This window comes from Ranitomeya imitator, chromosome 6, assembly GCF_032444005.1.
Source record: "Ranitomeya imitator isolate aRanImi1 chromosome 6, aRanImi1.pri, whole genome shotgun sequence".
NCBI classification, from domain to species: domain Eukaryota; kingdom Metazoa; phylum Chordata; class Amphibia; order Anura; family Dendrobatidae; genus Ranitomeya; species Ranitomeya imitator.
The window spans coordinates 226,273,794-226,341,033 of record NC_091287.1 but is presented as its reverse complement, the minus strand read 5'-3'; positions in this window follow the sequence as shown (position 1 = coordinate 226,341,033).

Below are 67,240 nucleotides of genomic sequence, written 5' to 3'. Positions count from 1 at the left end.
AGTGCGGGCTAGGCTTAAGGCCGGGGCACAAGTGCGGGCTAGGCTTAAGGCCGGGGCACAAGTGCGGGCTAGGCTTAAGGCCTGGGCACAAGTGCGGGCTAGGCTTAAGGCCGGGGCACAAGTGCGGGCTGGGCTTAAGGCCTGGGCACAAGTGCGGGCTAGGCTTAAGGCCGGGGCACAAGTGCGGGCTAGGCTTAAGGCCTGGGCACAAGTGCGGGCTAGGCTTAAGGCCGGGGCACAAGTGCGGGCTAGGCTTAAGGCCGGGGGCACAAGTGCGGGCTACGCTTAAGGCCGGGGGCACAAGTGCGGGCTAGGCTTAAGGCCGGGGGCACAAGTGCGGGCTAGGCATAAGGCCTGGGCACAAGTGCGGGCTAGGCTTAAGGCCGGGGGCACAAGTGCGGGCTAGGCTTAAGGCCTGGGCACAAGTGCGGGCTAGGCTTAAGGCCTGGGCACAAGTGCGGGCTAGGCTTAAGGCCTGGGCACAAATGCGGGCTAGGCTTAAGGCCGATGCACAAGTGCGGGCTAGGCTTAAGGCCGGGGCACAAGTGCGGGCTAGGCTTAAGGCCTGGGCACAAGTGCGGGCTAGGCTTAAGGCCTGGGCACAAGTGCGGGCTAGGCTTAAGGCCTGGCCACAAGTGCGGGCTAGGCTTAAGGCCTGGGCACAAGTGCGGGCTAGGCTTAAGGCCTGGTCACAAGTGCGGGCTAGGCTTAAGGCCTGGGCACAAGTGCGGGCTACGCTTAAGGCCGGGGGCACAAGTGCGGGCTAGGCTTAAGGCCGGGGGCACAAGTGCGGGCTAGGCATAAGGCCTGGGCACAAGTGCGGGCTAGGCTTAAGGCCGGGGGCACAAGTGCGGGCTAGGCTTAAGGCCTGGGCACAAGTGCGGGCTAGGCTTAAGGCCTGGGCACAAGTGCGGGCTAGGCTTAAGGCCTGGGCACAAGTGCGGGCTAGGCTTAAGGCCTGGGCACAAGTGCGGGCTAGGCTTAAGGCCGATGCACAAGTGCGGGCTAGGCTTAAGGCCGGGGCACAAGTGCGGGCTAGGCTTAAGGCCTGGGCACAAGTGCGGGCTAGGCTTAAGGCCTGGGCACAAGTGCGGGCTAGGCTTAAGGCCGGGGCACAAGTGCGGGCTAGGCTTAAGGCCGGGGCACAAGTGCGGGCTAGGCTTAAGGCCGGGGCACAAGTGCGGGCTAGGCTTAAGGCCTGGGCACAAGTGCGGGCTAGGCTTAAGGCCTGGGCACAAGTGCGGGCTAGGCTTAAGGCCTGAGCACAAGTGCGGGCTAGGCTTAAGGCCGAGGCACAAGTGCGGGCTAGGCTTAAGGCCGGGGCACAAGTGCGGGCTAGGCTTAAGTCCGTGGCACAAGTGCGGGCTAGGCTTAAGGCCGGGGCACAAGTGCGGGCTAGGCTTAAGGCCGGGGCACAAGTTTGGGCTAGGCTTAAGGCCGGGGCACAAGTGCGGGCTAGGCTTAAGGCCGGGGCACAAGTGCGGGCTAGGCTTAAGGCCGGGGCACAAGTGTGGGCTAGGCTTAAGGCCGGGGCACAAGTGCGGGTTGGGCTTAAGGCCGGGGCACAAGTGCGGGCTGGGCTTAAGGCCTGGGCACAAGTGCGGGCTGGGCTTAAGGCCTGGGCACAAGTGCGGGCTGGGCTTAAGGCCTGGGCACAAGTGCGGGCTGGGCTTAAGGCCGGGGCACAAGTGCGGGCTAGGCTAAAGGCCTGGGCACAAGTGCGGGCTAGGCTTAAGGCCGGGGCACTAGTGCGGGCTAGGCTTAAGGCCGGGGCACTAGTGCGGGCTAGGCTTAAGGCCGGGGCACTAGTGCGGGCTAGGCTTAAGGCCGGGGCACTAGTGCGGGCTAGGCTTAAGGCCGGGGCACTAGTGCGGGCTAGGCTTAAGGCCGGGGCACTAGTGCGGGCTAGGCTTAAGGCCGGGGCACAAGTGCGGGCTAGGCTTAATGCCGGGGCACAAGTGCGGGCTAGGCTTAATGCCGGGGCACAAGTGCGGGCTAGGCTTAAGGCCGGGGCACAAGTGCTGGCTAGGCTTAAGGCCGGAGCACAAGTGCTGGCTAGGCTTAATGCCGGGACACAAGTGCTGGCTAGGCTTAAGCCCGGGGCACAAGTGCTGGCTAAGCTTAAGGCCGGGGCACAAGTGCTGGCTAGGCTTAAGGCCGGGGCACAAGTGCTGGCTAGGCTTAAGCCCGGGGCACAAGTGCTGGCTAGGCTTAAGGCCGGGGCACAAGTGCTGGCTAGGCTTAAGGCAGGGGCACAAGTGCTGGCTAGGCTTAAGGCTAACTCTTTGCATTTTTTGCATAAAGGGTTAGGCACCCATAGGGGTGAAGAGCTAGCTTTCACCCCTCAACTCTGTACTTGGACATTTATGACTAGATCCTTTGTTGTACAGTGCGGAGCCACTCCATAACCCCTTGCTCCAAGCGACCAGGCACTTCTTGTCTGTCCTCCATAAATGGGTAATGCCTTCTTCCCCAATTACAGTCGTGCATGCGCATTCAGACGGGACAAAAGAGAAGAGCATAAAGCCTGCCCTGTGTGCATAGCCGACATGAAAACAAAGACATAAACAAAAATACAAGAAGGGCACAAGTGCTGGCTAGGCTTAAGGCCGGGGCACAAGTGCTGGCTAGGCTTAAGGCCGGGGCACAAGTGCTGGCTAGGCTTAAGGCCGGGGCACAAGTGCTGGCTAGGCTTAAGGCCGGGGCACAAGTGCTGGCTAGGCTTAAGGCCGGGGCACAAGTGCTGGCTAGGCTTAAGGCCGGGGCACAAGTGCTGGCTAGGCTTAAGGCCGGGGCACAAGTGCTGGCTAGGCTTAAGGCCGGGGCACAAGTGCTGGCTAGGCTTAAGGCCGGGGCACAAGTGCTGGCTAGGCTTAAGGCCGGGGCACAAGTGCTGGCTAGGCTTAAGGCCGGGGCACAAGTGCGGGCTAGGCTTAAGGCCTGGGCACAAGTGCAGTGCTGGCTAGGATCAAGGCAAGGGGGCACAAGTGCTGGCTAGGCTTAAGGCATGGGCACAAGTGCTGGCTAGGCTTAAGGCATACAGCTAACTGTTTGCACTCTTTGCATAAAGGGTTAGGCACCCATAGGGGTGAAGAGCTAGCTTTCACCCCTCTACTCTGTACTTGGACATTTAGGACTAGATCCTTTGTTGTACAGTGCGGAGCCTCTCCATAACCCCATGCTCCAAGCGACCAGGCACTTCTTGTCTGTCCTCCGTAAATGGGTAATGCCTTCTTCTTCAATTACAGTCGTGCATGCGCATTCAGACGGGACAAGAGCGAAGAGCGTAAAGCTGGCCCTATGTGCATAACCAACATGAAGCTGAAGACAAAAACAAACAAACAAGCATACAAGGGGCTCAAAAGTGCGGGCTAGGCTTAAGGCTTGGGCACAAGTGCGGGCTAGGCTTAAGGCTTGGGCACAAGTGCGGGCTGGGCTTAAGGCCTGGGCACAAGTGCGGGCTAGGCTAAAGGCCTGGGCACAAGTGCGGGCTAGGCTTAAGGCCGGGGCACAAGTGCGGGCTAGGCTTAAGGCCGGGGCACAAGTGCGGGCTAGGCTTAAGGCCGGGGCACAAGTGCGGGCTAGGCTTAAGGCCGGGGCACAAGTGCGGGCTAGGCTTAAGGCCGGGGCACAAGTGCGGGCTAGGCTTAAGGCCGGGGCACAAGTGCGGGCTAGGCTTAAGGCCGGGGCACAAGTGCGTGCTACGCTTAAGGCCGGGGCACAAGTGCGGGCTAGGCTTAAGGCCGGGGCACAAGTGCGGGCTAGGCTTAAGGCCTGGGCACAAGTGCGGGCTAGGCTTAAGGCCTGGGCACAAGTGCGGGCTAGGCTTAAGGCTTGGGCACAAGTGCGGGCTAGGCTTAAGGCCTGAGCACAAGTGCGGGCTTGGCTTAAGTCCGTGGCACAAGTGCGGGCTAGGCTTAAGGCCGGGGGCACAAGTGCGGGCTAGGCTTAAGGTCGGGGCACAAGTGCGGGCTAGGTTTAAGGACGGGGCACAAGTGCGGGCTAGGTTTAAGGCCGGGGCACAAGTGCGGGCTAGGCTTAAGGCCTGGGCACAAGTGCGGGCTAGGCTTAAGGCCTGGCCACAAGTGCGGGCTAGGCTTAAGGCCTGGGCACAAGTGCGGGCTAGGCTTAAGGCCTGGGCACAAGTGCGGGCTAGGCTTAAGGCCTGGGCACAAGTGCGGGCTAGGCTTAAGGCCTGGGCACAAGTGCGGGCTAGGCTTATGGCCGGGGCACAAGTGCGGGCTAGGCTTAAGGCCTGGCCACAAGTGCGGGCTAGGCTTAAGGCCTGGGCACAAGTGCGGGCTAGGCTTAAGGCCGGGGCACAAGTGCGGGCTAGGCTTAAGGCCTGGGCACAAGTGCGGGCTAGGCTTAAGGCCGGGGGCACAAGTGCGGGCTAGGCTTATGGCATGGGCACAAGTGCGGGCTAGGCTTAAGGCCGGGGCACAAGTGCGGGCTAGGCTTAAGTCCATGGCACAAGTGCGGGCTAGGCTTAAGGCCGGGGCACAAGTGCGGGCTAGGCTTAAGGCCGGGGCACAAGTGCGGGCTAGGCTTAAGGCCGGGGCACAAGTGCGGGCTAGGCTTAAGGCCGGGGCACAAGTGCGGGCTAGGCTTAAGGCCGGGGCACAAGTGCGGGCTAGGCTTAAGGCCTGGGCACAAGTGCGGGCTAGGCTTAAGGCCGGGGCACAAGTGCGGGCTAGGCTTAAGGCCGGGGCACAAGTGCGGGCTAGGCTTAAGGCCGGGGCACAAGTGCGGGCTAGGCTTAAGGCCGGGGCACAAGTGCGGGCTAGGCTTAAGGCCGGGGCACAAGTGCGGGCTAGGCTTAAGGCCGGGGCACAAGTGCGGGCTAGGCTTAAGGCCGGGGCACAAGTGCGGGCTAGGCTTAAGGCCGGGGCACAAGTGCGGGCTAGGCTTAAGGCCGGGGCACAAGTGCGGGCTAGGCTTAAGGCCGGGGCACAAGTGCGGGCTAGGCTTAAGGCCGGGGCACAAGTGCGGGCTAGGCTTAAGGCCGGGGCACAAGTGCGGGCTAGGCTTAAGGCCGGGGCACAAGTGCGGGCTAGGCTTAAGGCCGGGGCACAAGTGCGGGCTAGGCTTAAGGCCGGGGCACAAGTGCGGGCTAGGCTTAAGGCCGGGGCACAAGTGCGGGCTAGGCTTAAGGCCTGGGCACAAGTGCGGGCTAGGCTTAAGGCCGGGGCACTAGTGCGGGCTAGGCTTAAGGCCTGGGCACAAGTGCGGGCTAGGCTTAAGGCCTGGGCACAAGTGCGGGCTAGGCTTAAGGCCTGGTCACAAGTGCGGGCTAGGCTTAAGGCCTGGGCACAAGTGCGGGCTACGCTTAAGGCCGGGGGCACAAGTGCGGGCTAGGCTTAAGGCCGGGGGCACAAGTGCGGGCTAGGCATAAGGCCTGGGCACAAGTGCGGGCTAGGCTTAAGGCCGGGGGCACAAGTGCGGGCTAGGCTTAAGGCCTGGGCACAAGTGCGGGCTAGGCTTAAGGCCTGGGCACAAGTGCGGGCTAGGCTTAAGGCCTGGGCACAAGTGCGGGCTAGGCTTAAGGCCTGGGCACAAGTGCGGGCTAGGCTTAAGGCCGATGCACAAGTGCGGGCTAGGCTTAAGGCCGGGGCACAAGTGCGGGCTAGGCTTAAGGCCTGGGCACAAGTGCGGGCTAGGCTTAAGGCCTGGCCACAAGTGCGGGCTAGGCTTAAGGCCTGGCCACAAGTGCGGGCTAGGCTTAAGGCCGGGGCACAAGTGCGGGCTAGGCTTAAGGCCTGGGCACAAGTGCGGGCTAGGCTTAAGGCCTGGGCACAAGTGCGGGCTAGGCTTATGGCCGGGGCACAAGTGCGGGCTAGGCTTAAGGCCGGGGCACAAGTGCGGGCTAGGCTTAAGTCCATGGCACAAGTGCGGGCTAGGCTTAAGGCCGGGGCACAAGTGCGGGCTAGGCTTAAGTCCATGGCACAAGTGCGGGCTAGGCTTAAGGCCGGGGCACAAGTGCGGGCTAGGCTTAAGGCCGGGGCACAAGTGCGGGCTAGGCTTAAGGCCGGGGCACAAGTGCGGGCTAGGCTTAAGGCCTGGGCACAAGTGCGGGCTAGGCTTAAGGCCGGGGCACAAGTGCGGGCTGGGCTTAAGGCCTGGGCACAAGTGCGGGCTAGGCTTAAGGCCGGGGCACAAGTGCGGGCTAGGCTTAAGGCCTGGGCACAAGTGCGGGCTAGGCTTAAGGCCGGGGCACAAGTGCGGGCTAGGCTTAAGGCCGGGGGCACAAGTGCGGGCTACGCTTAAGGCCGGGGGCACAAGTGCGGGCTAGGCTTAAGGCCGGGGGCACAAGTGCGGGCTAGGCATAAGGCCTGGGCACAAGTGCGGGCTAGGCTTAAGGCCGGGGGCACAAGTGCGGGCTAGGCTTAAGGCCTGGGCACAAGTGCGGGCTAGGCTTAAGGCCTGGGCACAAGTGCGGGCTAGGCTTAAGGCCTGGGCACAAATGCGGGCTAGGCTTAAGGCCGATGCACAAGTGCGGGCTAGGCTTAAGGCCGGGGCACAAGTGCGGGCTAGGCTTAAGGCCTGGGCACAAGTGCGGGCTAGGCTTAAGGCCTGGGCACAAGTGCGGGCTAGGCTTAAGGCCTGGCCACAAGTGCGGGCTAGGCTTAAGGCCTGGGCACAAGTGCGGGCTAGGCTTAAGGCCTGGTCACAAGTGCGGGCTAGGCTTAAGGCCTGGGCACAAGTGCGGGCTACGCTTAAGGCCGGGGGCACAAGTGCGGGCTAGGCTTAAGGCCGGGGGCACAAGTGCGGGCTAGGCATAAGGCCTGGGCACAAGTGCGGGCTAGGCTTAAGGCCGGGGGCACAAGTGCGGGCTAGGCTTAAGGCCTGGGCACAAGTGCGGGCTAGGCTTAAGGCCTGGGCACAAGTGCGGGCTAGGCTTAAGGCCTGGGCACAAGTGCGGGCTAGGCTTAAGGCCTGGGCACAAGTGCGGGCTAGGCTTAAGGCCGATGCACAAGTGCGGGCTAGGCTTAAGGCCGGGGCACAAGTGCGGGCTAGGCTTAAGGCCTGGGCACAAGTGCGGGCTAGGCTTAAGGCCTGGGCACAAGTGCGGGCTAGGCTTAAGGCCGGGGCACAAGTGCGGGCTAGGCTTAAGGCCGGGGCACAAGTGCGGGCTAGGCTTAAGGCCGGGGCACAAGTGCGGGCTAGGCTTAAGGCCTGGGCACAAGTGCGGGCTAGGCTTAAGGCCTGGGCACAAGTGCGGGCTAGGCTTAAGGCCTGAGCACAAGTGCGGGCTAGGCTTAAGGCCGAGGCACAAGTGCGGGCTAGGCTTAAGGCCGGGGCACAAGTGCGGGCTAGGCTTAAGTCCGTGGCACAAGTGCGGGCTAGGCTTAAGGCCGGGGCACAAGTGCGGGCTAGGCTTAAGGCCGGGGCACAAGTTCGGGCTAGGCTTAAGGCCGGGGCACAAGTGCGGGCTAGGCTTAAGGCCGGGGCACAAGTGCGGGCTAGGCTTAAGGCCGGGGCACAAGTGTGGGCTAGGCTTAAGGCCGGGGCACAAGTGCGGGTTGGGCTTAAGGCCGGGGCACAAGTGCGGGCTGGGCTTAAGGCCTGGGCACAAGTGCGGGCTGGGCTTAAGGCCTGGGCACAAGTGCGGGCTGGGCTTAAGGCCTGGGCACAAGTGCGGGCTGGGCTTAAGGCCGGGGCACAAGTGCGGGCTAGGCTAAAGGCCTGGGCACAAGTGCGGGCTAGGCTTAAGGCCGGGGCACTAGTGCGGGCTAGGCTTAAGGCCGGGGCACTAGTGCGGGCTAGGCTTAAGGCCGGGGCACTAGTGCGGGCTAGGCTTAAGGCCGGGGCACTAGTGCGGGCTAGGCTTAAGGCCGGGGCACTAGTGCGGGCTAGGCTTAAGGCCGGGGCACTAGTGCGGGCTAGGCTTAAGGCCGGGGCACAAGTGCGGGCTAGGCTTAATGCCGGGGCACAAGTGCGGGCTAGGCTTAATGCCGGGGCACAAGTGCGGGCTAGGCTTAAGGCCGGGGCACAAGTGCTGGCTAGGCTTAAGGCCGGAGCACAAGTGCTGGCTAGGCTTAATGCCGGGACACAAGTGCTGGCTAGGCTTAAGCCCGGGGCACAAGTGCTGGCTAAGCTTAAGGCCGGGGCACAAGTGCTGGCTAGGCTTAAGGCCGGGGCACAAGTGCTGGCTAGGCTTAAGCCCGGGGCACAAGTGCTGGCTAGGCTTAAGGCCGGGGCACAAGTGCTGGCTAGGCTTAAGGCCGGGGCACAAGTGCTGGCTAGGCTTAAGGCAGGGGCACAAGTGCTGGCTAGGCTTAAGGCTAACTCTTTGCATTTTTTGCATAAAGGGTTAGGCACCCATAGGGGTGAAGAGCTAGCTTTCACCCCTCAACTCTGTACTTGGACATTTATGACTAGATCCTTTGTTGTACAGTGCGGAGCCACTCCATAACCCCTTGCTCCAAGCGACCAGGCACTTCTTGTCTGTCCTCCATAAATGGGTAATGCCTTCTTCCCCAATTACAGTCGTGCATGCGCATTCAGACGGGACAAAAGAGAAGAGCATAAAGCCTGCCCTGTGTGCATAGCCGACATGAAAACAAAGACATAAACAAAAATACAAGAAGGGCACAAGTGCTGGCTAGGCTTAAGGCCGGGGCACAAGTGCTGGCTAGGCTTAAGGCCGGGGCACAAGTGCTGGCTAGGCTTAAGGCCGGGGCACAAGTGCTGGCTAGGCTTAAGGCCGGGGCACAAGTGCTGGCTAGGCTTAAGGCCGGGGCACAAGTGCTGGCTAGGCTTAAGGCCGGGGCACAAGTGCTGGCTAGGCTTAAGGCCGGGGCACAAGTGCTGGCTAGGCTTAAGGCCGGGGCACAAGTGCTGGCTAGGCTTAAGGCCGGGGCACAAGTGCTGGCTAGGCTTAAGGCCGGGGCACAAGTGCTGGCTAGGCTTAAGGCCGGGGCACAAGTGCGGGCTAGGCTTAAGGCCGGGGCACAAGTGCAGTGCTGGCTAGGATCAAGGCAGGGGGCACAAGTGCTGGCTAGGCTTAAGGCATGGGCACAAGTGCCAGCTAGGCTTAAGGCCTGGGCACAAGTGCAAGCTAGGCTTAAGGCCTGGGCACAAGTGCAGGCTAGGCTTAAGGCCTGGGCACAAGTGCAGTGCTGGCTAGGATCAAGGCAAGGGGGCACAAGTGCTGGCTAGGCTTAAGGCATGGGCACAAGTGCTGGCTAGGCTTAAGGCATACAGCTAACTCTTTGCAATCTTTGCATAAAGGGTTAGGCACCCATAGGGGTGAAGAGCTAGCTTTCACCCCTCTACTCTGTACTTGGACATTTAGGACTAGATCCTTTGTTGTACAGTGCGGAGCCTCTCCATAACCCCATGCTCCAAGCGACCAGGCACTTCTTGTCTGTCCTCCGTAAATGGGTAATGCCTTCTTCCCCAATTACAGTCGTGCATGTGCATTCAGATGGGACAAGAGCGAAGAGCATAAAGCTGGCCCTATGTGCATAACCAACATGAAGCTGAAGACAAAAACAAACAAACAAGCATACAAGGGGCTCAAAAGTGCGGGCTGGGCTTAAGGCCTGGGCACAAGTGCGGGCTGGGCTTAAGGCCTGGGCACAAGTGCGGGCTGGGCTTAAGGCCTGGGCACAAGTGCGGGCTGGGCTTAAGGCCTGGGCACAAGTGCGGGCTGGGCTTAAGGCCTGGGCACAAGTGCGGGCTAGGCTTAAGGCCTGGGCAAAAGTGCGGGCTAGGCTTAAGGCCTGGGCACAAGTGCGGGCTAGGCTTAAGGCTTGGGCACAAGTGCGGGCTAGGCTTAAGGCCTGAGCACAAGTGCGGGCTTGGCTTAAGTCCGTGGCACAAGTGCGGGCTAGGCTTAAGGCCGGGGGCACAAGTGCGGGCTAGGCTTAAGGCCGGGGCACAAGTGCGGGCTAGGCTTAAGGCCGGGGCACAAGTGCGAGCTAGGCTTAAGGCCGGGGCACAAGTGCGGGCTGGGCTTAAGGCCTGGGCACAAGTGCGGGCTAGGCTTAAGGCCGGGGCACAAGTGCGGGCTAGGCTTAAGGCCTGGGCACAAGTGCGGGCTAGGCTTAAGGCCGGGGCACTAGTGCGGGCTAGGCTTAAGGCCTGGGCACAAGTGCGGGCTAGGCTTAAGGCCTGGGCACAAGTGCGGGCTAGGCTTAAGGCCTGGTCACAAGTGCGGGCTAGGCTTAAGGCCTGGGCACAAGTGCGGGCTACGCTTAAGGCCGGGGGCACAAGTGCGGGCTAGGCTTAAGGCCGGGGGCACAAGTGCGGGCTAGGCATAAGGCCTGGGCACAAGTGCGGGCTAGGCTTAAGGCCGGGGGCACAAGTGCGGGCTAGGCTTAAGGCCTGGGCACAAGTGCGGGCTAGGCTTAAGGCCTGGGCACAAGTGCGGGCTAGGCTTAAGGCCTGGGCACAAGTGCGGGTTAGGCTTAAGGCCTGGGCACAAGTGCGGGCTAGGCTTAAGGCCGATGCACAAGTGCGGGCTAGGCTTAAGGCCGGGGCACAAGTGCGGGCTAGGCTTAAGGCCTGGGCACAAGTGCGGGCTAGGCTTAAGGCCTGGCCACAAGTGCGGGCTAGGCTTAAGTCCATGGCACAAGTGCGGGCTAGGCTTAAGGCCGGGGCACAAGTGCGGGCTAGGCTTAAGGCCGGGGCACAAGTGCGGGCTGGGCTTAAGGCCTGGGCACAAGTGCGGGCTAGGCTTAAGGCCGGGGCACAAGTGCGGGCTAGGCTTAAGGCCTGGGCACAAGTGCGGGCTAGGCTTAAGGCCGGGGCACTAGTGCGGGCTAGGCTTAAGGCCTGGGCACAAGTGCGGGCTAGGCTTAAGGCCTGGGCACAAGTGCGGGCAAGGCTTAAGGCCGGGGGCACAAGTGCGGGCTACGCTTAAGGCCGGGGGCACAAGTGCGGGCTAGGCTTAAGGCCGGGGGCACAAGTGCGGGCTAGGCATAAGGCCTGGGCACAAGTGCGGGCTAGGCTTAAGGCCGGGGGCACAAGTGCGGGCTAGGCTTAAGGCCTGGGCACAAGTGCGGGCTAGGCTTAAGGCCTGGGCACAAGTGCGGGCTAGGCTTAAGGCCTGGGCACAAATGCGGGCTAGGCTTAAGGCCGATGCACAAGTGCGGGCTAGGCTTAAGGCCGGGGCACAAGTGCGGGCTAGGCTTAAGGCCTGGGCACAAGTGCGGGCTAGGCTTAAGGCCTGGGCACAAGTGCGGGCTAGGCTTAAGGCCTGGCCACAAGTGCGGGCTAGGCTTAAGGCCTGGGCACAAGTGCGGGCTAGGCTTAAGGCCTGGTCACAAGTGCGGGCTAGGCTTAAGGCCTGGGCACAAGTGCGGGCTACGCTTAAGGCCGGGGGCACAAGTGCGGGCTAGGCTTAAGGCCGGGGGCACAAGTGCGGGCTAGGCATAAGGCCTGGGCACAAGTGCGGGCTAGGCTTAAGGCCGGGGGCACAAGTGCGGGCTAGGCTTAAGGCCTGGGCACAAGTGCGGGCTAGGCTTAAGGCCTGGGCACAAGTGCGGGCTAGGCTTAAGGCCTGGGCACAAGTGCGGGCTAGGCTTAAGGCCGATGCACAAGTGCGGGCTAGGCTTAAGGCCGGGGCACAAGTGCGGGCTAGGCTTAAGGCCTGGGCACAAGTGCGGGCTAGGCTTAAGGCCTGGGCACAAGTGCGGGCTAGGCTTAAGGCCTGGCCACAAGTGCGGGCTAGGCTTAAGGCCTGGCCACAAGTGCGGGCTAGGCTTAAGGCCGGGGCACAAGTGCGGGCTAGGCTTAAGGCCTGGGCACAAGTGCGGGCTAGGCTTAAGGCCTGGGCACAAGTGCGGGCTAGGCTTATGGCCGGGGCACAAGTGCGGGCTAGGCTTAAGGCCGGGGCACAAGTGCGGGCTAGGCTTAAGTCCATGGCACAAGTGCGGGCTAGGCTTAAGGCCGGGGCACAAGTGCGGGCTAGGCTTAAGTCCATGGCACAAGTGCGGGCTAGGCTTAAGGCCGGGGCACAAGTGCGGGCTAGGCTTAAGGCCGGGGCACAAGTGCGGGCTAGGCTTAAGGCCTGGGCACAAGTGCGGGCTAGGCTTAAGGCCGGGGCACAAGTGCGGGCTGGGCTTAAGGCCTGGGCACAAGTGCGGGCTAGGCTTAAGGCCGGGGCACAAGTGCGGGCTAGGCTTAAGGCCTGGGCACAAGTGCGGGCTAGGCTTAAGGCCGGGGCACTAGTGCGGGCTAGGCTTAAGGCCGGGGCACTAGTGCGGGCTAGGCTTAAGGCCGGGGCACAAGTGCGGGCTAGGCTTAAGGCCTGGGCACAAGTGCGGGCTAGGCTTAAGGCCGGGGGCACAAGTGCGGGCTACGCTTAAGGCCGGGGGCACAAGTGCGGGCTAGGCTTAAGGCCGGGGGCACAAGTGCGGGCTAGGCATAAGGCCTGGGCACAAGTGCGGGCTAGGCTTAAGGCCGGGGGCACAAGTGCGGGCTAGGCTTAAGGCCTGGGCACAAGTGCGGGCTAGGCTTAAGGCCTGGGCACAAGTGCGGGCTAGGCTTAAGGCCTGGGCACAAGTGCGGGCTAGGCTTAAGGCCTGGGCACAAATGCGGGCTAGGCTTAAGGCCGATGCACAAGTGCGGGCTAGGCTTAAGGCCGGGGCACAAGTGCGGGCTAGGCTTAAGGCCTGGGCACAAGTGCGGGCTAGGCTTAAGGCCTGGGCACAAGTGCGGGCTAGGCTTAAGGCCTGGCCACAAGTGCGGGCTAGGCTTAAGGCCTGGGCACAAGTGCGGGCTAGGCTTAAGGCCTGGTCACAAGTGCGGGCTAGGCTTAAGGCCTGGGCACAAGTGCGGGCTACGCTTAAGGCCGGGGGCACAAGTGCGGGCTAGGCTTAAGGCCGGGGGCACAAGTGCGGGCTAGGCATAAGGCCTGGGCACAAGTGCGGGCTAGGCTTAAGGCCGGGGGCACAAGTGCGGGCTAGGCTTAAGGCCTGGGCACAAGTGCGGGCTAGGCTTAAGGCCGGGGGCACAAGTGCGGGCTAGGCTTAAGGCCTGGGCACAAGTGCGGGCTAGGCTTAAGGCCTGGGCACAAGTGCGGGCTAGGCTTAAGGCCTGGGCACAAGTGCGGGCTAGGCTTAAGGCCTGGGCACAAGTGCGGGCTAGGCTTAAGGCCGATGCACAAGTGCGGGCTAGGCTTAAGGCCGGGGCACAAGTGCGGGCTAGGCTTAAGGCCTGGGCACAAGTGCGGGCTAGGCTTAAGGCCTGGCCACAAGTGCGGGCTAGGCTTAAGGCCTGGCCACAAGTGCGGGCTAGGCTTAAGGCCGGGGCACAAGTGCGGGCTAGGCTTAAGGCCTGGGCACAAGTGCGGGCTAGGCTTAAGGCCTGGGCACAAGTGCGGGCTAGGCTTATGGCCGGGGCACAAGTGCGGGCTAGGCTTATGGCCGGGGCACAAGTGCGGGCTAGGCTTAAGGCCGGGGCACAAGTGCGGGCTAGGCTTAAGTCCATGGCACAAGTGCGGGCTAGGCTTAAGGCCGGGGCACAAGTGCGGGCTAGGCTTAAGTCCATGGCACAAGTGCGGGCTAGGCTTAAGGCCGGGGCACAAGTGCGGGCTAGGCTTAAGGCCGGGGCACAAGTGCGGGCTAGGCTTAAGGCCTGGGCACAAGTGCGGGCTAGGCTTAAGGCCGGGGCACAAGTGCGGGCTGGGCTTAAGGCCTGGGCACAAGTGCGGGCTAGGCTTAAGGCCGGGGCACAAGTGCGGGCTAGGCTTAAGGCCTGGGCACAAGTGCGGGCTAGGCTTAAGGCCGGGGCACTAGTGCGGGCTAGGCTTAAGGCCTGGGCACAAGTGCGGGCTAGGCTTAAGGCCTGGGCACAAGTGCGGGCAAGGCTTAAGGCCGGGGGCACAAGTGCGGGCTACGCTTAAGGCCGGGGGCACAAGTGCGGGCTAGGCTTAAGGCCGGGGGCACAAGTGCGGGCTAGGCATAAGGCCTGGGCACAAGTGCGGGCTAGGCTTAAGGCCGGGGGCACAAGTGCGGGCTAGGCTTAAGGCCTGGGCACAAGTGCGGGCTAGGCTTAAGGCCTGGGCACAAGTGCGGGCTAGGCTTAAGGCCTGGGCACAAATGCGGGCTAGGCTTAAGGCCGATGCACAAGTGCGGGCTAGGCTTAAGGCCGGGGCACAAGTGCGGGCTAGGCTTAAGGCCTGGGCACAAGTGCGGGCTAGGCTTAAGGCCTGGGCACAAGTGCGGGCTAGGCTTAAGGCCTGGCCACAAGTGCGGGCTAGGCTTAAGGCCTGGGCACAAGTGCGGGCTAGGCTTAAGGCCTGGTCACAAGTGCGGGCTAGGCTTAAGGCCTGGGCACAAGTGCGGGCTACGCTTAAGGCCGGGGGCACAAGTGCGGGCTAGGCTTAAGGCCGGGGGCACAAGTGCGGGCTAGGCATAAGGCCTGGGCACAAGTGCGGGCTAGGCTTAAGGCCGGGGGCACAAGTGCGGGCTAGGCTTAAGGCCTGGGCACAAGTGCGGGCTAGGCTTAAGGCCTGGGCACAAGTGCGGGCTAGGCTTAAGGCCTGGGCACAAGTGCGGGCTAGGCTTAAGGCCGATGCACAAGTGCGGGCTAGGCTTAAGGCCGGGGCACAAGTGCGGGCTAGGCTTAAGGCCTGGGCACAAGTGCGGGCTAGGCTTAAGGCCTGGCCACAAGTGCGGGCTAGGCTTAAGGCCTGGCCACAAGTGCGGGCTAGGCTTAAGGCCGGGGCACAAGTGCGGGCTAGGCTTAAGGCCTGGGCACAAGTGCGGGCTAGGCTTAAGGCCTGGGCACAAGTGCGGGCTAGGCTTATGGCCGGGGCACAAGTGCGGGCTAGGCTTAAGGCCGGGGCACAAGTGCGGGCTAGGCTTAAGGCCGGGGCACAAGTGCAGGCTAGGCTTAAGTCCATGGCACAAGTGCGGGCTAGGCTTAAGGCCGGGGCACAAGTGCGGGCTAGGCTTAAGTCCATGGCACAAGTGCGGGCTAGGCTTAAGGCCGGGGCACAAGTGCGGGCTAGGCTTAAGGCCGGGGCACAAGTGCGGGCTAGGCTTAAGGCCTGGGCACAAGTGCGGGCTAGGCTTAAGGCCTGGGCACAAGTGCGGGCTAGGCTTAAGGCCGGGGCACAAGTGCGGGCTGGGCTTAAGGCCTGGGCACAAGTGCGGGCTAGGCTTAAGGCCGGGGCACAAGTGCGGGCTAGGCTTAAGGCCTGGGCACAAGTGCGGGCTAGGCTTAAGGCCGGGGCACTAGTGCGGGCTAGGCTTAAGGCCTGGGCACAAGTGCGGGCTAGGCTTAAGGCCTGGGCACAAGTGCTGGCTAGGCTTAAGGCCGGGGGCACAAGTGCGGGCTACGCTTAAGGCCGGGGGCACAAGTGCGGGCTAGGCTTAAGGCCGGGGGCACAAGTGCGGGCTAGGCATAAGGCCTGGGCACAAGTGCGGGCTAGGCTTAAGGCCGGGGGCACAAGTGCGGGCTAGGCTTAAGGCCTGGGCACAAGTGCGGGCTAGGCTTAAGGCCTGGGCACAAGTGCGGGCTAGGCTTAAGGCCTGGGCACAAATGCGGGCTAGGCTTAAGGCCGATGTACAAGTGCGGGCTAGGCTTAAGGCCGGGGCACAAGTGCGGGCTAGGCTTAAGGCCTGGGCACAAGTGCGGGCTAGGCTTAAGGCCTGGGCACAAGTGCGGGCTAGGCTTAAGGCCTGGCCACAAGTGCGGGCTAGGCTTAAGGCCTGGGCACAAGTGCGGGCTAGGCTTAAGGCCTGGTCACAAGTGCGGGCTAGGCTTAAGGCCTGGGCACAAGTGCGGGCTACGCTTAAGGCCGGGGGCACAAGTGCGGGCTAGGCTTAAGGCCGGGGGCACAAGTGCGGGCTAGGCATAAGGCCTGGGCACAAGTGCGGGCTAGGCTTAAGGCCGGGGGCACAAGTGCGGGCTAGGCTTAAGGCCTGGGCACAAGTGCGGGCTAGGCTTAAGGCCTGGGCACAAGTGCGGGCTAGGCTTAAGGCCTGGGCACAAGTGCGGGCTAGGCTTAAGGCCTGGGCACAAGTGCGGGCTAGGCTTAAGGCCGATGCACAAGTGCGGGCTAGGCTTAAGGCCGGGGCACAAGTGCGGGCTAGGCTTAAGGCCTGGGCACAAGTGCGGGCTAGGCTTAAGGCCTGGGCACAAGTGCGGGCTAGGCTTAAGGCCTGGCCACAAGTGCGGGCTAGGCTTAAGGCCTGGGCACAAGTGCGGGCTAGGCTTAAGGCCTGGTCACAAGTGCGGGCTAGGCTTAAGGCCTGGGCACAAGTGCGGGCTACGCTTAAGGCCGGGGGCACAAGTGCGGGCTAGGCTTAAGGCCGGGGGCACAAGTGCGGGCTAGGCATAAGGCCTGGGCACAAGTGCGGGCTAGGCTTAAGGCCGGGGGCACAAGTGCGGGCTAGGCTTAAGGCCTGGGCACAAGTGCGGGCTAGGCTTAAGGCCTGGGCACAAGTGCGGGCTAGGCTTAAGGCCTGGGCACAAGTGCGGGCTAGGCTTAAGGCCGATGCACAAGTGCGGGCTAGGCTTAAGGCCGGGGCACAAGTGCGGGCTAGGCTTAAGGCCTGGGCACAAGTGCGGGCTAGGCTTAAGGCCTGGCCACAAGTGCGGGCTAGGCTTAAGGCCTGGCCACAAGTGCGGGCTAGGCTTAAGGCCGGGGCACAAGTGCGGGCTAGGCTTAAGGCCTGGGCACAAGTGCGGGCTAGGCTTAAGGCCTGGGCACAAGTGCGGGCTAGGCTTATGGCCGGGGCACAAGTGCGGGCTAGGCTTAAGGCCGGGGCACAAGTGCGGGCTAGGCTTAAGTCCATGGCACAAGTGCGGGCTAGGCTTAAGGCCGGGGCACAAGTGCGGGCTAGGCTTAAGTCCATGGCACAAGTGCGGGCTAGGCTTAAGGCCGGGGCACAAGTGCGGGCTAGGCTTAAGGCCGGGGCACAAGTGCGGGCTAGGCTTAAGGCCTGGGCACAAGTGCGGGCTAGGCTTAAGGCCGGGGCACAAGTGCGGGCTGGGCTTAAGGCCTGGGCACAAGTGCGGGCTAGGCTTAAGGCCGGGGCACAAGTGCGGGCTAGGCTTAAGGCCTGGGCACAAGTGCGGGCTAGGCTTAAGGCCGGGGCACTAGTGCGGGCTAGGCTTAAGGCCGGGGCACTAGTGCGGGCTAGGCTTAAGGCCGGGGCACAAGTGCGGGCTAGGCTTAAGGCCTGGGCACAAGTGCGGGCTAGGCTTAAGGCCGGGGGCACAAGTGCGGGCTACGCTTAAGGCCGGGGGCACAAGTGCGGGCTAGGCTTAAGGCCGGGGGCACAAGTGCGGGCTAGGCATAAGGCCTGGGCACAAGTGCGGGCTAGGCTTAAGGCCGGGGGCACAAGTGCGGGCTAGGCTTAAGGCCTGGGCACAAGTGCGGGCTAGGCTTAAGGCCTGGGCACAAGTGCGGGCTAGGCTTAAGGCCTGGGCACAAATGCGGGCTAGGCTTAAGGCCGATGCACAAGTGCGGGCTAGGCTTAAGGCCGGGGCACAAGTGCGGGCTAGGCTTAAGGCCTGGGCACAAGTGCGGGCTAGGCTTAAGGCCTGGGCACAAGTGCGGGCTAGGCTTAAGGCCTGGCCACAAGTGCGGGCTAGGCTTAAGGCCTGGGCACAAGTGCGGGCTAGGCTTAAGGCCTGGTCACAAGTGCGGGCTAGGCTTAAGGCCTGGGCACAAGTGCGGGCTACGCTTAAGGCCGGGGGCACAAGTGCGGGCTAGGCTTAAGGCCGGGGGCACAAGTGCGGGCTAGGCATAAGGCCTGGGCACAAGTGCGGGCTAGGCTTAAGGCCGGGGGCACAAGTGCGGGCTAGGCTTAAGGCCTGGGCACAAGTGCGGGCTAGGCTTAAGGCCGGGGGCACAAGTGCGGGCTAGGCTTAAGGCCTGGGCACAAGTGCGGGCTAGGCTTAAGGCCTGGGCACAAGTGCGGGCTAGGCTTAAGGCCTGGGCACAAGTGCGGGCTAGGCTTAAGGCCTGGGCACAAGTGCGGGCTAGGCTTAAGGCCGATGCACAAGTGCGGGCTAGGCTTAAGGCCGGGGCACAAGTGCGGGCTAGGCTTAAGGCCTGGGCACAAGTGCGGGCTAGGCTTAAGGCCTGGCCACAAGTGCGGGCTAGGCTTAAGGCCTGGCCACAAGTGCGGGCTAGGCTTAAGGCCGGGGCACAAGTGCGGGCTAGGCTTAAGGCCTGGGCACAAGTGCGGGCTAGGCTTAAGGCCTGGGCACAAGTGCGGGCTAGGCTTATGGCCGGGGCACAAGTGCGGGCTAGGCTTATGGCCGGGGCACAAGTGCGGGCTAGGCTTAAGGCCAGGGCACAAGTGCGGGCTAGGCTTAAGTCCATGGCACAAGTGCGGGCTAGGCTTAAGGCCGGGGCACAAGTGCGGGCTAGGCTTAAGTCCATGGCACAAGTGCGGGCTAGGCTTAAGGCCGGGGCACAAGTGCGGGCTAGGCTTAAGGCCGGGGCACAAGTGCGGGCTAGGCTTAAGGCCTGGGCACAAGTGCGGGCTAGGCTTAAGGCCGGGGCACAAGTGCGGGCTGGGCTTAAGGCCTGGGCACAAGTGCGGGCTAGGCTTAAGGCCGGGGCACAAGTGCGGGCTAGGCTTAAGGCCTGGGCACAAGTGCGGGCTAGGCTTAAGGCCGGGGCACTAGTGCGGGCTAGGCTTAAGGCCTGGGCACAAGTGCGGGCTAGGCTTAAGGCCTGGGCACAAGTGCGGGCAAGGCTTAAGGCCGGGGGCACAAGTGCGGGCTACGCTTAAGGCCGGGGGCACAAGTGCGGGCTAGGCTTAAGGCCGGGGGCACAAGTGCGGGCTAGGCATAAGGCCTGGGCACAAGTGCGGGCTAGGCTTAAGGCCGGGGGCACAAGTGCGGGCTAGGCTTAAGGCCTGGGCACAAGTGCGGGCTAGGCTTAAGGCCTGGGCACAAGTGCGGGCTAGGCTTAAGGCCTGGGCACAAATGCGGGCTAGGCTTAAGGCCGATGCACAAGTGCGGGCTAGGCTTAAGGCCGGGGCACAAGTGCGGGCTAGGCTTAAGGCCTGGGCACAAGTGCGGGCTAGGCTTAAGGCCTGGGCACAAGTGCGGGCTAGGCTTAAGGCCTGGCCACAAGTGCGGGCTAGGCTTAAGGCCTGGGCACAAGTGCGGGCTAGGCTTAAGGCCTGGTCACAAGTGCGGGCTAGGCTTAAGGCCTGGGCACAAGTGCGGGCTACGCTTAAGGCCGGGGGCACAAGTGCGGGCTAGGCTTAAGGCCGGGGGCACAAGTGCGGGCTAGGCATAAGGCCTGGGCACAAGTGCGGGCTAGGCTTAAGGCCGGGGGCACAAGTGCGGGCTAGGCTTAAGGCCTGGGCACAAGTGCGGGCTAGGCTTAAGGCCTGGGCACAAGTGCGGGCTAGGCTTAAGGCCTGGGCACAAGTGCGGGCTAGGCTTAAGGCCGATGCACAAGTGCGGGCTAGGCTTAAGGCCGGGGCACAAGTGCGGGCTAGGCTTAAGGCCTGGGCACAAGTGCGGGCTAGGCTTAAGGCCTGGCCACAAGTGCGGGCTAGGCTTAAGGCCTGGCCACAAGTGCGGGCTAGGCTTAAGGCCGGGGCACAAGTGCGGGCTAGGCTTAAGGCCTGGGCACAAGTGCGGGCTAGGCTTAAGGCCTGGGCACAAGTGCGGGCTAGGCTTATGGCCGGGGCACAAGTGCGGGCTAGGCTTAAGGCCGGGGCACAAGTGCGGGCTAGGCTTAAGGCCGGGGCACAAGTGCGGGCTAGGCTTAAGTCCATGGCACAAGTGCGGGCTAGGCTTAAGGCCGGGGCACAAGTGCGGGCTAGGCTTAAGTCCATGGCACAAGTGCGGGCTAGGCTTAAGGCCGGGGCACAAGTGCGGGCTAGGCTTAAGGCCGGGGCACAAGTGCGGGCTAGGCTTAAGGCCTGGGCACAAGTGCGGGCTAGGCTTAAGGCCTGGGCACAAGTGCGGGCTAGGCTTAAGGCCGGGGCACAAGTGCGGGCTGGGCTTAAGGCCTGGGCACAAGTGCGGGCTAGGCTTAAGGCCGGGGCACAAGTGCGGGCTAGGCTTAAGGCCTGGGCACAAGTGCGGGCTAGGCTTAAGGCCGGGGCACTAGTGCGGGCTAGGCTTAAGGCCTGGGCACAAGTGCGGGCTAGGCTTAAGGCCTGGGCACAAGTGCTGGCTAGGCTTAAGGCCGGGGGCACAAGTGCGGGCTACGCTTAAGGCCGGGGGCACAAGTGCGGGCTAGGCTTAAGGCCGGGGGCACAAGTGCGGGCTAGGCATAAGGCCTGGGCACAAGTGCGGGCTAGGCTTAAGGCCGGGGGCACAAGTGCGGGCTAGGCTTAAGGCCTGGGCACAAGTGCGGGCTAGGCTTAAGGCCTGGGCACAAGTGCGGGCTAGGCTTAAGGCCTGGGCACAAATGCGGGCTAGGCTTAAGGCCGATGCACAAGTGCGGGCTAGGCTTAAGGCCGGGGCACAAGTGCGGGCTAGGCTTAAGGCCTGGGCACAAGTGCGGGCTAGGCTTAAGGCCTGGGCACAAGTGCGGGCTAGGCTTAAGGCCTGGCCACAAGTGCGGGCTAGGCTTAAGGCCTGGGCACAAGTGCGGGCTAGGCTTAAGGCCTGGTCACAAGTGCGGGCTAGGCTTAAGGCCTGGGCACAAGTGCGGGCTACGCTTAAGGCCGGGGGCACAAGTGCGGGCTAGGCTTAAGGCCGGGGGCACAAGTGCGGGCTAGGCATAAGGCCTGGGCACAAGTGCGGGCTAGGCTTAAGGCCGGGGGCACAAGTGCGGGCTAGGCTTAAGGCCTGGGCACAAGTGCGGGCTAGGCTTAAGGCCTGGGCACAAGTGCGGGCTAGGCTTAAGGCCTGGGCACAAGTGCGGGCTAGGCTTAAGGCCTGGGCACAAGTGCGGGCTAGGCTTAAGGCCGATGCACAAGTGCGGGCTAGGCTTAAGGCCGGGGCACAAGTGCGGGCTAGGCTTAAGGCCTGGGCACAAGTGCGGGCTAGGCTTAAGGCCTGGGCACAAGTGCGGGCTAGGCTTAAGGCCTGGCCACAAGTGCGGGCTAGGCTTAAGGCCTGGGCACAAGTGCGGGCTAGGCTTAAGGCCTGGGCACAAGTGCGGGCTAGGCTTAAGGCCTGGGCACAAGTGCGGGCTAGGCTTATGGCCGGGGCACAAGTGCGGGCTAGGCTTAAGGCCTGGCCACAAGTGCGGGCTAGGCTTAAGGCCGGGGCACAAGTGCGGGCTAGGCTTAAGGCCTGGGCACAAGTGCGGGCTAGGCTTAAGGCCTGGGCACAAGTGCGGGCTAGGCTTATGGCCTGGGCACAAGTGCGGGCTAGGCTTAAGGCCGGGGCACAAGTGCGGGCTAGGCTTAAGTCCATGGCACAAGTGCGGGCTAGGCTTAAGGCCGGGGCACAAGTGCGGGCTAGGCTTAAGGCCTGGGCACAAGTGCGGGCTAGGCTTAAGGCCGGGGCACAAGTGCGGGCTAGGCTTAAGGCCTGGGCACAAGTGCGGGCTAGGCTTAAGGCCGGGGCACAAGTGTGGGCTGGGCTTAAGGCCTGGGCACAAGTGCGGGCTAGGCTTAAGGCCGGGGCACAAGTGCGGGCTAGGCTTAAGGCCTGGGCACAAGTGCGGGCTAGGCTTAAGGCCGGGGCACTAGTGCGGGCTAGGCTTAAGGCCTGGGCACAAGTGCGGGCTAGGCTTAAGGCCGGGGCACAAGTGCGGGCTTGGCTTAAGGCCGGGGCACAAGTGCGGGCTAGGCTTAAGGCCGGGGCACAAGTGCGGGCTAGGCTTAAGGCCGGGGCACAAGTGCGGGCTAGGCTTAAGGCCGGGGCACAAGTGCGGGCTACGCTTAAGGCCGGGGCACAAGTGCGGGCTAGGTTTAAGGCCGGGGCACAAGTGCGGGCTAGGCTTAAGGCCGGGGCACAAGTGCGGGCTAGGCTTAAGGCCGGGGGCACAAGTGCGGGCTAGGCTTAAGGCCTGGGCACAAGTGCGGGCTAGGCTTAAGGCCAGGGGCACAAGTGCGGGCTAGGCTTAAGGCCTGGGCACAAGTGCGGGCTAGGCTTAAGGCCGATGCACAAGTGCGGGCTAGGCTTAAGGCCGGGGCACAAGTGCGGGCTAGGCTTAAGGCCTGGGCACAAGTGCGGGCTAGGCTTAAGTCCATGGCACAAGTGCGGGCTAGGCTTAAGGCCTGGGCACAAGTGCGGGCTAGGCTTAAGGCCTGGCCACAAGTGCGGGCTAGGCTTAAGGCCTGGGCACAAGTGCGGGCTAGGCTTAAGGCCTGGGCACAAGTGCGGGCTAGGCTTAAGGCCTGGGCACAAGTGCGGGCTAGGCTTATGGCCGGGGCACAAGTGCGGGCTAGGCTTAAGGCCTGGGCACAAGTGCGGGCTAGGCTTAAGTCCATGGCACAAGTGCGGGCTAGGCTTAAGGCCTGGGCACAAGTGCGGGCTAGGCTTAAGGCCTGGCCACAAGTGCGGGCTAGGCTTAAGGCCTGGGCACAAGTGCGGGCTAGGCTTAAGGCCTGGGCACAAGTGCGGGCTAGGCTTAAGGCCTGGGCACAAGTGCGGGCTAGGCTTATGGCCGGGGCACAAGTGCGGGCTAGGCTTAAGGCCTGGCCACAAGTGCGGGCTAGGCTTAAGGCCTGGGCACAAGTGCGGGCTAGGCTTAAGGCCGGGGCACAAGTGCGGGCTAGGCTTAAGGCCTGGGCACAAGTGCGGGCTAGGCTTAAGGCCTGGGCACAAGTGCGGGCTAGGCTTATGGCATGGGCACAAGTGCGGGCTAGGCTTAAGGCCGGGGCACAAGTGCGGGCTAGGCTTAAGTCCATGGCACAAGTGCGGGCTAGGCTTAAGGCCGGGGCACAAGTGCGGGCTAGACTTAAGGCCGGGGCACAAGTGCGGGCTAGGCTTAAGGCCTGGGCACAAGTGCGGGCTAGGCTTAAGGCCTGGGCACAAGTGCGGGCTAGGCTTATGGCCGGGGCACAAGTGCGGGCTAGGCTTATGGCCGGGGCACAAGTGCGGGCTAGGCTTAAGGCCGGGGCACAAGTGCGGGCTAGGCTTAAGTCCATGGCACAAGTGCGGGCTAGGCTTAAGGCCGGGGCACAAGTGCGGGCTAGGCTTAAGTCCATGGCACAAGTGCGGGCTAGGCTTAAGGCCGGGGCACAAGTGCGGGCTAGGCTTAAGGCCTGGGCACAAGTGCGGGCTAGGCTTAAGGCCTGGGCACAAGTGCGGGCTAGGCTTAAGGCCTGGCCACAAGTGCGGGCTAGGCTTAAGGCCTGGGCACAAGTGCGGGCTAGGCTTAAGGCCTGGTCACAAGTGCGGGCTAGGCTTAAGGCCTGGGCACAAGTGCGGGCTACGCTTAAGGCCGGGGGCACAAGTGCGGGCTAGGCTTAAGGCCGGGGGCACAAGTGCGGGCTAGGCATAAGGCCTGGGCACAAGTGCGGGCTAGGCTTAAGGCCGGGGGCACAAGTGCGGGCTAGGCTTAAGGCCTGGGCACAAGTGCGGGCTAGGCTTAAGGCCTGGGCACAAGTGCGGGCTAGGCTTAAGGCCTGGGCACAAGTGCGGGCTAGGCTTAAGGCCTGGGCACAAGTGCGGGCTAGGCTTAAGGCCGATGCACAAGTGCGGGCTAGGCTTAAGGCCGGGGCACAAGTGCGGGCTAGGCTTAAGGCCTGGGCACAAGTGCGGGCTAGGCTTAAGGCCTGGGCACAAGTGCGGGCTAGGCTTAAGGCCTGGCCACAAGTGCGGGCTAGGCTTAAGGCCTGGGCACAAGTGCGGGCTAGGCTTAAGGCCTGGGCACAAGTGCGGGCTAGGCTTAAGGCCTGGGCACAAGTGCGGGCTAGGCTTATGGCCGGGGCACAAGTGCGGGCTAGGCTTAAGGCCTGGCCACAAGTGCGGGCTAGGCTTAAGGCCGGGGCACAAGTGCGGGCTAGGCTTAAGGCCTGGGCACAAGTGCGGGCTAGGCTTAAGGCCTGGGCACAAGTGCGGGCTAGGCTTATGGCCTGGGCACAAGTGCGGGCTAGGCTTAAGGCCGGGGCACAAGTGCGGGCTAGGCTTAAGTCCATGGCACAAGTGCGGGCTAGGCTTAAGGCCGGGGCACAAGTGCGGGCTAGGCTTAAGGCCTGGGCACAAGTGCGGGCTAGGCTTAAGGCCGGGGCACAAGTGCGGGCTAGGCTTAAGGCCTGGGCACAAGTGCGGGCTAGGCTTAAGGCCGGGGCACAAGTGCGGGCTGGGCTTAAGGCCTGGGCACAAGTGCGGGCTAGGCTTAAGGCCGGGGCACAAGTGCGGGCTAGGCTTAAGGCCGGGGCACAAGTGCGGGCTAGGCTTAAGGCCGGGGCACTAGTGCGGGCTAGGCTTAAGGCCTGGGCACAAGTGCGGGCTAGGCTTAAGGCCGGGGCACAAGTGCGGGCTTGGCTTAAGGCCGGGGCACAAGTGCGGGCTAGGCTTAAGGCCGGGGCACAAGTGCGGGCTAGGCTTAAGGCCGGGGCACAAGTGCGGGCTAGGCTTAAGGCCGGGGCACAAGTGCGGGCTAGGCTTAAGGCCGGGGCACAAGTGCGGGCTACGCTTAAGGCCGGGGCACAAGTGCGGGCTAGGTTTAAGGCCGGGGCACAAGTGCGGGCTAGGCTTAAGGCCGGGGCACAAGTGCGGGCTAGGCTTAAGGCCGGGGGCACAAGTGCGGGCTAGGCTTAAGGCCTGGGCACAAGTGCGGGCTAGGCTTAAGGCCAGGGGCACAAGTGCGGGCTAGGCTTAAGGCCTGGGCACAAGTGCGGGCTAGGCTTAAGGCCGATGCACAAGTGCGGGCTAGGCTTAAGGCCGGGGCACAAGTGCGGGCTAGGCTTAAGGCCTGGGCACAAGTGCGGGCTAGGCTTAAGTCCATGGCACAAGTGCGGGCTAGGCTTAAGGCCTGGGCACAAGTGCGGGCTAGGCTTAAGGCCTGGCCACAAGTGCGGGCTAGGCTTAAGGCCTGGGCACAAGTGCGGGCTAGGCTTAAGGCCTGGGCACAAGTGCGGGCTAGGCTTAAGGCCTGGGCACAAGTGCGGGCTAGGCTTATGGCCGGGGCACAAGTGCGGGCTAGGCTTAAGGCCTGGGCACAAGTGCGGGCTAGGCTTAAGTCCATGGCACAAGTGCGGGCTAGGCTTAAGGCCTGGGCACAAGTGCGGGCTAGGCTTAAGGCCTGGCCACAAGTGCGGGCTAGGCTTAAGGCCTGGGCACAAGTGCGGGCTAGGCTTAAGGCCTGGGCACAAGTGCGGGCTAGGCTTAAGGCCTGGGCACAAGTGCGGGCTAGGCTTATGGCCGGGGCACAAGTGCGGGCTAGGCTTAAGGCCTGGCCACAAGTGCGGGCTAGGCTTAAGGCCTGGGCACAAGTGCGGGCTAGGCTTAAGGCCGGGGCACAAGTGCGGGCTAGGCTTAAGGCCTGGGCACAAGTGCGGGCTAGGCTTAAGGCCTGGGCACAAGTGCGGGCTAGGCTTATGGCATGGGCACAAGTGCGGGCTAGGCTTAAGGCCGGGGCACAAGTGCGGGCTAGGCTTAAGTCCATGGCACAAGTGCGGGCTAGGCTTAAGGCCGGGGCACAAGTGCGGGCTAGACTTAAGGCCGGGGCACAAGTGCGGGCTAGGCTTAAGGCCTGGGCACAAGTGCGGGCTAGGCTTAAGGCCTGGGCACAAGTGCGGGCTAGGCTTATGGCCGGGGCACAAGTGCGGGCTAGGCTTATGGCCGGGGCACAAGTGCGGGCTAGGCTTAAGGCCGGGGCACAAGTGCGGGCTAGGCTTAAGTCCATGGCACAAGTGCGGGCTAGGCTTAAGGCCGGGGCACAAGTGCGGGCTAGGCTTAAGTCCATGGCACAAGTGCGGGCTAGGCTTAAGGCCGGGGCACAAGTGCGGGCTAGGCTTAAGGCCGGGGCACAAGTGCGGGCTAGGCTTAAGGCCTGGGCACAAGTGCGGGCTAGGCTTAAGGCCGGGGCACAAGTGCGGGCTGGGCTTAAGGCCTGGGCACAAGTGCGGGCTAGGCTTAAGGCCGGGGCACAAGTGCGGGCTAGGCTTAAGGCCTGGGCACAAGTGCGGGCTAGGCTTAAGGCCGGGGCACTAGTGCGGGCTAGGCTTAAGGCCTGGGCACAAGTGCGGGCTAGGCTTAAGGCCTGGGCACAAGTGCGGGCAAGGCTTAAGGCCGGGGGCACAAGTGCGGGCTACGCTTAAGGCCGGGGGCACAAGTGCGGGCTAGGCTTAAGGCCGGGGGCACAAGTGCGGGCTAGGCATAAGGCCTGGGCACAAGTGCGGGCTAGGCTTAAGGCCGGGGGCACAAGTGCGGGCTAGGCTTAAGGCCTGGGCACAAGTGCGGGCTAGGCTTAAGGCCTGGGCACAAGTGCGGGCTAGGCTTAAGGCCTGGGCACAAATGCGGGCTAGGCTTAAGGCCGATGCACAAGTGCGGGCTAGGCTTAAGGCCGGGGCACAAGTGCGGGCTAGGCTTAAGGCCTGGGCACAAGTGCGGGCTAGGCTTAAGGCCTGGGCACAAGTGCGGGCTAGGCTTAAGGCCTGGCCACAAGTGCGGGCTAGGCTTAAGGCCTGGGCACAAGTGCGGGCTAGGCTTAAGGCCTGGTCACAAGTGCGGGCTAGGCTTAAGGCCTGGGCACAAGTGCGGGCTACGCTTAAGGCCGGGGGCACAAGTGCGGGCTAGGCTTAAGGCCGGGGGCACAAGTGCGGGCTAGGCATAAGGCCTGGGCACAAGTGCGGGCTAGGCTTAAGGCCGGGGGCACAAGTGCGGGCTAGGCTTAAGGCCTGGGCACAAGTGCGGGCTAGGCTTAAGGCCTGGGCACAAGTGCGGGCTAGGCTTAAGGCCTGGGCACAAGTGCGGGCTAGGCTTAAGGCCGATGCACAAGTGCGGGCTAGGCTTAAGGCCGGGGCACAAGTGCGGGCTAGGCTTAAGGCCTGGGCACAAGTGCGGGCTAGGCTTAAGGCCTGGCCACAAGTGCGGGCTAGGCTTAAGGCCTGGCCACAAGTGCGGGCTAGGCTTAAGGCCGGGGCACAAGTGCGGGCTAGGCTTAAGGCCTGGGCACAAGTGCGGGCTAGGCTTAAGGCCTGGGCACAAGTGCGGGCTAGGCTTATGGCCGGGGCACAAGTGCGGGCTAGGCTTAAGGCCGGGGCACAAGTGCGGGCTAGGCTTAAGGCCGGGGCACAAGTGCGGGCTAGGCTTAAGTCCATGGCACAAGTGCGGGCTAGGCTTAAGGCCGGGGCACAAGTGCGGGCTAGGCTTAAGTCCATGGCACAAGTGCGGGCTAGGCTTAAGGCCGGGGCACAAGTGCGGGCTAGGCTTAAGGCCGGGGCACAAGTGCGGGCTAGGCTTAAGGCCTGGGCACAAGTGCGGGCTAGGCTTAAGGCCTGGGCACAAGTGCGGGCTGGGCTTAAGGCCGGGGCACAAGTGCGGGCTGGGCTTAAGGCCTGGGCACAAGTGCGGGCTAGGCTTAAGGCCGGGGCACAAGTGCGGGCTAGGCTTAAGGCCTGGGCACAAGTGCGGGCTAGGCTTAAGGCCGGGGCACTAGTGCGGGCTAGGCTTAAGGCCTGGGCACAAGTGCGGGCTAGGCTTAAGGCCTGGGCACAAGTGCTGGCTAGGCTTAAGGCCGGGGGCACAAGTGCGGGCTACGCTTAAGGCCGGGGGCACAAGTGCGGGCTAGGCTTAAGGCCGGGGGCACAAGTGCGGGCTAGGCATAAGGCCTGGGCACAAGTGCGGGCTAGGCTTAAGGCCGGGGGCACAAGTGCGGGCTAGGCTTAAGGCCTGGGCACAAGTGCGGGCTAGGCTTAAGGCCTGGGCACAAGTGCGGGCTAGGCTTAAGGCCTGGGCACAAATGCGGGCTAGGCTTAAGGCCGATGCACAAGTGCGGGCTAGGCTTAAGGCCGGGGCACAAGTGCGGGCTAGGCTTAAGGCCTGGGCACAAGTGCGGGCTAGGCTTAAGGCCTGGGCACAAGTGCGGGCTAGGCTTAAGGCCTGGCCACAAGTGCGGGCTAGGCTTAAGGCCTGGGCACAAGTGCGGGCTAGGCTTAAGGCCTGGTCACAAGTGCGGGCTAGGCTTAAGGCCTGGGCACAAGTGCGGGCTACGCTTAAGGCCGGGGGCACAAGTGCGGGCTAGGCTTAAGGCCGGGGGCACAAGTGCGGGCTAGGCATAAGGCCTGGGCACAAGTGCGGGCTAGGCTTAAGGCCGGGGGCACAAGTGCGGGCTAGGCTTAAGGCCTGGGCACAAGTGCGGGCTAGGCTTAAGGCCTGGGCACAAGTGCGGGCTAGGCTTAAGGCCTGGGCACAAGTGCGGGCTAGGCTTAAGGCCTGGGCACAAGTGCGGGCTAGGCTTAAGGCCGATGCACAAGTGCGGGCTAGGCTTAAGGCCGGGGCACAAGTGCGGGCTAGGCTTAAGGCCTGGGCACAAGTGCGGGCTAGGCTTAAGGCCTGGGCACAAGTGCGGGCTAGGCTTAAGGCCTGGCCACAAGTGCGGGCTAGGCTTAAGGCCTGGGCACAAGTGCGGGCTAGGCTTAAGGCCTGGGCACAAGTGCGGGCTAGGCTTAAGGCCTGGGCACAAGTGCGGGCTAGGCTTATGGCCGGGGCACAAGTGCGGGCTAGGCTTAAGGCCTGGCCACAAGTGCGGGCTAGGCTTAAGGCCGGGGCACAAGTGCGGGCTAGGCTTAAGGCCTGGGCACAAGTGCGGGCTAGGCTTAAGGCCTGGGCACAAGTGCGGGCTAGGCTTATGGCCTGGGCACAAGTGCGGGCTAGGCTTAAGGCCGGGGCACAAGTGCGGGCTAGGCTTAAGTCCATGGCACAAGTGCGGGCTAGGCTTAAGGCCGGGGCACAAGTGCGGGCTAGGCTTAAGGCCTGGGCACAAGTGCGGGCTAGGCTTAAGGCCGGGGCACAAGTGCGGGCTAGGCTTAAGGCCTGGGCACAAGTGCGGGCTAGGCTTAAGGCCGGGGCACAAGTGCGGGCTGGGCTTAAGGCCTGGGCACAAGTGCGGGCTAGGCTTAAGGCCGGGGCACAAGTGCGGGCTAGGCTTAAGGCCTGGGCACAAGTGCGGGCTAGGCTTAAGGCCGGGGCACTAGTGCGGGCTAGGCTTAAGGCCTGGGCACAAGTGCGGGCTAGGCTTAAGGCCGGGGCACAAGTGCGGGCTTGGCTTAAGGCCGGGGCACAAGTGCGGGCTAGGCTTAAGGCCGGGGCACAAGTGCGGGCTAGGCTTAAGGCCGGGGCACAAGTGCGGGCTAGGCTTAAGGCCGGGGCACAAGTGCGGGCTACGCTTAAGGCCGGGGCACAAGTGCGGGCTAGGTTTAAGGCCGGGGCACAAGTGCGGGCTAGGCTTAAGGCCGGGGCACAAGTGCGGGCTAGGCTTAAGGCCGGGGGCACAAGTGCGGGCTAGGCTTAAGGCCTGGGCACAAGTGCGGGCTAGGCTTAAGGCCAGGGGCACAAGTGCGGGCTAGGCTTAAGGCCTGGGCACAAGTGCGGGCTAGGCTTAAGGCCGATGCACAAGTGCGGGCTAGGCTTAAGGCCGGGGCACAAGTGCGGGCTAGGCTTAAGGCCTGGGCACAAGTGCGGGCTAGGCTTAAGTCCATGGCACAAGTGCGGGCTAGGCTTAAGGCCTGGGCACAAGTGCGGGCTAGGCTTAAGGCCTGGCCACAAGTGCGGGCTAGGCTTAAGGCCTGGGCACAAGTGCGGGCTAGGCTTAAGGCCTGGGCACAAGTGCGGGCTAGGCTTAAGGCCTGGGCACAAGTGCGGGCTAGGCTTATGGCCGGGGCACAAGTGCGGGCTAGGCTTAAGGCCTGGGCACAAGTGCGGGCTAGGCTTAAGTCCATGGCACAAGTGCGGGCTAGGCTTAAGGCCTGGGCACAAGTGCGGGCTAGGCTTAAGGCCTGGCCACAAGTGCGGGCTAGGCTTAAGGCCTGGGCACAAGTGCGGGCTAGGCTTAAGGCCTGGGCACAAGTGCGGGCTAGGCTTAAGGCCTGGGCACAAGTGCGGGCTAGGCTTATGGCCGGGGCACAAGTGCGGGCTAGGCTTAAGGCCTGGCCACAAGTGCGGGCTAGGCTTAAGGCCTGGGCACAAGTGCGGGCTAGGCTTAAGGCCGGGGCACAAGTGCGGGCTAGGCTTAAGGCCTGGGCACAAGTGCGGGCTAGGCTTAAGGCCTGGGCACAAGTGCGGGCTAGGCTTATGGCATGGGCACAAGTGCGGGCTAGGCTTAAGGCCGGGGCACAAGTGCGGGCTAGGCTTAAGTCCATGGCACAAGTGCGGGCTAGGCTTAAGGCCGGGGCACAAGTGCGGGCTAGACTTAAGGCCGGGGCACAAGTGCGGGCTAGGCTTAAGGCCGGGGCACAAGTGCGGGCTAGGCTTAAGGCCGGGGCACAAGTGCGGGCTAGGCTTAAGGCCGGGGCACAAGTGCGGGCTAGGCTTAAGGCCTGGGCACAAGTGCGGGCTAGGCTTAAGGCCGGGGCACAAGTGCGGGCTAGGCTTAAGGCCGGGGCACAAGTGCGGGCTAGGCTTAAGGCCGGGGCACAAGTGCGGGCTAGGCTTAAGGCCGGGGCACAAGTGCGGGCTAGGCTTAAGGCCGGGGCACAAGTGCGGGCTAGGCTTAAGGCCGGGGCACAAGTGCGGGCTAGGCTTAAGGCCGGGGCACAAGTGCGGGCTAGGCTTAAGGCCGGGGCACAAGTGCGGGCTAGGCTTAAGGCCGGGGCACAAGTGCGGGCTAGGCTTAAGGCCGGGGCACAAGTGCGGGCTAGGCTTAAGGCCGGGGCACAAGTGCGGGCTAGGCTTAAGGCCGGGGCACAAGTGCGGGCTAGGCTTAAGGCCGGGGCACAAGTGCGGGCTAGGCTTAAGGCCGGGGCACAAGTGCGGGCTAGGCTTAAGGCCGGGGCACAAGTGCGGGCTAGGCTTAAGGCCGGGGCACAAGTGCGGGCTAGGCTTAAGGCCGGGGCACAAGTGCGGGCTAGGCTTAAGGCCGGGGCACAAGTGCGGGCTAGGCTTAAGGCCGGGGCACAAGTGCGGGCTAGGCTTAAGGCCGGGGCACAAGTGCGGGCTAGGCTTAAGGCCGGGGCACAAGTGCAGTGCTGGCTAGGATCAAGGCAGGGGGCACAAGTGCTGGCTAGGCTTAAGGCATGGGCACAAGTGCCAGCTAGGCTTAAGGCCTGGGCACAAGTGCAAGCTAGGCTTAAGGCCTGGGCACAAGTGCAGGCTAGGCTTAAGGCCTGGGCACAAGTGCAGTGCTGGCTAGGATCAAGGCAAGGGGGCACAAGTGCTGGCTAGGCTTAAGGCATGGCACAAGTGCTGGCTAGGCTTAAGGCATACAGCTAACTCTTTGCACTCTTTGCATAAAGGGTTAGGCACCCATAGGGGTGAAGAGCTAGCTTTCACCCCTCTACTCTGTACTTGGACATTTAGGACTAGATCCTTTGTTGTACAGTGCGGAGCCTCTCCATAACCCCATGCTCCAAGCGACCAGGCACTTCTTGTCTGTCCTCCGTAAATGGGTAATGCCTTCTTCCCCAATTACAGTCGTGCATGTGCATTCAGACGGGACAAGAGCGAAGAGCATAAAGCTGGCCCTATGTGCATAACCAACATGAAGCTGAAGACAAAAACAAACAAACAAGCATACAAGGGGCTCAAAAGTGCGGGCTGGGCTTAAGGCCTGGGCACAAGTGCGGGCTGGGCTTAAGGCCTGGGCACAAGTGCGGGCTGGGCTTAAGGCCTGGGCACAAGTGCGGGCTGGGCTTAAGGCCTGGGCACAAGTGCGGGCTGGGCTTAAGGCCTGGGCACAAGTGCGGGCTAGGCTTAAGGCCTGGGCAAAAGTGCGGGCTAGGCTTAAGGCCTGGGCACAAGTGCGGGCTAGGCTTAAGGCCTGGGCACAAGTGCGGGCTAGGCTTAAGGCCTGAGCACAAGTGCGGGCTTGGCTTAAGTCCGTGGCACAAGTGCGGGCTAGGCTTAAGGCCGGGGGCACAAGTGCGGGCTAGGCTTAAGGCCGGGGCACAAGTGCGGGCTAGGCTTAAGGCCGGGGCACAAGTGCGAGCTAGGCTTAAGGCCGGGGCACAAGTGCGGGCTGGGCTTAAGGCCTGGGCACAAGTGCGGGCTAGGCTTAAGGCCGGGGCACAAGTGCGGGCTAGGCTTAAGGCCTGGGCACAAGTGCGGGCTAGGCTTAAGGCCGGGGCACTAGTGCGGGCTAGGCTTAAGGCCTGGGCACAAGTGCGGGCTAGGCTTAAGGCCTGGGCACAAGTGCGGGCTAGGCTTAAGGCCTGGTCACAAGTGCGGGCTAGGCTTAAGGCCTGGGCACAAGTGCAGGCTACGCTTAAGGCCGGGGGCACAAGTGCGGGCTAGGCTTAAGGCCGGGGGCACAAGTGCGGGCTAGGCATAAGGCCTGGGCACAAGTGCGGGCTAGGCTTAAGGCCGGGGGCACAAGTGCGGGCTAGGCTTAAGGCCTGGGCACAAGTGCGGGCTAGGCTTAAGGCCTGGGCACAAGTGCGGGCTAGGCTTAAGGCCTGGGCACAAGTGCGGGCTAGGCTTAAGGCCTGGGCACAAGTGCGGGCTAGGCTTAAGGCCGATGCACAAGTGCGGGCTAGGCTTAAGGCCGGGGCACAAGTGCGGGCTAGGCTTAAGGCCTGGGCACAAGTGCGGGCTAGGCTTAAGGCCTGGCCACAAGTGCGGGCTAGGCTTAAGGCCTGGCCACAAGTGCGGGCTAGGCTTAAGGCCGGGGCACAAGTGCGGGCTAGGCTTAAGGCCTGGGCACAAGTGCGGGCTAGGCTTAAGGCCTGGGCACAAGTGCGGGCTAGGCTTATGGCCGGGGCACAAATGCGGGCTAGGCTTAAGGCCGGGGCACAAGTGCGGGCTAGGCTTAAGTCCATGGCACAAGTGCGGGCTAGGCTTAAGGCCGGGGCACAAGTGCGGGCTAGGCTTAAGTCCATGGCACAAGTGCGGGCTAGGCTTAAGGCCGGGGCACAAGTGCGGGCTAGGCTTAAGGCCGGGGCACAAGTGCGGGCTAGGCTTAAGGCCTGGGCACAAGTGCGGGCTAGGCTTAAGGCCGGGGCACAAGTGCGGGCTGGGCTTAAGGCCTGGGCACAAGTGCGGGCTAGGCTTAAGGCCGGGGCACAAGTGCGGGCTAGGCTTAAGGCCTGGGCACAAGTGCGGGCTAGGCTTAAGGCCGGGGCACTAGTGCGGGCTAGGCTTAAGGCCTGGGCACAAGTGCGGGCTAGGCTTAAGGCCTGGGCATAAGTGCGGGCTAGGCTTAAGGCCGGGGGCACAAGTGCGGGCTACGCTTAAGGCCGGGGGCACAAGTGCGGGCTAGGCTTAAGTTTGGGGGCACAAGTGCGGGCTAGGCATAAGGCCTGGGCACAAGTGCGGGCTAGGCTTAAGGCCGGGGGCACAAGTGCGGGCTAGGCTTAAGGCCTGGGCACAAGTGCGGGCTAGGCTTAAGGCCTGGGCACAAGTGCGGGCTAGGCTTAAGGCCTGGGCACAAGTGCGGGCTAGGCTTAAGGCCTGGGCACAAGTGCGGGCTAGGCTTAAGGCCTGGGCACAAGTGCGGGCTAGGCTTAAGGCCTGGGCACAAGTGCGGGCTAGGCTTAAGGCCGATGCACAAGTGCGGGCTAGGCTTAAGGCCGGGGCACAAGTGCGGGCTAGGCTTAAGGCCTGGGCACAAGTGCGGGCTAGGCTTAAGGCCTGGGCACAAGTGCGGGATAGGCTTAAGGCCGGGGCACAAGTGCGGGCTAGGCTTAAGGCCGGGGCACAAGTGCGGGCTAGGCTTAAGGCCGGGGCACAAGTGCGGGCTAGGCTTAAGGCCTGGGCACAAGTGCGGGCTAGGCTTAAGGCCTGGGCACAAGTGCGGGCTAGGCTTAAGGCCTGAGCACAAGTGCGGGCTAGGCTTAAGGCCGAGGCACAAGTGCGGGCTAGGCTTAAGGCCGGGGCACAAGTGCGGGCTAGGCTTAAGTCCGTGGCACAAGTGCGGGCTAGGCTTAAGGCCGGGGCACAAGTGCGGGCTAGGCTTAAGGCCGGGGCACAAGTGCGGGCTAGGCTTAAGGCCGGGGCACAAGTGCGGGCTAGGCTTAAGGCCGGGGCACAAGTGCGGGCTAGGCTTAAGGCCGGGGCACAAGTGTGGGCTAGGCTTAAGGCCGGGGCACAAGTGCGGGTTGGGCTTAAGGCCGGGGCACAAGTGCGGGCTGGGCTTAAGGCCTGGGCACAAGTGCGGGCTGGGCTTAAGGCCTGGGCACAAGTGCGGGCTGGGCTTAAGGCCTGGGCACAAGTGCGGGCTGGGCTTAAGGCCGGGGCACAAGTGCGGGCTAGGCTAAAGGCCTGGGCACAAGTGCGGGCTAGGCTTAAGGCCGGGGCACTAGTGCGGGCTAGGCTTAAGGCCGGGGCACTAGTGCGGGCTAGGCTTAAGGCCGGGGCACTAGTGCGGGCTAGGCTTAAGGCCGGGGCACTAGTGCGGGCTAGGCTTAAGGCCGGGGCACTAGTGCGGGCTAGGCTTAAGGCCGGGGCACTAGTGCGGGCTAGGCTTAATGCCGGGGCACAAGTGCGGGCTAGGCTTAATGCCGGGGCACAAGTGCGGGCTAGGCTTAAGGCCGGGGCACAAGTGCTGGCTAGGCTTAAGGCCGGAGCACAAGTGCTGGCTAGGCTTAATGCCGGGACACATGTGCTGGCTAGGCTTAAGCCCGGGGCACAAGTGCTGGCTAAGCTTAAGGCCGGGGCACAAGTGCTGGCTAGGCTTAAGGCCGGGGCACAAGTGCTGGCTAGGCTTAAGCCCGGGGCACAAGTGCTGGCTAGGCTTAAGGCCGGGGCACAAGTGCTGGCTAGGCTTAAGGCCGGGGCACAAGTGCTGGCTAGGCTTAAGGCAGGGGCACAAGTGCGGGCTAGGCTTAAGGCTAACTCTTTGCATTTTTTGCATAAAGGGTTAGGCACCCATAGGGGTGAAGAGCTAGCTTTCACCCCTCAACTCTGTACTTGGACATTTATGACTAGATCCTTTGTTGTACAGTGCGGAGCCACTCCATAACCCCTTGCTCCAAGCGACCAGGTACTTCTTGTCTGTCCTCCATAAATGGGTAATGCCTTCTTCCCCAATTACAGTCGTGCATGCGCATTCAGACGGGACAAAAGAGAAGAGCATAAAGCCTGCCCTGTGTGCATAGCCGACATGAAAACAAAGACATAAACAAAAATACAAGAAGGGCACAAGTGCTGGCTAGGCTTAAGGCCGGGGCACAAGTGCTGGCTAGGCTTAAGGCCGGGGCACAAGTGCTGGCTAGGCTTAAGGCCGGGGCACAAGTGCTGGCTAGGCTTAAGGCCGGGGCACAAGTGCTGGCTAGGCTTAAGGCCGGGGCACAAGTGCTGGCTAGGCTTAAGGCCGGGGCACAAGTGCTGGCTAGGCTTAAGGCCGGGGCACAAGTGCTGGCTAGGCTTAAGGCCGGGGCACAAGTGCTGGCTAGGCTTAAGGCCGGGGCACAAGTGCTGGCTAGGCTTAAGGCCGGGGCACAAGTGCTGGCTAGGCTTAAGGCCGGGGCACAAGTGCGGGCTAGGCTTAAGGCCTGGGCACAAGTGCAGTGCTGGCTAGGATCAAGGCAAGGGGGCACAAGTGCTGGCTAGGCTTAAGGCATGGGCACAAGTGCTGGCTAGGCTTAAGGCATACAGCTAACTGTTTGCACTCTTTGCATAAACGGTTAGGCACCCATAGGGGTGAAGAGCTAGCTTTCACCCCTCTACTCTGTACTTGGACATTTAGGACTAGATCCTTTGTTGTACAGTGCGGAGCCTCTCCATAACCCCATGCTCCAAGCGACCAGGCACTTCTTGTCTGTCCTCCGTAAATGGGTAATGCCTTCTTCTTCAATTACAGTCGTGCATGCGCATTCAGACGGGACAAGAGCGAAGAGCGTAAAGCTGGCCCTATGTGCATAACCAACATGAAGCTGAAGACAAAAACAAACAAACAAGCATACAAGGGGCTCAAAAGTGCGGGCTAGGCTTAAGGCTTGGGCACAAGTGCGGGCTAGGCTTAAGGCTTGGGCACAAGTGCGGGCTGGGCTTAAGGCCTGGGCACAAGTGCGGGCTGGGCTTAAGGCCTGGGCACAAGTGCGGGCTAGGCTAAAGGCCTGGGCACAAGTGCGGGCTAGGCTAAAGGCCTGGGCACAAGTGCGGGCTAGGCTTAAGGCCGGGGCACAAGTGCGGGCTAGGCTTAAGGCCGGGGCACAAGTGCGGGCTAGGCTTAAGGCCGGGGCACAAGTGCGGGCTAGGCTTAAGGCCGGGGCACAAGTGCGGGCTAGGCTTAAGGCCGGGGCACAAGTGCGGGCTAGGCTTAAGGCCGGGGCACAAGTGCGGGCTAGGCTTAAGGCCGGGGCACAAGTGCGTGCTAGGCTTAAGGCCGGGGCACAAGTGCGGGCTAGGCTTAAGGCCGGGGCACAAGTGCGGGCTAGGCTTAAGGCCTGGGCACAAGTGCGGGCTAGGCTTAAGGCCTGGGCACAAGTGCGGGCTAGGCTTAAGGCTTGGGCACAAGTGCGGGCTAGGCTTAAGGCCTGAGCACAAGTGCGGGCTTGGCTTAAGTCCGTGGCACAAGTGCGGGCTAGGCTTAAGGCCGGGGGCACAAGTGCGGGCTAGGCTTAAGGCCGGGGCACAAGTGCGGGCTAGGTTTAAGGCCGGGGCACAAGTGCGGGCTAGGTTTAAGGCCGGGGCACAAGTGCGGGCTAGGCTTAAGGCCTGGGCACAAGTGCGGGCTAGGCTTAAGGCCTGGCCACAAGTGCGGGCTAGGCTTAAGGCCTGGGCACAAGTGCGGGCTAGGCTTAAGGCCTGGCCACAAGTGCGGGCTAGGCTTAAGGCCTGGGCACAAGTGCGGGCTAGGCTTAAGGCCTGGGCACAAGTGCGGGCTAGGCTTAAGGCCTGGGCACAAGTGCGGGCTAGGCTTATGGCCGGGGCACAAGTGCGGGCTAGGCTTATGGCCGGGGCACAAGTGCGGGCTAGGCTTAAGGCCTGGCCACAAGTGCGGGCTAGGCTTAAGGCCTGGGCACAAGTGCGGGCTAGGCTTAAGGCCGGGGCACAAGTGCGGGCTAGGCTTAAGGCCTGGGCACAAGTGCGGGCTAGGCTTAAGGCCGGGGCACAAGTGCGGGCTAGGCTTAAGGCCGGGGCACAAGTGCGGGCTAGGCTTAAGTCCATGGCACAAGTGCGGGCTAGGCTTAAGGCCGGGGCACAAGTGCGGGCTAGGCTTAAGGCCGGGGCACAAGTGCGGGCTAGGCTTAAGGCCTGGGCACAAGTGCGGGCTAGGCTTAAGGCCTGGGCACAAGTGCGGGCTAGGCTTAAGGCCGATGCACAAGTGCGGGCTAGGCTTAAGGCCGGGGCACAAGTGCGGGCTAGGCTTAAGGCCTGGGCACAAGTGCGGGCTAGGCTTAAGGCCTGGGCACAAGTGCGGGCTAGGCTTAAGGCCGGGGCACAAGTGCGGGCTAGGCTTAAGGCCGGGGCACAAGTGCGGGCTAGGCTTAAGGCCGGGGCACAAGTGCGGGCTAGGCTTAAGGCCTGGGCACAAGTGCGGGCTAGGCTTAAGGCCTGGGCACAAGTGCGGGCTAGGCTTAAGGCCTGAGCACAAGTGCGGGCTAGGCTTAAGGCCGAGGCACAAGTGCGGGCTAGGCTTAAGGCCGGGGCACAAGTGCGGGCTAGGCTTAAGTCCGTGGCACAAGTGCGGGCTAGGCTTAAGGCCGGGGCACAAGTGCGGGCTAGGCTTAAGGCCGGGGCACAAGTGCGGGCTAGGCTTAAGGCCGGGGCACAAGTGCGGGCTAGGCTTAAGGCCGGGGCACAAGTGCGGGCTAGGCTTAAGGCCGGGGCACAAGTGTGGGCTAGGCTTAAGGCCGGGGCACAAGTGCGGGTTGGGCTTAAGGCCGGGGCACAAGTGCGGGCTGGGCTTAAGGCCTGGGCACAAGTGCGGGCTGGGCTTAAGGCCTGGGCACAAGTGCGGGCTGGGCTTAAGGCCTGGGCACAAGTGCGGGCTGGGCTTAAGGCCGGGGCACAAGTGCGGGCTAGGCTAAAGGCCTGGGCACAAGTGCGGGCTAGGCTTAAGGCCGGGGCACTAGTGCGGGCTAGGCTTAAGGCCGGGGCACTAGTGCGGGCTAGGCTTAAGGCCGGGGCACTAGTGCGGGCTAGGCTTAAGGCCGGGGCACTAGTGCGGGCTAGGCTTAAGGCCGGGGCACTAGTGCGGGCTAGGCTTAAGGCCGGGGCACTAGTGCGGGCTAGGCTTAATGCCGGGGCACAAGTGCGGGCTAGGCTTAATGCCGGGGCACAAGTGCGGGCTAGGCTTAAGGCCGGGGCACAAGTGCTGGCTAGGCTTAAGGCCGGAGCACAAGTGCTGGCTAGGCTTAATGCCGGGACACATGTGCTGGCTAGGCTTAAGCCCGGGGCACAAGTGCTGGCTAAGCTTAAGGCCGGGGCACAAGTGCTGGCTAGGCTTAAGGCCGGGGCACAAGTGCTGGCTAGGCTTAAGCCCGGGGCACAAGTGCTGGCTAGGCTTAAGGCCGGGGCACAAGTGCTGGCTAGGCTTAAGGCCGGGGCACAAGTGCTGGCTAGGCTTAAGGCAGGGGCACAAGTGCTGGCTAGGCTTAAGGCTAACTCTTTGCATTTTTTGCATAAAGGGTTAGGCACCCATAGGGGTGAAGAGCTAGCTTTCACCCCTCAACTCTGTACTTGGACATTTATGACTAGATCCTTTGTTGTACAGTGCGGAGCCACTCCATAACCCCTTGCTCCAAGCGACCAGGCACTTCTTGTCTGTCCTCCATAAATGGGTAATGCCTTCTTCCCCAATTACAGTCGTGCATGCGCATTCAGACGGGACAAAAGAGAAGAGCATAAAGCCTGCCCTGTGTGCATAGCCGACATGAAAACAAAGACATAAACAAAAATACAAGAAGGGCACAAGTGCTGGCTAGGCTTAAGGCCGGGGCACAAGTGCTGGCTAGGCTTAAGGCCGGGGCACAAGTGCTGGCTAGGCTTAAGGCCGGGGCACAAGTGCTGGCTAGGCTTAAGGCCGGGGCACAAGTGCTGGCTAGGCTTAAGGCCGGGGCACAAGTGCTGGCTAGGCTTAAGGCCGGGGCACAAGTGCTGGCTAGGCTTAAGGCCGGGGCACAAGTGCTGGCTAGGCTTAAGGCCGGGGCACAAGTGCTGGCTAGGCTTAAGGCCGGGGCACAAGTGCTGGCTAGGCTTAAGGCCGGGGCACAAGTGCTGGCTAGGCTTAAGGCCGGGGCACAAGTGCGGGCTAGGCTTAAGGCCTGGGCACAAGTGCAGTGCTGGCTAGGATCAAGGCAAGGGGGCACAAGTGCTGGCTAGGCTTAAGGCATGGGCACAAGTGCTGGCTAGGCTTAAGGCATACAGCTAACTGTTTGCACTCTTTGCATAAACGGTTAGGCACCCATAGGGGTGAAGAGCTAGCTTTCACCCCTCTACTCTGTACTTGGACATTTAGGACTAGATCCTTTGTTGTACAGTGCGGAGCCTCTCCATAACCCCATGCTCCAAGCGACCAGGCACTTCTTGTCTGTCCTCCGTAAATGGGTAATGCCTTCTTCTTCAATTACAGTCGTGCATGCGCATTCAGACGGGACAAGAGCGAAGAGCGTAAAGCTGGCCCTATGTGCATAACCAACATGAAGCTGAAGACAAAAACAAACAAACAAGCATACAAGGGGCTCAAAAGTGCGGGCTAGGCTTAAGGCTTGGGCACAAGTGCGGGCTAGGCTTAAGGCTTGGGCACAAGTGCGGGCTGGGCTTAAGGCCTGGGCACAAGTGCGGGCTGGGCTTAAGGCCTGGGCACAAGTGCGGGCTAGGCTAAAGGCCTGGGCACAAGTGCGGGCTAGGCTAAAGGCCTGGGCACAAGTGCGGGCTAGGCTTAAGGCCGGGGCACAAGTGCGGGCTAGGCTTAAGGCCGGGGCACAAGTGCGGGCTAGGCTTAAGGCCGGGGCACAAGTGCGGGCTAGGCTTAAGGCCGGGGCACAAGTGCGGGCTAGGCTTAAGGCCGGGGCACAAGTGCGGGCTAGGCTTAAGGCCGGGGCACAAGTGCGGGCTAGGCTTAAGGCCGGGGCACAAGTGCGTGCTAGGCTTAAGGCCGGGGCACAAGTGCGGGCTAGGCTTAAGGCCGGGGCACAAGTGCGGGCTAGGCTTAAGGCCTGGGCACAAGTGCGGGCTAGGCTTAAGGCCTGGGCACAAGTGCGGGCTAGGCTTAAGGCTTGGGCACAAGTGCGGGCTAGGCTTAAGGCCTGAGCACAAGTGCGGGCTTGGCTTAAGTCCGTGGCACAAGTGCGGGCTAGGCTTAAGGCCGGGGGCACAAGTGCGGGCTAGGCTTAAGGCCGGGGCACAAGTGCGGGCTAGGTTTAAGGCCGGGGCACAAGTGCGGGCTAGGTTTAAGGCCGGGGCACAAGTGCGGGCTAGGCTTAAGGCCTGGGCACAAGTGCGGGCTAGGCTTAAGGCCTGGCCACAAGTGCGGGCTAGGCTTAAGGCCTGGGCACAAGTGCGGGCTAGGCTTAAGGCCTGGCCACAAGTGCGGGCTAGGCTTAAGGCCTGGCCACAAGTGCGGGCTAGGCTTAAGGCCTGGGCACAAGTGCGGGCTAGGCTTAAGGCTTGGGCACAAGTGCGGGCTAGGCTTAAGGCCGGGGCACAAGTGCGGGCTGGGCTTAAGGCCTGGGCACAAGTGCGGGCTAGGCTTAAGGCCGGGGCACAAGTGCGGGCTAGGCTTAAGGCCTGGGCACAAGTGCGGGCTAGGCTTAAGGCCGGGGCACTAGTGCGGGCTAGGCTTAAGGCCTGGGCACAAGTGCGGGCTAGGCTTAAGGCCTGGGCACAAGTGCTGGCTAGGCTTAAGGCCGGGGGCACAAGTGCGGGCTACGCTTAAGGCCGGGGGCACAAGTGCGGGCTAGGCTTAAGGCCGGGGGCACAAGTGCGGGCTAGGCATAAGGCCTGGGCACAAGTGCGGGCTAGGCTTAAGGCCGGGGGCACAAGTGCGGGCTAGGCTTAAGGCCTGGGCACAAGTGCGGGCTAGGCTTAAGGCCTGGGCACAAGTGCGGGCTAGGCTTAAGGCCTGGGCACAAATGCGGGCTAGGCTTAAGGCCGATGCACAAGTGCGGGCTAGGCTTAAGGCCGGGGCACAAGTGCGGGCTAGGCTTAAGGCCTGGGCACAAGTGCGGGCTAGGCTTAAGGCCTGGGCACAAGTGCGGGCTAGGCTTAAGGCCTGGCCACAAGTGCGGGCTAGGCTTAAGGCCTGGGCACAAGTGCGGGCTAGGCTTAAGGCCTGGTCACAAGTGCGGGCTAGGCTTAAGGCCTGGGCACAAGTGCGGGCTACGCTTAAGGCCGGGGGCACAAGTGCGGGCTAGGCTTAAGGCCGGGGGCACAAGTGCGGGCTAGGCATAAGGCCTGGGCACAAGTGCGGGCTAGGCTTAAGGCCGGGGGCACAAGTGCGGGCTAGGCTTAAGGCCTGGGCACAAGTGCGGGCTAGGCTTAAGGCCTGGGCACAAGTGCGGGCTAGGCTTAAGGCCTGGGCACAAGTGCGGGCTAGGCTTAAGGCCTGGGCACAAGTGCGGGCTAGGCTTAAGGCCGATGCACAAGTGCGGGCTAGGCTTAAGGCCGGGGCACAAGTGCGGGCTAGGCTTAAGGCCTGGGCACAAGTGCGGGCTAGGCTTAAGGCCTGGGCACAAGTGCGGGCTAGGCTTAAGGCCTGGCCACAAGTGCGGGCTAGGCTTAAGGCCTGGGCACAAGTGCGGGCTAGGCTTAAGGCCTGGGCACAAGTGCGGGCTAGGCTTAAGGCCTGGGCACAAGTGCGGGCTAGGCTTATGGCCGGGGCACAAGTGCGGGCTAGGCTTAAGGCCTGGCCACAAGTGCGGGCTAGGCTTAAGGCCGGGGCACAAGTGCGGGCTAGGCTTAAGGCCTGGGCACAAGTGCGGGCTAGGCTTAAGGCCTGGGCACAAGTGCGGGCTAGGCTTATGGCCTGGGCACAAGTGCGGGCTAGGCTTAAGGCCGGGGCACAAGTGCGGGCTAGGCTTAAGTCCATGGCACAAGTGCGGGCTAGGCTTAAGGCCGGGGCACAAGTGCGGGCTAGGCTTAAGGCCTGGGCACAAGTGCGGGCTAGGCTTAAGGCCGGGGCACAAGTGCGGGCTAGGCTTAAGGCCTGGGCACAAGTGCGGGCTAGGCTTAAGGCCGGGGCACAAGTGCGGGCTGGGCTTAAGGCCTGGGCACAAGTGCGGGCTAGGCTTAAGGCCGGGGCACAAGTGCGGGCTAGGCTTAAGGCCTGGGCACAAGTGCGGGCTAGGCTTAAGGCCGGGGCACTAGTGCGGGCTAGGCTTAAGGCCTGGGCACAAGTGCGGGCTAGGCTTAAGGCCGGGGCACAAGTGCGGGCTTGGCTTAAGGCCGGGGCACAAGTGCGGGCTAGGCTTAAGGCCGGGGCACAAGTGCGGGCTAGGCTTAAGGCCGGGGCACAAGTGCGGGCTAGGCTTAAGGCCTGGGCACAAGTGCGGGCTAGGCTTAAGGCCTGGGCACAAGTGCGGGCTAGGCTTATGGCCGGGGCACAAGTGCGGGCTAGGCTTAAGGCCTGGGCACAAGTGCGGGCTAGGCTTAAGTCCATGGCACAAGTGCGGGCTAGGCTTAAGGCCTGGGCACAAGTGCGGGCTAGGCTTAAGGCCTGGCCACAAGTGCGGGCTAGGCTTAAGGCCTGGGCACAAGTGCGGGCTAGGCTTAAGGCCTGGGCACAAGTGCGGGCTAGGCTTAAGGCCTGGGCACAAGTGCGGGCTAGGCTTATGGCCGGGGCACAAGTGCGGGCTAGGCTTAAGGCCTGGCCACAAGTGCGGGCTAGGCTTAAGGCCTGGGCACAAGTGCGGGCTAGGCTTAAGGCCGGGGCACAAGTGCGGGCTAGGCTTAAGGCCTGGGCACAAGTGCGGGCTAGGCTTAAGGCCTGGGCACAAGTGCGGGCTAGGCTTATGGCATGGGCACAAGTGCGGGCTAGGCTTAAGGCCGGGGCACAAGTGCGGGCTAGGCTTAAGTCCATGGCACAAGTGCGGGCTAGGCTTAAGGCCGGGGCACAAGTGCGGGCTAGACTTAAGGCCGGGGCACAAGTGCGGGCTAGGCTTAAGGCCTGGGCACAAGTGCGGGCTAGGCTTAAGGCCTGGGCACAAGTGCGGGCTAGGCTTATGGCCGGGGCACAAGTGCGGGCTAGGCTTATGGCCGGGGCACAAGTGCGGGCTAGGCTTAAGGCCGGGGCACAAGTGCGGGCTAGGCTTAAGTCCATGGCACAAGTGCGGGCTAGGCTTAAGGCCGGGGCACAAGTGCGGGCTAGGCTTAAGTCCATGGCACAAGTGCGGGCTAGGCTTAAGGCCGGGGCACAAGTGCGGGCTAGGCTTAAGGCCGGGGCACAAGTGCGGGCTAGGCTTAAGGCCTGGGCACAAGTGCGGGCTAGGCTTAAGGCCGGGGCACAAGTGCGGGCTGGGCTTAAGGCCTGGGCACAAGTGCGGGCTAGGCTTAAGGCCGGGGCACAAGTGCGGGCTAGGCTTAAGGCCTGGGCACAAGTGCGGGCTAGGCTTAAGGCCGGGGCACTAGTGCGGGCTAGGCTTAAGGCCTGGGCACAAGTGCGGGCTAGGCTTAAGGCCTGGGCACAAGTGCGGGCAAGGCTTAAGGCCGGGGGCACAAGTGCGGGCTACGCTTAAGGCCGGGGGCACAAGTGCGGGCTAGGCTTAAGGCCGGGGGCACAAGTGCGGGCTAGGCATAAGGCCTGGGCACAAGTGCGGGCTAGGCTTAAGGCCGGGGGCACAAGTGCGGGCTAGGCTTAAGGCCTGGGCACAAGTGCGGGCTAGGCTTAAGGCCTGGGCACAAGTGCGGGCTAGGCTTAAGGCCTGGGCACAAATGCGGGCTAGGCTTAAGGCCGATGCACAAGTGCGGGCTAGGCTTAAGGCCGGGGCACAAGTGCGGGCTAGGCTTAAGGCCTGGGCACAAGTGCGGGCTAGGCTTAAGGCCTGGGCACAAGTGCGGGCTAGGCTTAAGGCCTGGCCACAAGTGCGGGCTAGGCTTAAGGCCTGGGCACAAGTGCGGGCTAGGCTTAAGGCCTGGTCACAAGTGCGGGCTAGGCTTAAGGCCTGGGCACAAGTGCGGGCTACGCTTAAGGCCGGGGGCACAAGTGCGGGCTAGGCTTAAGGCCGGGGGCACAAGTGCGGGCTAGGCATAAGGCCTGGGCACAAGTGCGGGCTAGGCTTAAGGCCGGGGGCACAAGTGCGGGCTAGGCTTAAGGCCTGGGCACAAGTGCGGGCTAGGCTTAAGGCCTGGGCACAAGTGCGGGCTAGGCTTAAGGCCTGGGCACAAGTGCGGGCTAGGCTTAAGGCCGATGCACAAGTGCGGGCTAGGCTTAAGGCCGGGGCACAAGTGCGGGCTAGGCTTAAGGCCTGGGCACAAGTGCGGGCTAGGCTTAAGGCCTGGCCACAAGTGCGGGCTAGGCTTAAGGCCTGGCCACAAGTGCGGGCTAGGCTTAAGGCCGGGGCACAAGTGCGGGCTAGGCTTAAGGCCTGGGCACAAGTGCGGGCTAGGCTTAAGGCCTGGGCACAAGTGCGGGCTAGGCTTATGGCCGGGGCACAAGTGCGGGCTAGGCTTAAGGCCGGGGCACAAGTGCGGGCTAGGCTTAAGGCCGGGGCACAAGTGCGGGCTAGGCTTAAGGCCTGGGCACAAGTGCGGGCTAGGCTTAAGGCCTGGGCACAAGTGCGGGCTAGGCTTAAGGCCGGGGCACAAGTGCGGGCTGGGCTTAAGGCCTGGGCACAAGTGCGGGCTAGGCTTAAGGCCGGGGCACAAGTGCGGGCTAGGCTTAAGGCCTGGGCACAAGTGCGGGCTAGGCTTAAGGCCGGGGCACTAGTGCGGGCTAGGCTTAAGGCCTGGGCACAAGTGCGGGCTAGGCTTAAGGCCTGGGCACAAGTGCTGGCTAGGCTTAAGGCCGGGGGCACAAGTGCGGGCTACGCTTAAGGCCGGGGGCACAAGTGCGGGCTAGGCTTAAGGCCGGGGGCACAAGTGCGGGCTAGGCATAAGGCCTGGGCACAAGTGCGGGCTAGGCTTAAGGCCGGGGGCACAAGTGCGGGCTAGGCTTAAGGCCTGGGCACAAGTGCGGGCTAGGCTTAAGGCCTGGGCACAAGTGCGGGCTAGGCTTAAGGCCTGGGCACAAATGCGGGCTAGGCTTAAGGCCGATGCACAAGTGCGGGCTAGGCTTAAGGCCGGGGCACAAGTGCGGGCTAGGCTTAAGGCCTGGGCACAAGTGCGGGCTAGGCTTAAGGCCTGGGCACAAGTGCGGGCTAGGCTTAAGGCCTGGCCACAAGTGCGGGCTAGGCTTAAGGCCTGGGCACAAGTGCGGGCTAGGCTTAAGGCCTGGTCACAAGTGCGGGCTAGGCTTAAGGCCTGGGCACAAGTGCGGGCTACGCTTAAGGCCGGGGGCACAAGTGCGGGCTAGGCTTAAGGCCGGGGGCACAAGTGCGGGCTAGGCATAAGGCCTGGGCACAAGTGCGGGCTAGGCTTAAGGCCGGGGGCACAAGTGCGGGCTAGGCTTAAGGCCTGGGCACAAGTGCGGGCTAGGCTTAAGGCCTGGGCACAAGTGCGGGCTAGGCTTAAGGCCTGGGCACAAGTGCGGGCTAGGCTTAAGGCCTGGGCACAAGTGCGGGCTAGGCTTAAGGCCGATGCACAAGTGCGGGCTAGGCTTAAGGCCGGGGCACAAGTGCGGGCTAGGCTTAAGGCCTGGGCACAAGTGCGGGCTAGGCTTAAGGCCTGGGCACAAGTGCGGGCTAGGCTTAAGGCCTGGCCACAAGTGCGGGCTAGGCTTAAGGCCTGGGCACAAGTGCGGGCTAGGCTTAAGGCCTGGGCACAAGTGCGGGCTAGGCTTAAGGCCTGGGCACAAGTGCGGGCTAGGCTTATGGCCGGGGCACAAGTGCGGGCTAGGCTTAAGGCCTGGCCACAAGTGCGGGCTAGGCTTAAGGCCGGGGCACAAGTGCGGGCTAGGCTTAAGGCCTGGGCACAAGTGCGGGCTAGGCTTAAGGCCTGGGCACAAGTGCGGGCTAGGCTTATGGCCTGGGCACAAGTGCGGGCTAGGCTTAAGGCCGGGGCACAAGTGCGGGCTAGGCATAAGTCCATGGCACAAGTGCGGGCTAGGCTTAAGGCCGGGGCACAAGTGCGGGCTAGGCTTAAGGCCTGGGCACAAGTGCGGGCTAGGCTTAAGGCCGGGGCACAAGTGCGGGCTAGGCTTAAGGCCTGGGCACAAGTGCGGGCTAGGCTTAAGGCCGGGGCACAAGTGCGGGCTGGGCTTAAGGCCTGGGCACAAGTGCGGGCTAGGCTTAAGGCCGGGGCACAAGTGCGGGCTAGGCTTAAGGCCTGGGCACAAGTGCGGGCTAGGCTTAAGGCCGGGGCACTAGTGCGGGCTAGGCTTAAGGCCTGGGCACAAGTGCGGGCTAGGCTTAAGGCCGGGGCACAAGTGCGGGCTTGGCTTAAGGCCGGGGCACAAGTGCGGGCTAGGCTTAAGGCCGGGGCACAAGTGCGGGCTAGGCTTAAGGCCGGGGCACAAGTGCGGGCTAGGCTTAAGGCCGGGGCACAAGTGCGGGCTACGCTTAAGGCCGGGGCACAAGTGCGGGCTAGGTTTAAGGCCGGGGCACAAGTGCGGGCTAGGCTTAAGGCCGGGGCACAAGTGCGGGCTAGGCTTAAGGCCGGGGGCACAAGTGCGGGCTAGGCTTAAGGCCTGGGCACAAGTGCGGGCTAGGCTTAAGGCCAGGGGCACAAGTGCGGGCTAGGCTTAAGGCCTGGGCACAAGTGCGGGCTAGGCTTAAGGCCGATGCACAAGTGCGGGCTAGGCTTAAGGCCGGGGCACAAGTGCGGGCTAGGCTTAAGGCCTGGGCACAAGTGCGGGCTAGGCTTAAGTCCATGGCACAAGTGCGGGCTAGGCTTAAGGCCTGGGCACAAGTGCGGGCTAGGCTTAAGGCCTGGCCACAAGTGCGGGCTAGGCTTAAGGCCTGGGCACAAGTGCGGGCTAGGCTTAAGGCCTGGGCACAAGTGCGGGCTAGGCTTAAGGCCTGGGCACAAGTGCGGGCTAGGCTTATGGCCGGGGCACAAGTGCGGGCTAGGCTTAAGGCCTGGGCACAAGTGCGGGCTAGGCTTAAGTCCATGGCACAAGTGCGGGCTAGGCTTAAGGCCTGGGCACAAGTGCGGGCTAGGCTTAAGGCCTGGCCACAAGTGCGGGCTAGGCTTAAGGCCTGGGCACAAGTGCGGGCTAGGCTTAAGGCCTGGGCACAAGTGCGGGCTAGGCTTAAGGCCTGGGCACAAGTGCGGGCTAGGCTTATGGCCGGGGCACAAGTGCGGGCTAGGCTTAAGGCCTGGCCACAAGTGCGGGCTAGGCTTAAGGCCTGGGCACAAGTGCGGGCTAGGCTTAAGGCCGGGGCACAAGTGCGGGCTAGGCTTAAGGCCTGGGCACAAGTGCGGGCTAGGCTTAAGGCCTGGGCACAAGTGCGGGCTAGGCTTATGGCATGGGCACAAGTGCGGGCTAGGCTTAAGGCCGGGGCACAAGTGCGGGCTAGGCTTAAGTCCATGGCACAAGTGCGGGCTAGGCTTAAGGCCGGGGCACAAGTGCGGGCTAGACTTAAGGCCGGGGCACAAGTGCGGGCTAGGCTTAAGGCCGGGGCACAAGTGCGGGCTAGGCTTAAGGCCGGGGCACAAGTGCGGGCTAGGCTTAAGGCCGGGGCACAAGTGCGGGCTAGGCTTAAGGCCTGGGCACAAGTGCGGGCTAGGCTTAAGGCCGGGGCACAAGTGCGGGCTAGGCTTAAGGCCGGGGCACAAGTGCGGGCTAGGCTTAAGGCCGGGGCACAAGTGCGGGCTAGGCTTAAGGCCGGGGCACAAGTGCGGGCTAGGCTTAAGGCCGGGGCACAAGTGCGGGCTAGGCTTAAGGCCGGGGCACAAGTGCGGGCTAGGCTTAAGGCCGGGGCACAAGTGCGGGCTAGGCTTAAGGCCGGGGCACAAGTGCGGGCTAGGCTTAAGGCCGGGGCACAAGTGCGGGCTAGGCTTAAGGCCGGGGCACAAGTGCGGGCTAGGCTTAAGGCCGGGGCACAAGTGCGGGCTAGGCTTAAGGCCGGGGCACAAGTGCGGGCTAGGCTTAAGGCCGGGGCACAAGTGCGGGCTAGGCTTAAGGCCGGGGCACAAGTGCGGGCTAGGCTTAAGGCCGGGGCACAAGTGCGGGCTAGGCTTAAGGCCGGGGCACAAGTGCGGGCTAGGCTTAAGGCCGGGGCACAAGTGCGGGCTAGGCTTAAGGCCGGGGCACAAGTGCGGGCTAGGCTTAAGGCCGGGGCACAAGTGCGGGCTAGGCTTAAGGCCGGGGCACAAGTGCGGGCTAGGCTTAAGGCCGGGGCACAAGTGCAGTGCTGGCTAGGATCAAGGCAGGGGGCACAAGTGCTGGCTAGGCTTAAGGCATGGGCACAAGTGCCAGCTAGGCTTAAGGCCTGGGCACAAGTGCAAGCTAGGCTTAAGGCCTGGGCACAAGTGCAGGCTAGGCTTAAGGCCTGGGCACAAGTGCAGTGCTGGCTAGGATCAAGGCAAGGGGGCACAAGTGCTGGCTAGGCTTAAGGCATGGCACAAGTGCTGGCTAGGCTTAAGGCATACAGCTAACTCTTTGCACTCTTTGCATAAAGGGTTAGGCACCCATAGGGGTGAAGAGCTAGCTTTCACCCCTCTACTCTGTACTTGGACATTTAGGACTAGATCCTTTGTTGTACAGTGCGGAGCCTCTCCATAACCCCATGCTCCAAGCGACCAGGCACTTCTTGTCTGTCCTCCGTAAATGGGTAATGCCTTCTTCCCCAATTACAGTCGTGCATGTGCATTCAGACGGGACAAGAGCGAAGAGCATAAAGCTGGCCCTATGTGCATAACCAACATGAAGCTGAAGACAAAAACAAACAAACAAGCATACAAGGGGCTCAAAAGTGCGGGCTGGGCTTAAGGCCTGGGCACAAGTGCGGGCTGGGCTTAAGGCCTGGGCACAAGTGCGGGCTGGGCTTAAGGCCTGGGCACAAGTGCGGGCTGGGCTTAAGGCCTGGGCACAAGTGCGGGCTGGGCTTAAGGCCTGGGCACAAGTGCGGGCTAGGCTTAAGGCCTGGGCAAAAGTGCGGGCTAGGCTTAAGGCCTGGGCACAAGTGCGGGCTAGGCTTAAGGCCTGGGCACAAGTGCGGGCTAGGCTTAAGGCCTGAGCACAAGTGCGGGCTTGGCTTAAGTCCGTGGCACAAGTGCGGGCTAGGCTTAAGGCCGGGGGCACAAGTGCGGGCTAGGCTTAAGGCCGGGGCACAAGTGCGGGCTAGGCTTAAGGCCGGGGCACAAGTGCGAGCTAGGCTTAAGGCCGGGGCACAAGTGCGGGCTGGGCTTAAGGCCTGGGCACAAGTGCGGGCTAGGCTTAAGGCCGGGGCACAAGTGCGGGCTAGGCTTAAGGCCTGGGCACAAGTGCGGGCTAGGCTTAAGGCCGGGGCACTAGTGCGGGCTAGGCTTAAGGCCTGGGCACAAGTGCGGGCTAGGCTTAAGGCCTGGGCACAAGTGCGGGCTAGGCTTAAGGCCTGGTCACAAGTGCGGGCTAGGCTTAAGGCCTGGGCACAAGTGCAGGCTACGCTTAAGGCCGGGGGCACAAGTGCGGGCTAGGCTTAAGGCCGGGGGCACAAGTGCGGGCTAGGCATAAGGCCTGGGCACAAGTGCGGGCTAGGCTTAAGGCCGGGGGCACAAGTGCGGGCTAGGCTTAAGGCCTGGGCACAAGTGCGGGCTAGGCTTAAGGCCTGGGCACAAGTGCGGGCTAGGCTTAAGGCCTGGGCACAAGTGCGGGCTAGGCTTAAGGCCTGGGCACAAGTGCGGGCTAGGCTTAAGGCCGATGCACAAGTGCGGGCTAGGCTTAAGGCCGGGGCACAAGTGCGGGCTAGGCTTAAGGCCTGGGCACAAGTGCGGGCTAGGCTTAAGGCCTGGCCACAAGTGCGGGCTAGGCTTAAGGCCTGGCCACAAGTGCGGGCTAGGCTTAAGGCCGGGGCACAAGTGCGGGCTAGGCTTAAGGCCTGGGCACAAGTGCGGGCTAGGCTTAAGGCCTGGGCACAAGTGCGGGCTAGGCTTATGGCCGGGGCACAAGTGCGGGCTAGGCTTAAGGCCGGGGCACAAGTGCGGGCTAGGCTTAAGTCCATGGCACAAGTGCGGGCTAGGCTTAAGGCCGGGGCACAAGTGCGGGCTAGGCTTAAGTCCATGGCACAAGTGCGGGCTAGGCTTAAGGCCGGGGCACAAGTGCGGGCTAGGCTTAAGGCCGGGGCACAAGTGCGGGCTAGGCTTAAGGCCTGGGCACAAGTGCGGGCTAGGCTTAAGGCCGGGGCACAAGTGCGGGCTGGGCTTAAGGCCTGGGCACAAGTGCGGGCTAGGCTTAAGGCCGGGGCACAAGTGCGGGCTAGGCTTAAGGCCTGGGCACAAGTGCGGGCTAGGCTTAAGGCCGGGGCACTAGTGCGGGCTAGGCTTAAGGCCTGGGCACAAGTGCGGGCTAGGCTTAAGGCCTGGGCATAAGTGCGGGCTAGGCTTAAGGCCGGGGGCACAAGTGCGGGCTACGCTTAAGGCCGGGGGCACAAGTGCGGGCTAGGCTTAAGTTTGGGGGCACAAGTGCGGGCTAGGCATAAGGCCTGGGCACAAGTGCGGGCTAGGCTTAAGGCCGGGGGCACAAGTGCGGGCTAGGCTTAAGGCCTGGGCACAAGTGCGGGCTAGGCTTAAGGCCTGGGCACAAGTGCGGGCTAGGCTTAAGGCCTGGGCACAAGTGCGGGCTAGGCTTAAGGCCTGGGCACAAGTGCGGGCTAGGCTTAAGGCCTGGGCACAAGTGCGGGCTAGGCTTAAGGCCTGGGCACAAGTGCGGGCTAGGCTTAAGGCCGATGCACAAGTGCGGGCTAGGCTTAAGGCCGGGGCACAAGTGCGGGCTAGGCTTAAGGCCTGGGCACAAGTGCGGGCTAGGCTTAAGGCCTGGGCACAAGTGCGGGCTAGGCTTAAGGCCGGGGCACAAGTGCGGGCTAGGCTTAAGGCCGGGGCACAAGTGCGGGCTAGGCTTAAGGCCGGGGCACAAGTGCGGGCTAGGCTTAAGGCCTGGGCACAAGTGCGGGCTAGGCTTAAGGCCTGGGCACAAGTGCGGGCTAGGCTTAAGGCCTGAGCACAAGTGCGGGCTAGGCTTAAGGCCGAGGCACAAGTGCGGGCTAGGCTTAAGGCCGGGGCACAAGTGCGGGCTAGGCTTAAGTCCGTGGCACAAGTGCGGGCTAGGCTTAAGGCCGGGGCACAAGTGCGGGCTAGGCTTAAGGCCGGGGCACAAGTGCGGGCTAGGCTTAAGGCCGGGGCACAAGTGCGGGCTAGGCTTAAGGCCGGGGCACAAGTGCGGGCTAGGCTTAAGGCCGGGGCACAAGTGTGGGCTAGGCTTAAGGCCGGGGCACAAGTGCGGGTTGGGCTTAAGGCCGGGGCACAAGTGCGGGCTGGGCTTAAGGCCTGGGCACAAGTGCGGGCTGGGCTTAAGGCCTGGGCACAAGTGCGGGCTGGGCTTAAGGCCTGGGCACAAGTGCGGGCTGGGCTTAAGGCCGGGGCACAAGTGCGGGCTAGGCTAAAGGCCTGGGCACAAGTGCGGGCTAGGCTTAAGGCCGGGGCACTAGTGCGGGCTAGGCTTAAGGCCGGGGCACTAGTGCGGGCTAGGCTTAAGGCCGGGGCACTAGTGCGGGCTAGGCTTAAGGCCGGGGCACTAGTGCGGGCTAGGCTTAAGGCCGGGGCACTAGTGCGGGCTAGGCTTAAGGCCGGGGCACTAGTGCGGGCTAGGCTTAATGCCGGGGCACAAGTGCGGGCTAGGCTTAATGCCGGGGCACAAGTGCGGGCTAGGCTTAAGGCCGGGGCACAAGTGCTGGCTAGGCTTAAGGCCGGAGCACAAGTGCTGGCTAGGCTTAATGCCGGGACACATGTGCTGGCTAGGCTTAAGCCCGGGGCACAAGTGCTGGCTAAGCTTAAGGCCGGGGCACAAGTGCTGGCTAGGCTTAAGGCCGGGGCACAAGTGCTGGCTAGGCTTAAGCCCGGGGCACAAGTGCTGGCTAGGCTTAAGGCCGGGGCACAAGTGCTGGCTAGGCTTAAGGCCGGGGCACAAGTGCTGGCTAGGCTTAAGGCAGGGGCACAAGTGCTGGCTAGGCTTAAGGCTAACTCTTTGCATTTTTTGCATAAAGGGTTAGGCACCCATAGGGGTGAAGAGCTAGCTTTCACCCCTCAACTCTGTACTTGGACATTTATGACTAGATCCTTTGTTGTACAGTGCGGAGCCACTCCATAACCCCTTGCTCCAAGCGACCAGGCACTTCTTGTCTGTCCTCCATAAATGGGTAATGCCTTCTTCCCCAATTACAGTCGTGCATGCGCATTCAGACGGGACAAAAGAGAAGAGCATAAAGCCTGCCCTGTGTGCATAGCCGACATGAAAACAAAGACATAAACAAAAATACAAGAAGGGCACAAGTGCTGGCTAGGCTTAAGGCCGGGGCACAAGTGCTGGCTAGGCTTAAGGCCGGGGCACAAGTGCTGGCTAGGCTTAAGGCCGGGGCACAAGTGCTGGCTAGGCTTAAGGCCGGGGCACAAGTGCTGGCTAGGCTTAAGGCCGGGGCACAAGTGCTGGCTAGGCTTAAGGCCGGGGCACAAGTGCTGGCTAGGCTTAAGGCCGGGGCACAAGTGCTGGCTAGGCTTAAGGCCGGGGCACAAGTGCTGGCTAGGCTTAAGGCCGGGGCACAAGTGCTGGCTAGGCTTAAGGCCGGGGCACAAGTGCTGGCTAGGCTTAAGGCCGGGGCACAAGTGCGGGCTAGGCTTAAGGCCTGGGCACAAGTGCAGTGCTGGCTAGGATCAAGGCAAGGGGGCACAAGTGCTGGCTAGGCTTAAGGCATGGGCACAAGTGCTGGCTAGGCTTAAGGCATACAGCTAACTGTTTGCACTCTTTGCATAAACGGTTAGGCACCCATAGGGGTGAAGAGCTAGCTTTCACCCCTCTACTCTGTACTTGGACATTTAGGACTAGATCCTTTGTTGTACAGTGCGGAGCCTCTCCATAACCCCATGCTCCAAGCGACCAGGCACTTCTTGTCTGTCCTCCGTAAATGGGTAATGCCTTCTTCTTCAATTACAGTCGTGCATGCGCATTCAGACGGGACAAGAGCGAAGAGCGTAAAGCTGGCCCTATGTGCATAACCAACATGAAGCTGAAGACAAAAACAAACAAACAAGCATACAAGGGGCTCAAAAGTGCGGGCTAGGCTTAAGGCTTGGGCACAAGTGCGGGCTAGGCTTAAGGCTTGGGCACAAGTGCGGGCTGGGCTTAAGGCCTGGGCACAAGTGCGGGCTGGGCTTAAGGCCTGGGCACAAGTGCGGGCTAGGCTAAAGGCCTGGGCACAAGTGCGGGCTAGGCTAAAGGCCTGGGCACAAGTGCGGGCTAGGCTTAAGGCCGGGGCACAAGTGCGGGCTAGGCTTAAGGCCGGGGCACAAGTGCGGGCTAGGCTTAAGGCCGGGGCACAAGTGCGGGCTAGGCTTAAGGCCGGGGCACAAGTGCGGGCTAGGCTTAAGGCCGGGGCACAAGTGCGGGCTAGGCTTAAGGCCGGGGCACAAGTGCGGGCTAGGCTTAAGGCCGGGGCACAAGTGCGGGCTAGGCTTAAGGCCGGGGCACAAGTGCGTGCTAGGCTTAAGGCCGGGGCACAAGTGCGGGCTAGGCTTAAGGCCGGGGCACAAGTGCGGGCTAGGCTTAAGGCCTGGGCACAAGTGCGGGCTAGGCTTAAGGCCTGGGCACAAGTGCGGGCTAGGCTTAAGGCTTGGGCACAAGTGCGGGCTAGGCTTAAGGCCTGAGCACAAGTGCGGGCTTGGCTTAAGTCCGTGGCACAAGTGCGGGCTAGGCTTAAGGCCGGGGGCACAAGTGCGGGCTAGGCTTAAGGCCGGGGCACAAGTGCGGGCTAGGTTTAAGGCCGGGGCACAAGTGCGGGCTAGGTTTAAGGCCGGGGCACAAGTGCGGGCTAGGCTTAAGGCCTGGGCACAAGTGCGGGCTAGGCTTAAGGCCTGGCCACAAGTGCGGGCTAGGCTTAAGGCCTGGGCACAAGTGCGGGCTAGGCTTAAGGCCTGGCCACAAGTGCGGGCTAGGCTTAAGGCCTGGGCACAAGTGCGGGCTAGGCTTAAGGCCTGGGCACAAGTGCGGGCTAGGCTTAAGGCCTGGGCACAAGTGCGGGCTAGGCTTATGGCCGGGGCACAAGTGCGGGCTAGGCTTATGGCCGGGGCACAAGTGCGGGCTAGGCTTAAGGCCTGGCCACAAGTGCGGGCTAGGCTTAAGGCCTGGGCACAAGTGCGGGCTAGGCTTAAGGCCGGGGCACAAGTGCGGGCTAGGCTTAAGGCCTGGGCACAAGTGCGGGCTAGGCTTAAGGCCGGGGCACAAGTGCGGGCTAGGCTTAAGGCCGGGGCACAAGTGCGGGCTAGGCTTAAGTCCATGGCACAAGTGCGGGCTAGGCTTAAGGCCGGGGCACAAGTGCGGGCTAGGCTTAAGGCCTGGGCACAAGTGCGGGCTAGGCTTAAGGCCTGGGCACAAGTGCGGGCTAGGCTTAAGGCCGATGCACAAGTGCGGGCTAGGCTTAAGGCCGGGGCACAAGTGCGGGCTAGGCTTAAGGCCTGGGCACAAGTGCGGGCTAGGCTTAAGGCCTGGGCACAAGTGCGGGCTAGGCTTAAGGCCGGGGCACAAGTGCGGGCTAGGCTTAAGGCCGGGGCACAAGTGCGGGCTAGGCTTAAGGCCGGGGCACAAGTGCGGGCTAGGCTTAAGGCCTGGGCACAAGTGCGGGCTAGGCTTAAGGCCTGGGCACAAGTGCGGGCTAGGCTTAAGGCCTGAGCACAAGTGCGGGCTAGGCTTAAGGCCGAGGCACAAGTGCGGGCTAGGCTTAAGGCCGGGGCACAAGTGCGGGCTAGGCTTAAGTCCGTGGCACAAGTGCGGGCTAGGCTTAAGGCCGGGGCACAAGTGCGGGCTAGGCTTAAGGCCGGGGCACAAGTGCGGGCTAGGCTTAAGGCCGGGGCACAAGTGCGGGCTAGGCTTAAGGCCGGGGCACAAGTGCGGGCTAGGCTTAAGGCCGGGGCACAAGTGTGGGCTAGGCTTAAGGCCGGGGCACAAGTGCGGGTTGGGCTTAAGGCCGGGGCACAAGTGCGGGCTGGGCTTAAGGCCTGGGCACAAGTGCGGGCTGGGCTTAAGGCCTGGGCACAAGTGCGGGCTGGGCTTAAGGCCTGGGCACAAGTGCGGGCTGGGCTTAAGGCCGGGGCACAAGTGCGGGCTAGGCTAAAGGCCTGGGCACAAGTGCGGGCTAGGCTTAAGGCCGGGGCACTAGTGCGGGCTAGGCTTAAGGCCGGGGCACTAGTGCGGGCTAGGCTTAAGGCCGGGGCACTAGTGCGGGCTAGGCTTAAGGCCGGGGCACTAGTGCGGGCTAGGCTTAAGGCCGGGGCACTAGTGCGGGCTAGGCTTAAGGCCGGGGCACTAGTGCGGGCTAGGCTTAATGCCGGGGCACAAGTGCGGGCTAGGCTTAATGCCGGGGCACAAGTGCGGGCTAGGCTTAAGGCCGGGGCACAAGTGCTGGCTAGGCTTAAGGCCGGAGCACAAGTGCTGGCTAGGCTTAATGCCGGGACACATGTGCTGGCTAGGCTTAAGCCCGGGGCACAAGTGCTGGCTAAGCTTAAGGCCGGGGCACAAGTGCTGGCTAGGCTTAAGGCCGGGGCACAAGTGCTGGCTAGGCTTAAGCCCGGGGCACAAGTGCTGGCTAGGCTTAAGGCCGGGGCACAAGTGCTGGCTAGGCTTAAGGCCGGGGCACAAGTGCTGGCTAGGCTTAAGGCAGGGGCACAAGTGCTGGCTAGGCTTAAGGCTAACTCTTTGCATTTTTTGCATAAAGGGTTAGGCACCCATAGGGGTGAAGAGCTAGCTTTCACCCCTCAACTCTGTACTTGGACATTTATGACTAGATCCTTTGTTGTACAGTGCGGAGCCACTCCATAACCCCTTGCTCCAAGCGACCAGGCACTTCTTGTCTGTCCTCCATAAATGGGTAATGCCTTCTTCCCCAATTACAGTCGTGCATGCGCATTCAGACGGGACAAAAGAGAAGAGCATAAAGCCTGCCCTGTGTGCATAGCCGACATGAAAACAAAGACATAAACAAAAATACAAGAAGGGCACAAGTGCTGGCTAGGCTTAAGGCCGGGGCACAAGTGCTGGCTAGGCTTAAGGCCGGGGCACAAGTGCTGGCTAGGCTTAAGGCCGGGGCACAAGTGCTGGCTAGGCTTAAGGCCGGGGCACAAGTGCTGGCTAGGCTTAAGGCCGGGGCACAAGTGCTGGCTAGGCTTAAGGCCGGGGCACAAGTGCTGGCTAGGCTTAAGGCCGGGGCACAAGTGCTGGCTAGGCTTAAGGCCGGGGCACAAGTGCTGGCTAGGCTTAAGGCCGGGGCACAAGTGCTGGCTAGGCTTAAGGCCGGGGCACAAGTGCTGGCTAGGCTTAAGGCCGGGGCACAAGTGCGGGCTAGGCTTAAGGCCTGGGCACAAGTGCAGTGCTGGCTAGGATCAAGGCAAGGGGGCACAAGTGCTGGCTAGGCTTAAGGCATGGGCACAAGTGCTGGCTAGGCTTAAGGCATACAGCTAACTGTTTGCACTCTTTGCATAAACGGTTAGGCACCCATAGGGGTGAAGAGCTAGCTTTCACCCCTCTACTCTGTACTTGGACATTTAGGACTAGATCCTTTGTTGTACAGTGCGGAGCCTCTCCATAACCCCATGCTCCAAGCGACCAGGCACTTCTTGTCTGTCCTCCGTAAATGGGTAATGCCTTCTTCTTCAATTACAGTCGTGCATGCGCATTCAGACGGGACAAGAGCGAAGAGCGTAAAGCTGGCCCTATGTGCATAACCAACATGAAGCTGAAGACAAAAACAAACAAACAAGCATACAAGGGGCTCAAAAGTGCGGGCTAGGTTTAAGGCTTGGGCACAAGTGCGGGCTAGGCTTAAGGCTTGGGCACAAGTGCGGGCTGGGCTTAAGGCCTGGGCACAAGTGCGGGCTGGGCTTAAGGCCTGGGCACAAGTGCGGGCTAGGCTAAAGGCCTGGGCACAAGTGCGGGCTAGGCTAAAGGCCTGGGCACAAGTGCGGGCTAGGCTTAAGGCCGGGGCACAAGTGCGGGCTAGGCTTAAGGCCGGGGCACAAGTGCGGGCTAGGCTTAAGGCCGGGGCACAAGTGCGGGCTAGGCTTAAGGCCGGGGCACAAGTGCGGGCTAGGCTTAAGGCCGGGGCACAAGTGCGGGCTAGGCTTAAGGCCGGGGCACAAGTGCGGGCTAGGCTTAAGGCCGGGGCACAAGTGCGTGCTAGGCTTAAGGCCGGGGCACAAGTGCGGGCTAGGCTTAAGGCCGGGGCACAAGTGCGGGCTAGGCTTAAGGCCTGGGCACAAGTGCGGGCTAGGCTTAAGGCCTGGGCACAAGTGCGGGCTAGGCTTAAGGCTTGGGCACAAGTGCGGGCTAGGCTTAAGGCCTGAGCACAAGTGCGGGCTTGGCTTAAGTCCGTGGCACAAGTGCGGGCTAGGCTTAAGGCCGGGGGCACAAGTGCGGGCTAGGCTTAAGGCCGGGGCACAAGTGCGGGCTAGGTTTAAGGCCGGGGCACAAGTGCGGGCTAGGTTTAAGGCCGGGGCACAAGTGCGGGCTAGGCTTAAGGCCTGGGCACAAGTGCGGGCTAGGCTTAAGGCCTGGCCACAAGTGCGGGCTAGGCTTAAGGCCTGGGCACAAGTGCGGGCTAGGCTTAAGGCCTGGCCACAAGTGCGGGCTAGGCTTAAGGCCTGGGCACAAGTGCGGGCTAGGCTTAAGGCCTGGGCACAAGTGCGGGCTAGGCTTAAGGCCTGGGCACAAGTGCGGGCTAGGCTTATGGCCGGGGCACAAGTGCGGGCTAGGCTTATGGCCGGGGCACAAGTGCGGGCTAGGCTTAAGGCCTGGCCACAAGTGCGGGCTAGGCTTAAGGCCTGGGCACAAGTGCGGGCTAGGCTTAAGGCCGGGGCACAAGTGCGGGCTAGGCTTAAGGCCTGGGCACAAGTGCGGGCTAGGCTTAAGGCCGGGGCACAAGTGCGGGCTAGGCTTAAGGCCGGGGCACAAGTGCGGGCTAGGCTTAAGTCCATGGCACAAGTGCGGGCTAGGCTTAAGGCCGGGGCACAAGTGCGGGCTAGGCTTAAGGCCGGGGCACAAGTGCGGGCTAGGCTTAAGGCCGGGGCACAAGTGCGGGCTAGGCTTAAGGCCGGGGCACAAGTGCGGGCTAGGCTTAAGGCCGGGGCACAAGTGCGGGCTAGGCTTAAGGCCTGGGCACAAGTGCGGGCTAGGCTTAAGGCCGGGGCACAAGTGCGGGCTAGGCTTAAGGCCGGGGCACAAGTGCGGGCTAGGCTTAAGGCCGGGGCACAAGTGCGGGCTAGGCTTAAGGCCGGGGCACAAGTGCGGGCTAGGCTTAAGGCCGGGGCACAAGTGCGGGCTAGGCTTAAGGCCGGGGCACAAGTGCGGGCTAGGCTTAAGGCCGGGGCACAAGTGCGGGCTAGGCTTAAGGCCGGGGCACAAGTGCGGGCTAGGCTTAAGGCCGGGGCACAAGTGCGGGCTAGGCTTAAGGCCGGGGCACAAGTGCGGGCTAGGCTTAAGGCCGGGGCACAAGTGCGGGCTAGGCTTAAGGCCGGGGCACAAGTGCGGGCTAGGCTTAAGGCCGGGGCACAAGTGCGGGCTAGGCTTAAGGCCGGGGCACAAGTGCGGGCTAGGCTTAAGGCCGGGGCACAAGTGCGGGCTAGGCTTAAGGCCGGGGCACAAGTGCGGGCTAGGCTTAAGGCCGGGGCACAAGTGCGGGCTAGGCTTAAGGCCGGGGCACAAGTGCGGGCTAGGCTTAAGGCCGGGGCACAAGTGCAGTGCTGGCTAGGATCAAGGCAGGGGGCACAAGTGCTGGCTAGGCTTAAGGCATGGGCACAAGTGCCAGCTAGGCTTAAGGCCTGGGCACAAGTGCAAGCTAGGCTTAAGGCCTGGGCACAAGTGCAGGCTAGGCTTAAGGCCTGGGCACAAGTGCAGTGCTGGCTAGGATCAAGGCAAGGGGGCACAAGTGCTGACTAGGCTTAAGGCATGGGCACAAGTGCTGGCTAGGCTTAAGGCATACAGCTAACTCTTTGCACTCTTTGCATAAAGGGTTAGGCACCCATAGGGGTGAAGAGCTAGCTTTCACCCCTCTACTCTGTACTTGGACATTTAGGACTAGATCCTTTGTTGTACAGTGCGGAGCCTCTCCATAACCCCATGCTCCAAGCGACCAGGCACTTCTTGTCTGTCCTCCGTAAATGGGTAATGCCTTCTTCCCCAATTACAGTCGTGCATGTGCATTCAGATGGGACAAGAGCGAAGAGCATAAAGCTGGCCCTATGTGCATAACCAACATGAAGCTGAAGACAAAAACAAACAAACAAGCATACAAGGGGCTCAAAAGTGCGGGCTGGGCTTAAGGCCTGGGCACAAGTGCGGGCTGGGCTTAAGGCCTGGGCACAAGTGCGGGCTGGGCTTAAGGCCTGGGCACAAGTGCGGGCTGGGCTTAAGGCCTGGGCACAAGTGCGGGCTGGGCTTAAGGCCTGGGCACAAGTGCGGGCTGGGCTTAAGGCCTGGGCACAAGTGCGGGCTAGGCTTAAGGCCTGGGCAAAAGTGCGGGCTAGGCTTAAGGCCTGGGCACAAGTGCGGGCTAGGCTTAAGGCTTGGGCACAAGTGCGGGCTAGGCTTAAGGCCTGAGCACAAGTGCGGGCTTGGCTTAAGTCCGTGGCACAAGTGCGGGCTAGGCTTAAGGCCGGGGGCACAAGTGCGGGCTAGGCTTAAGGCCGGGGCACAAGTGCGGGCTAGGCTTAAGGCCGGGGCACAAGTGCGAGCTAGGCTTAAGGCCGGGGCACAAGTGCGGGCTGGGCTTAAGGCCTGGGCACAAGTGCGGGCTAGGCTTAAGGCCGGGGCACAAGTGCGGGCTAGGCTTAAGGCCTGGGCACAAGTGCGGGCTAGGCTTAAGGCCGGGGCACTAGTGCGGGCTAGGCTTAAGGCCTGGGCACAAGTGCGGGCTAGGCTTAAGGCCTGGGCACAAGTGCGGGCTAGGCTTAAGGCCTGGTCACAAGTGCGGGCTAGGCTTAAGGCCTGGGCACAAGTGCGGGCTACGCTTAAGGCCGGGGGCACAAGTGCGGGCTAGGCTTAAGGCCGGGGGCACAAGTGCGGGCTAGGCATAAGGCCTGGGCACAAGTGCGGGCTAGGCTTAAGGCCGGGGGCACAAGTGCGGGCTAGGCTTAAGGCCTGGGCACAAGTGCGGGCTAGGCTTAAGGCCTGGGCACAAGTGCGGGCTAGGCTTAAGGCCTGGGCACAAGTGCGGGCTAGGCTTAAGGCCTGGGCACAAGTGCGGGCTAGGCTTAAGGCCGATGCACAAGTGCGGGCTAGGCTTAAGGCCGGGGCACAAGTGTGGGCTAGGCTTAAGGCCTGGGCACAAGTGCGGGCTAGGCTTAAGGCCTGGCCACAAGTGCGGGCTAGGCTTAAGGCCGGGGCACAAGTGCGGGCTAGGCTTAAGGCCTGGGCACAAGTGCGGGCTAGGCTTAAGGCCTGGGCACAAGTGCGGGCTAGGCTTATGGCCGGGGCACAAGTGCGGGCTAGGCTTATGGCCGGGGCACAGGTGCGGGCTAGGCTTAAGGCCGGGGCACAAGTGCGGGCTAGGCTTAAGTCCATGGCACAAGTGCGGGCTAGGCTTAAGGCCGGGGCACAAGTGCGGGCTAGGCTTAAGTCCATGGCACAAGTGCGGGCTAGGCTTAAGGCCGGGGCACAAGTGCGGGCTAGGCTTAAGGCCGGGGCACAAGTGCGGGCTAGGCTTAAGGCCTGGGCACAAGTGCGGGCTGGGCTTAAGGCCGGGGCACAAGTGCGGGCTGGGCTTAAGGCCTGGGCACAAGTGCGGGCTAGGCTTAAGGCCGGGGCACAAGTGCGGGCTAGGCTTAAGGCCTGGGCACAAGTGCGGGCTAGGCTTAAGGCCGGGGCACTAGTGCGGGCTAGGCTTAAGGCCTGGGCACAAGTGCGGGCTAGGCTTAAGGCCTGGGCACAAGTGCGGGCTAGGCTTAAGGCCGGGGGCACAAGTGCGGGCTACGCTTAAGGCCGGGGGCACAAGTGCGGGCTAGGCTTAAGGCCGGGGGCACAAGTGCGGGCTAGGCATAAGGCCTGGGCACAAGTGCGGGCTAGGCTTAAGGCCGGGGGCACAAGTGCGGGCTAGGCTTAAGGCCTGGGCACAAGTGCGGGCTAGGCTTAAGGCCTGGGCACAAGTGCGGGCTAGGCTTAAGGCCTGGGCACAAATGCGGGCTAGGCTTAAGGCCGATGCACAAGTGCGGGCTAGGCTTAAGGCCGGGGCACAAGTGCGGGCTAGGCTTAAGGCCTGGGCACAAGTGCGGGCTAGGCTTAAGGCCTGGGCACAAGTGCGGGCTAGGCTTAAGGCCTGGCCACAAGTGCGGGCTAGGCTTAAGGCCTGGGCACAAGTGCGGGCTAGGCTTAAGGCCTGGTCACAAGTGCGGGCTAGGCTTAAGGCCTGGGCACAAGTGCGGGCTACGCTTAAGGCCGGGGGCACAAGTGCGGGCTAGGCTTAAGGCCGGGGGCACAAGTGCGGGCTAGGCATAAGGCCTGGGCACAAGTGCGGGCTAGGCTTAAGGCCGGGGGCACAAGTGCGGGCTAGGCTTAAGGCCTGGGCACAAGTGCGGGCTGGGCTTAAGGCCTGGGCACAAGTGCGGGCTGGGCTTAAGGCCTGGGCACAAGTGCGGGCTGGGCTTAAGGCCGGGGCACAAGTGCGGGCTAGGCTAAAGGCCTGGGCACAAGTGCGGGCTAGGCTTAAGGCCGGGGCACTAGTGCGGGCTAGGCTTAAGGCCGGGGCACTAGTGCGGGCTAGGCTTAAGGCCGGGGCACTAGTGCGGGCTAGGCTTAAGGCCGGGGCACTAGTGCGGGCTAGGCTTAAGGCCGGGGCACTAGTGCGGGCTAGGCTTAAGGCCGGGGCACTAGTGCGGGCTAGGCTTAATGCCGGGGCACAAGTGCGGGCTAGGCTTAATGCCGGGGCACAAGTGCGGGCTAGGCTTAAGGCCGGGGCACAAGTGCTGGCTAGGCTTAAGGCCGGAGCACAAGTGCTGGCTAGGCTTAATGCCGGGACACATGTGCTGGCTAGGCTTAAGCCCGGGGCACAAGTGCTGGCTAAGCTTAAGGCCGGGGCACAAGTGCTGGCTAGGCTTAAGGCCGGGGCACAAGTGCTGGCTAGGCTTAAGCCCGGGGCACAAGTGCTGGCTAGGCTTAAGGCCGGGGCACAAGTGCTGGCTAGGCTTAAGGCCGGGGCACAAGTGCTGGCTAGGCTTAAGGCAGGGGCACAAGTGCTGGCTAGGCTTAAGGCTAACTCTTTGCATTTTTTGCATAAAGGGTTAGGCACCCATAGGGGTGAAGAGCTAGCTTTCACCCCTCTACTCTGTACTTGGACATTTAGGACTAGATCCTTTGTTGTACAGTGCGGAGCCTCTCCATAACCCCATGCTCCAAGCGACCAGGCACTTCTTGTCTGTCCTCCGTAAATGGGTAATGCCTTCTTCTTCAATTACAGTCGTGCATGCGCATTCAGACGGGACAAGAGCGAAGAGCGTAAAGCTGGCCCTATGTGCATAACCAACATGAAGCTGAAGACAAAAACAAACAAACAAGCATACAAGGGGCTCAAAAGTGCGGGCTAGGTTTAAGGCTTGGGCACAAGTGCGGGCTAGGCTTAAGGCTTGGGCACAAGTGCGGGCTGGGCTTAAGGCCTGGGCACAAGTGCGGGCTGGGCTTAAGGCCTGGGCACAAGTGCGGGCTAGGCTAAAGGCCTGGGCACAAGTGCGGGCTAGGCTAAAGGCCTGGGCACAAGTGCGGGCTAGGCTTAAGGCCGGGGCACAAGTGCGGGCTAGGCTTAAGGCCGGGGCACAAGTGCGGGCTAGGCTTAAGGCCGGGGCACAAGTGCGGGCTAGGCTTAAGGCCGGGGCACAAGTGCGGGCTAGGCTTAAGGCCGGGGCACAAGTGCGGGCTAGGCTTAAGGCCGGGGCACAAGTGCGGGCTAGGCTTAAGGCCGGGGCACAAGTGCGTGCTAGGCTTAAGGCCGGGGCACAAGTGCGGGCTAGGCTTAAGGCCGGGGCACAAGTGCGGGCTAGGCTTAAGGCCTGGGCACAAGTGCGGGCTAGGCTTAAGGCCTGGGCACAAGTGCGGGCTAGGCTTAAGGCTTGGGCACAAGTGCGGGCTAGGCTTAAGGCCTGAGCACAAGTGCGGGCTTGGCTTAAGTCCGTGGCACAAGTGCGGGCTAGGCTTAAGGCCGGGGGCACAAGTGCGGGCTAGGCTTAAGGCCGGGGCACAAGTGCGGGCTAGGTTTAAGGCCGGGGCACAAGTGCGGGCTAGGTTTAAGGCCGGGGCACAAGTGCGGGCTAGGCTTAAGGCCTGGGCACAAGTGCGGGCTAGGCTTAAGGCCTGGCCACAAGTGCGGGCTAGGCTTAAGGCCTGGGCACAAGTGCGGGCTAGGCTTAAGGCCTGGCCACAAGTGCGGGCTAGGCTTAAGGCCTGGGCACAAGTGCGGGCTAGGCTTAAGGCCTGGGCACAAGTGCGGGCTAGGCTTAAGGCCTGGGCACAAGTGCGGGCTAGGCTTATGGCCGGGGCACAAGTGCGGGCTAGGCTTATGGCCGGGGCACAAGTGCGGGCTAGGCTTAAGGCCTGGCCACAAGTGCGGGCTAGGCTTAAGGCCTGGGCACAAGTGCGGGCTAGGCTTAAGGCCGGGGCACAAGTGCGGGCTAGGCTTAAGGCCTGGGCACAAGTGCGGGCTAGGCTTAAGGCCGGGGCACAAGTGCGGGCTAGGCTTAAGGCCGGGGCACAAGTGCGGGCTAGGCTTAAGTCCATGGCACAAGTGCGGGCTAGGCTTAAGGCCGGGGCACAAGTGCGGGCTAGGCTTAAGGCCGGGGCACAAGTGCGGGCTAGGCTTAAGGCCGGGGCACAAGTGCGGGCTAGGCTTAAGGCCGGGGCACAAGTGCGGGCTAGGCTTAAGGCCGGGGCACAAGTGCGGGCTAGGCTTAAGGCCTGGGCACAAGTGCGGGCTAGGCTTAAGGCCGGGGCACAAGTGCGGGCTAGGCTTAAGGCCGGGGCACAAGTGCGGGCTAGGCTTAAGGCCGGGGCACAAGTGCGGGCTAGGCTTAAGGCCGGGGCACAAGTGCGGGCTAGGCTTAAGGCCGGGGCACAAGTGCGGGCTAGGCTTAAGGCCGGGGCACAAGTGCGGGCTAGGCTTAAGGCCGGGGCACAAGTGCGGGCTAGGCTTAAGGCCGGGGCACAAGTGCGGGCTAGGCTTAAGGCCGGGGCACAAGTGCGGGCTAGGCTTAAGGCCGGGGCACAAGTGCGGGCTAGGCTTAAGGCCGGGGCACAAGTGCGGGCTAGGCTTAAGGCCGGGGCACAAGTGCGGGCTAGGCTTAAGGCCGGGGCACAAGTGCGGGCTAGGCTTAAGGCCGGGGCACAAGTGCGGGCTAGGCTTAAGGCCGGGGCACAAGTGCGGGCTAGGCTTAAGGCCGGGGCACAAGTGCGGGCTAGGCTTAAGGCCGGGGCACAAGTGCGGGCTAGGCTTAAGGCCGGGGCACAAGTGCGGGCTAGGCTTAAGGCCGGGGCACAAGTGCGGGCTAGGCTTAAGGCCGGGGCACAAGTGCGGGCTAGGCTTAAGGCCGGGGCACAAGTGCGGGCTAGGCTTAAGGCCGGGGCACAAGTGCGGGCTAGGCTTAAGGCCGGGGCACAAGTGCGGGCTAGGCTTAAGGCCGGGGCACAAGTGCGGGCTAGGCTTAAGGCCGGGGCACAAGTGCGGGCTAGGCTTAAGGCCGGGGCACAAGTGCGGGCTAGGCTTAAGGCCGGGGCACAAGTGCGGGCTAGGCTTAAGGCCGGGGCACAAGTGCGGGCTAGGCTTAAGGCCGGGGCACAAGTGCGGGCTAGGCTTAAGGCCGGGGCACAAGTGCGGGCTAGGCTTAAGGCCGGGGCACAAGTGCGGGCTAGGCTTAAGGCCGGGGCACAAGTGCGGGCTAGGCTTAAGGCCGGGGCACAAGTGCGGGCTAGGCTTAAGGCCGGGGCACAAGTGCGGGCTAGGCTTAAGGCCGGGGCACAAGTGCGGGCTAGGCTTAAGGCCGGGGCACAAGTGCAGTGCTGGCTAGGATCAAGGCAGGGGGCACAAGTGCTGGCTAGGCTTAAGGCATGGGCACAAGTGCCAGCTAGGCTTAAGGCCTGGGCACAAGTGCAAGCTAGGCTTAAGGCCTGGGCACAAGTGCAGGCTAGGCTTAAGGCCTGGGCACAAGTGCAGTGCTGGCTAGGATCAAGGCAAGGGGGCACAAGTGCTGACTAGGCTTAAGGCATGGGCACAAGTGCTGGCTAGGCTTAAGGCATACAGCTAACTCTTTGCACTCTTTGCATAAAGGGTTAGGCACCCATAGGGGTGAAGAGCTAGCTTTCACCCCTCTACTCTGTACTTGGACATTTAGGACTAGATCCTTTGTTGTACAGTGCGGAGCCTCTCCATAACCCCATGCTCCAAGCGACCAGGCACTTCTTGTCTGTCCTCCGTAAATGGGTAATGCCTTCTTCCCCAATTACAGTCGTGCATGTGCATTCAGATGGGACAAGAGCGAAGAGCATAAAGCTGGCCCTATGTGCATAACCAACATGAAGCTGAAGACAAAAACAAACAAACAAGCATACAAGGGGCTCAAAAGTGCGGGCTGGGCTTAAGGCCTGGGCACAAGTGCGGGCTGGGCTTAAGGCCTGGGCACAAGTGCGGGCTGGGCTTAAGGCCTGGGCACAAGTGCGGGCTGGGCTTAAGGCCTGGGCACAAGTGCGGGCTGGGCTTAAGGCCTGGGCACAAGTGCGGGCTGGGCTTAAGGCCTGGGCACAAGTGCGGGCTAGGCTTAAGGCCTGGGCAAAAGTGCGGGCTAGGCTTAAGGCCTGGGCACAAGTGCGGGCTAGGCTTAAGGCTTGGGCACAAGTGCGGGCTAGGCTTAAGGCCTGAGCACAAGTGCGGGCTTGGCTTAAGTCCGTGGCACAAGTGCGGGCTAGGCTTAAGGCCGGGGGCACAAGTGCGGGCTAGGCTTAAGGCCGGGGCACAAGTGCGGGCTAGGCTTAAGGCCGGGGCACAAGTGCGAGCTAGGCTTAAGGCCGGGGCACAAGTGCGGGCTGGGCTTAAGGCCTGGGCACAAGTGCGGGCTAGGCTTAAGGCCGGGGCACAAGTGCGGGCTAGGCTTAAGGCCTGGGCACAAGTGCGGGCTAGGCTTAAGGCCGGGGCACTAGTGCGGGCTAGGCTTAAGGCCTGGGCACAAGTGCGGGCTAGGCTTAAGGCCTGGGCACAAGTGCGGGCTAGGCTTAAGGCCTGGTCACAAGTGCGGGCTAGGCTTAAGGCCTGGGCACAAGTGCGGGCTACGCTTAAGGCCGGGGGCACAAGTGCGGGCTAGGCTTAAGGCCGGGGGCACAAGTGCGGGCTAGGCATAAGGCCTGGGCACAAGTGCGGGCTAGGCTTAAGGCCGGGGGCACAAGTGCGGGCTAGGCTTAAGGCCTGGGCACAAGTGCGGGCTAGGCTTAAGGCCTGGGCACAAGTGCGGGCTAGGCTTAAGGCCTGGGCACAAGTGCGGGCTAGGCTTAAGGCCTGGGCACAAGTGCGGGCTAGGCTTAAGGCCGATGCACAAGTGCGGGCTAGGCTTAAGGCCGGGGCACAAGTGTGGGCTAGGCTTAAGGCCTGGGCACAAGTGCGGGCTAGGCTTAAGGCCTGGCCACAAGTGCGGGCTAGGCTTAAGGCCGGGGCACAAGTGCGGGCTAGGCTTAAGGCCTGGGCACAAGTGCGGGCTAGGCTTAAGGCCTGGGCACAAGTGCGGGCTAGGCTTATGGCCGGGGCACAAGTGCGGGCTAGGCTTATGGCCGGGGCACAGGTGCGGGCTAGGCTTAAGGCCGGGGCACAAGTGCGGGCTAGGCTTAAGTCCATGGCACAAGTGCGGGCTAGGCTTAAGGCCGGGGCACAAGTGCGGGCTAGGCTTAAGTCCATGGCACAAGTGCGGGCTAGGCTTAAGGCCGGGGCACAAGTGCGGGCTAGGCTTAAGGCCGGGGCACAAGTGCGGGCTAGGCTTAAGGCCTGGGCACAAGTGCGGGCTGGGCTTAAGGCCGGGGCACAAGTGCGGGCTGGGCTTAAGGCCTGGGCACAAGTGCGGGCTAGGCTTAAGGCCGGGGCACAAGTGCGGGCTAGGCTTAAGGCCTGGGCACAAGTGCGGGCTA